The sequence below is a fragment of the Aegilops tauschii genome, chromosome 7 (assembly GCF_002575655.3).
Source record: "Aegilops tauschii subsp. strangulata cultivar AL8/78 chromosome 7, Aet v6.0, whole genome shotgun sequence".
Lineage (NCBI taxonomy): Eukaryota > Viridiplantae > Streptophyta > Magnoliopsida > Poales > Poaceae > Aegilops > Aegilops tauschii.
The window spans coordinates 178,851,473-178,922,306 of record NC_053041.3 but is presented as its reverse complement, the minus strand read 5'-3'; the positions used below and the strand labels follow the sequence as shown (position 1 = coordinate 178,922,306).

The 70,834-nt window shown below is 47.9% G+C and overlaps 3 protein-coding genes and 1 pseudogene across 3 annotated transcripts; 1 reads left to right on the top strand and 3 right to left on the bottom strand.

Annotated features, from left to right (window-relative positions):
• Nucleotides 1-31,704: 31,704 nt before the first annotated feature.
• On the bottom strand, nt 31,705-36,475 carry LOC141027006 (uncharacterized; annotated as a pseudogene).
• A 6,865-nt stretch (nt 36,476-43,340) lies between these two features.
• LOC109736995 (uncharacterized) lies at nt 43,341-55,369 on the top strand. Its single transcript, XM_020296229.4, has 33 exons — nt 43,341-43,691; nt 44,719-44,780; nt 44,910-45,002; nt 45,416-45,587; nt 46,741-46,856; nt 46,948-47,034; nt 47,116-47,232; nt 47,315-47,378; nt 47,450-47,592; nt 47,722-47,769; nt 47,841-47,909; nt 48,029-48,104; nt 48,380-48,510; nt 48,806-48,865; nt 50,502-50,562; nt 50,634-50,698; nt 50,782-50,843; nt 50,924-51,047; nt 51,134-51,191; nt 51,310-51,422; nt 51,923-52,000; nt 52,091-52,153; nt 52,270-52,365; nt 52,447-52,556; nt 52,799-52,988; nt 53,538-53,652; nt 53,748-53,860; nt 53,944-54,021; nt 54,233-54,310; nt 54,380-54,508; nt 54,622-54,675; nt 54,766-54,846; nt 54,934-55,369. The coding sequence occupies exons 1-33, from the start codon at nt 43,562-43,564 to the stop codon at nt 54,982-54,984; spliced, it is 3,087 nt and encodes a 1,028-aa protein (XP_020151818.1). The 5' UTR covers nt 43,341-43,561; the 3' UTR covers nt 54,985-55,369.
• Nucleotides 55,370-58,517: 3,148 nt separating this feature from the next.
• Nucleotides 58,518-59,934, bottom strand: LOC141027005 (uncharacterized). The gene is made up of 2 exons (XM_073503914.1): nt 59,261-59,934; nt 58,518-59,174 (listed from the first exon to the last, which is right to left on the bottom strand). The coding sequence occupies exons 1-2, from the start codon at nt 59,738-59,740 to the stop codon at nt 58,518-58,520; spliced, it is 1,137 nt and encodes a 378-aa protein (XP_073360015.1). The 5' UTR covers nt 59,741-59,934.
• A 1,127-nt stretch (nt 59,935-61,061) lies between these two features.
• Nucleotides 61,062-62,887, bottom strand: LOC109736991 (heat shock factor-binding protein). Its single transcript, XM_020296216.3, has 5 exons — nt 62,706-62,887; nt 62,182-62,235; nt 62,067-62,090; nt 61,944-61,986; nt 61,062-61,400 (listed from the first exon to the last, which is right to left on the bottom strand). Exons 1-5 carry the CDS (start codon nt 62,739-62,741, stop codon nt 61,267-61,269), a joined length of 291 nt encoding a protein of 96 aa, XP_020151805.1. The 5' UTR covers nt 62,742-62,887; the 3' UTR covers nt 61,062-61,266.
• Between the last annotated feature and the right edge of the window lie 7,947 nt (nt 62,888-70,834).

Below are 70,834 nucleotides of genomic sequence, written 5' to 3'. Positions count from 1 at the left end.
TCCTGGTGAGTGGTATCCCACAAGTGTAGGGGATCCATCATAGCTATTTTGATAAGTGAGAGTCGAATCCGACGAGGAGCAGAAGGAATTGGTTGATGAAAACTAGCAAAAGTTCACTCCAAAGCCGCAAAAGGTGTTTGATGGTTTGTTTGAAAGCAAAAGTAATTACAAGAAAGTAAAATAATGACAAAATTGCAACAGTGCAACAAAGTGGCCCAATCCTTAATTGTGATAAGGACAAGCAGGTGGTTTTATTTGTATGGTCAATTCATTCTCGAGGACACACGGGAGTTTCACCAAGTTGCTTCCTGAAGGAAATATGCCCTAGAGGCAATAATAAAGTTGTTATTTATATTTCCTTATATCATGATAAATGTTTATTATTCATGCTAGAATTGTATTAACCGGAAACTTAGTACATCTGTGAATACATAGACAAAATAGAGTGTCCCTAGTATGCCTCTACTTGACTAGCTCGTTAATCAAAGATGGTTAAGTTTCCTGACCATAGACATGTGTTGTCATATGATGAACGGGATCACATCATTAGAGAATGATGTGATGGACAAGACCCATCCGTTAGCTTAGCATAAATGATCGTTTAGTTTTATTGCTATTGCTTTCATCATGACTTATACATGTTCCTCTGACTATGAGATTATGCAACTCCCGAATACCGGAGGAACACCTTGTGTGCTATCAAACATCACAACGTAACTGGGTGATTATAAAGATGCTCTACAGGTGTCTCCGATGGTATTTGTTGAGTTGGCATAGATCGAGTTTAGGATTTGTCACTCCGTGTATCGGAGAGGTATCTCTGGGCCTTCTCGGTAATGCTCATCACTATAAGCCTTGCAAGCAATGTGACTAATGAGTTAGTCGCGGGATGATGCATTACGAAACGAGTAAAGAGACTTGCCGGTAACGAGATTGAACTAGGTATAATGATACCGATGATGGAATCTCGGGCAAGTAACATACCGATGACAAAGGGAACAACGTATGTTGTTATGCGATTTGAACGATAAAGATCGTCATAGAATATGTAGGAGCCAATATGAGCATCCAGGTTCCGCTATTGGTTATTGACGGGAGATGTGTCTCGGTCATGTCTACATAGTTCTCGAACCCGTAGGGTCCGCACGCTTAACGTTCAATGACGATTTGTATTATGAGTTATGTGATTTGATGACCGAAGTTTGTTTGGAGTCCCGGATGAGATCACGGACATGACGAGGAGTCTCAAAATGGTCGAGACATAAAGATTCATATATTGGAAGGTTACATTCGGGCACCGGAATGGTTCTGGTCGTTTCGGATAAGTTTCGGAGTACCGGGGGTTACCGGACCCCCCCCGGAAGTTCATGGGCCTTAGTGGAAAAGGAGAGGAGGGCCACAAGGGAGCCCCCCCCATGGCCAGTCCAAATTGGACTAGGGAGGGGGCGGCGCCCCCTCTTCCTCCTTCCCTCCTTCTCCCTCTCTTGGATGGAAGGGGACTCCACCTAGGATCGGGAATCCTAGTTGGACTCCCCATGGCGCGCGCCCCCCTTGGCCGAACTCCTCCTCCTCCCCTCCTTTATATACGTGGGAGGGGGGCACCCCAAAGGACACACAAGTTTCTCTTAGCCGTGTGCGGTGCCCCCCTCCACAGTTACACACCTCGGTCATATCATCGTAGTGCTTTGGCGAAGCCCTGTGTCGATAACTTCATCATCACCGTCACCACGCCGTCATGCTGACGAAACTCTCCCTCGGCCTCAACTGGATCAAGAGCTTGAGGGACGTCATCGAGCTGAACGTGTGCTGAACGCGAAGGTGCCGTACGTTCGGTACTTGGATTGGTTGGATCGCGAAGACGTTCGACTACATCAACCGCATTACTAAACGCTTCCGCTTTTGGTCTACGAGGGTACGTGGACACATCTCCCCGCTCGTTGCTATGCTTCTCCTAGATAGATCTTGCGTGATCGTAGGGATTTTTTTTGAAATACTACGTTCCCCAACAGTGGCATCCGAGCCAGGTCTATGCGTAGATGTTATATGCACGAGTAGAACACAATGAGTTGTGGGCGATAATAGTCATACTGCTTACCAGCAACGTCTTACTTTGATTCGGCAGCATTGTTGGATGAAGCGGACCAGACCGACATTACATGACCGCGTTCATGAGACTGGTTCTACCGACGTGCTTCGCACACAGGTGGCTAGTGGGTGTTTGTTTCTCCAACTTTAGTTGAATCGAGTTTGACTACACCCGGTCCTTGTTAAAGGTTAAAACAACAAACTTGACGAAAAATCATTGTGGTTTTGATGCGTAGGTAAGAACGGTTCTTTCTAGAAGCCCATAGCAGCCACGTAAAACTTGCAACAACAAAGTAGAGGACGTCTAACTTGTTTTTGCAGGGCTTGCTGTGATGTGATATGGTCAAGACGTGATGATATATAAATTGTTGTATGAGATGATCATGTTTTGTAAAAGTTATCGGCAACTGGCAAGAGCTTTATGGTTGTCGCTTTATTGTATGAAATGCAATCACCATGTAATTGCTTTACTTTATCACTAAGCGGTAGCGATAGTTGTAGAAGCAATAGTTGGCGAGACGACAATGATACTACGATGGAGATCAAGGTGTCAAGCCGGTGACGATGGTGATCATGACGGTGCTTTGCAGATGGAGATCAAAGGCACAAGATGATGATGGCCATATCATATCACTTATTTTGATTGCATGTGATGTTTATCCTTTATGCATCTTATTTTGCTTAGTACGGCGGTAGCATTATAAGATGATCTCTCGCTAAATTTCAAGGTACAAGTGTTCTCCATGAGTATGCACCGTTGCTACAGTTCGTCGTGCCGAGACACCACGTGATGATCGGGTGTGATAAGCTCTATGTTCACATACAACGGGTGCAAGCCAGTTTTGCACACGCAGAATACTCGGGTTAAACTTGACGAGCCTAGCATATGTAGATATGGCCTCGGAACACTGAGACCGATAGGTCCAGCGTGAATCATATAGTAGATATGATCAACATAGTGATGTCCACCGTTGAAAACTACTTCATCTCACGTGATGATCAGACATGGTTTAGTTGATATGGATCATGTGATCATTTGGATGACTAGAGGGATGTCTATCTAAGTGGGAGTTCTTAAGTAATATGATTAATTGAACTTTAATTTATCATGAACTTAGTACCTGATAGTATTTTGCATGTCTATGTTGTTTTAGGTCAATGGCCCGTGCTACTGTTCCTTTGAATTTTAATGCGTTCCTAGAGAAAGCTAACTTTTAAGATGATGGTAGCAACTACACGGACTGGGTCCGTAACTTGACGATTATCCTCATTGCTGCACAGAAGAAATACGTCCTGGAAGCACCGCTAGGTGCCAAACCCGCTGCAGGAGCAACTCCAGACGTTATGAATGTCTGGCGGAGCAAAGCTGATGACTACTCGATAGTTCAGTGTGCCATGCTTTACAGCTTAGAACCGGGACTTCAACGTCGTTTTGAACGTCATGGAGCATATGAGATGTTCCAGGAGTTGAAGTTAATATTTCAAGCAAATGCCCGGATTGAGAGATATGAAGTCTCTAATAAGTTCTATAGCTGCAAAATGGAGGAGAATAGTTCTGTCAGTGAACATATACTCAGAATGTCTGGGTAGCACGATCAGTTGACTCAACCGGGAGTTAATCTTCTTGTTGATAGTGTCATTGACAGAGTTCTTCAATCACTGCCACCAAGCTACAAAAGCTTCGTGATGAACTATAATATGAAAGGAATGGATAAGACAATTCCCGAGCTCTTCACGATGCTAAAGGCTGCGGAGGTAGAAATCAAGAAGGAGCATCAAGTGTTGATGGTTAACAAGACCACTAGTTTCAAGAAAAAAGGCAAAGGGAAGAAGGGCAACTTCAAGAAGAACGGCAAGCAAGTTGCTCCTCAAGTGAAGAAGCCCAAGTCTAGACCTAAGCCTAAAATTGAGTGCTTCTACTGCAAAGGGACTGGTCACTGGAAGCGGAACTGCCCCAAGTATTTGGCGGATAAGAAGGATGGCAAAATGAAAGGTATATTTGATATACATGTTATTGATGTGTACCTTACTAATGCTGGTAGTAGCGCCTGGGTATTTGATACTGGTTTGTTGCTCATATTTGCAACTCGAAACAGGGGCTACAGATTAAGCGAAGATTGGCTAAGGACACGGTGACAATGCGCGTGGGAAATGGTTCCAAAGTCGATGTGATCACTGTCAGCACGCTACCTCTACATCTACCTTCGGGATTAGTTTTAGACCTGAATAATTGTTATTTGGTGCCGGCGTTAAGCATGAACATTATATCTGTATCTTGTTTGATGCGAAACGGTTATTCATTTAAATCAGAGAATAATGGTTGTCCTATTTATATGAGTAATATCTTTTATGGTCATGCACCCTTGATGAGTGGTCTATTTTTATTGAATCTCGATAGTACTGATACACATATTCATAGTATTGAAGCCAAAAGATATAAGTTTAATAATGATAGTGCAACTTATTTGTGGCACTGTTGTTTAGGTCATATTGGTGTAAAACGCATGAAGAAACTCCATGCTGATGGGCTTCTGGAAACACTTGATTATGAATCATTTGATGCTAGCGAACCATGTCTCATGGGCAAGATGACTAAGAATCCGTTCTCCGGAACAATGGAGCGAGCAACAGACTTGTTGGAAATAATACATACTGATGTATGTGGTCCGATGAGTGTTGAGGCTCGTGGCGGGTATCGTTATTTTCTGACCTTCACAGATGATTTGAGCAGATATGGGTATATCTACTTGATGAAACATAATTATGAAACATTTGAAAAGTTCAAAGAATTTCAGAGTGAAGTGGAAAATCATCGTAACAAGAAAATAAAGTTTCTACGATCTAATCGTGGAGGTGAATATTTGAGTTACGAGTTTGGTCTTCATTTGAAACAACGTGGAATAGTTTCACAACTTACGCCACCTAGAACACCACAGGGTAATGGTGCGTCCGAACGTCGTAATCATACTTTATTAGATATGGTGCGATCTATGATGTCTCTTACTGATTTACCGCTATCGTTTTGGGGTTATGCTTTAGAGACGGCTGCATTCATGTTAAATAGGACACCATCTAAATCCGTTGAGACGACACCATATGAATTGTGGTTTGGCAAGAAACCCAAGTTGTCATTTCTTAAAGTTTGGGGCTGCGATGCTTATGTGAAAAATCTTCAACCTGATAAGCTCGAACCCAAATCGGAGAAATGTGTCTTCATAGGATACCCAAAGGAGACTGTTGGGTACACCTTCTATCGCAGGTCCGAAGGCAAGATATTCATTGCTAAGAATGGATCCTTTCTAGAGAAGGAGTTTCTCTCGAAAGAAGTGAGTGGGAGGAAAGTAGAACTTGATGAGGTAATTATACATGCTCCCTTATTGGAAAGTAGTTCATCACAGAAATCAGTTCTAGTGATTCCTACACCAATTAGTGAGGAAGCTAATGATGATGATCATGAAGCGTCTGATCAAGTTACTACTGAACCTCGTAGGTTAACTGGAGTAAGATCCGCACCAGAGTGGTACGGTAATCCTGTTCTGGAGGTCATGTTACTTGACCATGACAAACCTACGAACTATGAGAAAGTGATGATGAGCCCAGATTCCGCGAAATGGCTTGAGGTCATGAAATCTAAGATGGGATCCATGTATGAGAACAAAGTGTGGACTTTGGTTGACTTGCCCGATGATCGGCAAGCCATAGAGAATAAATGGATCTTCAAGAAGAAGACTGACGTTGACGGTAATATTACTGTCTACAAAGCTCGACTTGTTGCGAAAGGTTTTTGACAAGTTCAAGGAGTTGACTACGATGAGACCTTCTCACCCATAGCGATGCTTAAGTCTGCCCGAATCATGTTAGCAATTGCCGCATTTTATGATTATGAAATTTGGCAAATGGATGTCAAAAGTGCGTTCCTTAATGGATATCTGAAAGAAGAGTTGTATATGATGCAACCAGAAGGTTTTGTCGATCCAAAAGGTGCTAACAAAGGGTGCAAGCTCCAGCGATCCAGTTATGGACTGGTGCAAGCCTCTCGGAGTTGGAATATACGCTTTGATAGTATGATCAAAGCATATGGTTTTGTACAGACTTTTGGAGAATCCTGTATTTTACAAGAAAGTGAGTGGGAGCTGTGTAGCATTTCTTATATTATATGTAGATGACATATTGTTGATCAGAAATGATACTAAATTTCTGGAAAGCATAAAGGATATTTGAATAAGAATTCTTCAATGAAAGACCTCGGTGAAGCTGCTTATATATTGGGCATCAAGATCTATAGAGATAGATCAAGACGCTTAATTGGACTTTCACAAAGCACATACCTTGATAAAGTTTTGAAGAAGTTCAAAATGGATCAGTCGAAGAAAGGGTTCTTGCCTGTGTTACAAGGTGTGAAGTTGAGTCAGACTCAATGCCCGACCACTACAGAAGATAGAGAGAAAATGAAAGTCATTCCCTATGCCTCAGCCATAGGTTCTATCATGTATGTAATGTTGTGTACCAGACCTGATGTGTGCCTTGCTATTAGTTTAGCAGGGAGGTACCGAAGTAATCCAAGAGTGGATCACTGGACAACGGTCAAGAACATCCTGAAATACCTGAAAAGGACTAAGGATATGTTTCTCGTTTATGGAGGTGACAAAGAGCTCGTCGTAAATGGTTACGTCGACGCAAGTTTTGACCCTGATCCGAATGACTCTAAGTCACAAACCGGATATATATTTATATTGAATGGTGGAGCTGTCAGTTGGTGTAGTTCCAAGCAAAGCGTCGTGGCGGGATCTACCTGTGAAGCGGAGTACATAGCTGCTTCGGAAGCAGCAAATGAAGGAGTCTGGATGAAGGAGTTCATATCCGATCTAGGTGTCATACCTAGTGCATCGGGTCCAATAAAAATCTTTTGTGACAATACTGGAGCAATTGCCTTGGCGAAGGAATCCAGATTTCACAAGAGAACCAAACACATCAAGAGACGCTTCAATTCCATCCGCGATCAAGTCAAGGAGGGAGACATAGAGATTTGCAAAATACATACGGATCTGAATGTTGCAGACCCGTTGACTAAGCCTCTCTCACGAGTAAAACATGATCAGCACCAAGACTCCATGGGTGTTAGAATCATTACTATGTAATCTAGATTATTGACTCTAGTGCAAGTGGGAGACTGAAGGAAATATGCCCTAGAGGCAATAATAAAGTTGTTATTTATATTTCCTTATATCATGATAAATGTTTATTATTCATGCTAGAATTGTATTAACCGGAAACTTAGTACATCTGTGAATACATAGACAAAATAGAGTGTCCCTAGTATGCCTCTACTTGACTAGCTAGTTAATCAAAGATGGTTAAGTTTCCTGACCATAGACATGTGTTGTAATTTGATGAATGGGATCACATCATTAGAGAATGATGTGATGGACAAGACCCATCCGTTAGCTTAGCATAAATGATCGTTTAGTTTTATTGCTATTGCTTTCATCATGACTTATACATGTTCCTCTAACTATGAGATTATGCAACTCCCGAATACCGGAGGAACACCTTGTGTCGGGGGTTGGGTGCGACATATGCCAAGGGATGTCTTATCATGGTGGGAGCGAGTAGAATGTCGCCGGTGCCCGGAAGCGGGATGAGGCGTAGACACGAACGCCGGCGTACTTTACCCAGGTTCGGGGCTCTCTTAGAAGATAACACCCCTAGTCCTGCTCTGCGGGGTCTCCGCATGATCACTAAGGCACTAGTGAGTACGCTCCTTGAGCTGTATGCTAGAGGTAGGAGAAAGCAGGGCTAGCTCTCTCCTCTCTCTATGTATGAGTCTAGGTCTAACAGATTGGGAACCCTTTGCATGGGTGCCCTGGGGGTTTATATAGGCCTACCCCCAGGGGTACAATGGTAATCTGGCCGGGTGTTGGTCCCGGCTGTCAGTGTCTCTGGTCGCCGGCTTCTCCGCCGGCCGCTGGGGCCCGCCGCCTGGTGGGCCCCGCCGACTGGTCATGTGCGGAGCCGACAGGCCGCCTCCGCCGCTTGCGGGTCTGGTCGGCGGCTTGTTACTGTAGCCGTAAGGTTAATGGCACATGCTTGGTCGGGGGGGCGTGGCTACAGTCCCGCTGTCTGGTGGGAGATCACTATAGTCACACCGTGTCTCGTCTGGTTAATGGCGCACGGACTCCGAGGGAGGAGCGGGCTGCCTGCTAGAGGCCGGCCTCCCTTGGGTCCGAGTGGTCAAGCTCCGCCGCCCTCCGGTCTCTCGCTGCCCGATAGGGCCCGCCGCCTGCAGGCCGTACCGACAGGCCGTCATGGGAGCAGGGCTCCGTCTGACAGGGGTGACGTCAGGGGTGGAGTGGCAACAGTGCCGCGTCGTGCGGAGATCCCCGCCTGTACGGGGCACTGTGGCCACGCCGTGCCCTGGATATGGGGTGATGGGCTACACTGTAGCCACATCATGTCTTGTCTTCTTAATGGGGGCCGCAGACTTTTAGGGCATCGCGGGTCGCCTGCTAGGAGCCGGCCTCTCTGGAGGCCGATTGCTAGGAGTCGGCCCGTCTTGGTGCCATCTTCTTGTGCTTGGCCGTCTTTTGGCAGCCGGCCGCTCGAGCCAGCCGGTCGCTAGAAGGCGGCGCTTCATTCTGGACGCTTGAGGGGCGCAGCCGGCCCAATGTCTTGAAATGCTCAGGGGCTCGAGTTAGGCTACCCGTGGCCCATTACTCCGACAGTAGTCCCCGAAGCTGGTGAGGTGTCGCGGCTGATTAGCCGAGAAGCCTCAGCAGTTTCCTTCTTCGAGTGCTCTTGTTGAATACTTTGTCCGTCTCCTAGTGTGCCGTCTGCTGGGAGTCGGCCGTGACCAGGCGGCTTCGTCTGATAATTTGAAACGCCAAGGCGGGAACCTGGTGGCGTGCTTGCTAAGCCTCTAGGCCCGCCGCCCGCTATAAGCACACCACATGGCGCCAGCCAGCCGGGCCAACCTGCCAGCCCACACACGCGATGGGATGCGACAGCAGGCTGGGCCTGCCACTACCGAGCCTCGGCGCGCGGGCGGATCCGCCGCGGCCGAGGCAGACGGTTGCGATTCCGTGCGGAGTTACTGCGCGCAGTAACTCGTGCAATAATCGCAGGGTTGTGGGGGCGTGGGCGCAGTTAATCCCACGATCCCATGCCCCGCCCCCTCGGCTTCGCAGCCCAAGGGCTATAAGTAGGGGGAGGAGGGGGCGGCGGAGCACGCGCGCCCTCCTCTCCCTTCGCCATTTTCGCCCTTCTCTTCCTCTTGCTGCCGCCGCACCTCCACGCTCCGCCGAGGTGCCGCTGCAGCTCGTCGCCGTCGACCCTCTTCGCCCCGGAGCCTCTCGCCCGCCGCAGCCCTTGCCCCCGCCGCCGCGCCACCTCTCCGTCAAGCTCGGTCTCCATGGCGTGCGAGCGGAGAGGGAATGGGGATGGCTCGGTCGCGATCGATGAGCATCTCGCCTTCCTTCGCGCCACACGGCGGCTGCCTGCCGCGGGCTTCGTCAAGGTGCGCGTGCCGCCGGAGAAGGAGATTTCGCCGGTGCCGCAAGGAGGCGAGTGGGTTATCTTCCGCTCACACTTCCTCCGCGGCTTTGGCCTGCCGGCAAGTGGATTCTTCCGCTCCTTCCTCGATTTCTACCATCTTCAGCCGCATCATCTGACGCCCAACACCGTGACGCTGTTTTCCGCCTTCGTCATGATGTGCGAGGGCTATCTCAGCATCCTCCCCACCATTGAGTTGTGGGGAGCATTCTTCTACACCAAACTGGGCACTTCCACCAAGGAGAAGGCGGCCCAGTGCGGTGCCTTCGTTGCGGTGCGCCGTCCGTCGGTGAAGAACGCCTTCCCCGCCATCAAGCTGTCACAGTTGGTCAAACTGTGGCAGAAATCATATTTCTACGTGGAGAACGTCGACCCGGCCATCGACTTCATCAACTTTCCGCCGTACGAAGCCGGCCCTCCGACCGAGCCTCGGGCCAACTGGGGCTACAAGCCGAAGCCCATGTCGGCCGACTCCACTGCCGCCGTCAACCGGCTCCGGGTGCTGACTGAGGCGGAAGGCCTCAGGGCATCCGACCCGCTGGACGCCTTCGTCGAGCGCCGGGTTCTCCCGCTCCAAGGCCGGCCTCATCTGATCTGTCGGATGAGCGGGCACTATGACCCGAGCCGGATGTGAACGAGGGACATGCCGACTGCCGAAGTCGCCCATATGGTGAATGAGATCTCCGACCTCAAGCTGTCGGAAGGGTCCTGGAGGTTCGGCAAGCGGCCGTACTCCCGCGACAACCTGCCGCCTGCTGTAAGTTTCTCAACTCTTTCCTCTTTAGTACTTATTTTGGTATTGGTCTTGGTCTTGAGTAGTCGGTCCTTTGGACGCAGATCTACATGTCTCCGGCGATGGCCGCCATCTTGGGGCCGGATGGAAACTACCAGGCGGACCGGGAGGTGAGCGATGTGGACGACCCCGACTTGGGGGCGGCCGCCCTGGAGGACGACGCTATAGGCGGCGGCGATGGAGCAGGCGGCTCCGAAGACGGAGGCGGCCTCAAGACCTGGCCGACGATGATGATGAAGAGGACGAGTCGCGCCATGCGCGAGGCGCCGACAAGGCGGACGCGGGGCCCTCCGTCGAGCCTGCTGCTCGAGGCGTCACGCGCAAGAGTAAACAGGGCACCGTCTTGTTCGGTAGCGCGCCGAAGAAGACCAAGAACCCGACCGCCGCGACCAAGCGGAAGGAGGCCGTTGCGAAGGCGGCCAAGTTCCAGAAACTTCCGAATGCACCTCCTATGGTGTCGGCGTAAGTGTATTTTTCTTGTTCTTTCCTTCTTTGTCGATTCTATTTGAGCTTCCTTGCCTTATTTTTTCTTGACTCAGGGCCCCGCTCTCTCTTGAGAAGTCAGCCGCTGCCTCCATCATTGGGTCGGTGGAGACCTCCACCACCACCCGGCGAATCGACCCTGCAGCCGACCTCCAGGAGGTGCAGGAACGGAACGCGCGGGAGGTGTGCGAGGAGCAGGAAGCCGCCCGCCTGGAGAAGGCGGAGGCAGATAAGGCGGAGGCCGCCGCGCTGAAGAAGCTGGCGGAGGCTGAGGCTGATGCTGCGGCGAAGAAGTTGGCTGAAGAAGCTGCGCGCCGTCAGGCGCCACTATTCGTCATTCCCCTAAACTCCGCACCGCCACCACCAGAGTTCACGGCGCCAACTGGGGGAGCCGGCGATGAGCATCCGACCATGGAGAGGGAAGGCGCCGATGTCGCCATGCCGGAGGCGAACGTGCCTCCACCACCGCCGTCTCGAGGAGCGCAGGACAACCGGCCGGCCGGTCTGTCGGTGCAGCCAGCCGGAGGCGAGATGGCGACGGGCCCGACTCCTGAGGCCCACACACCATCACGCCGCCGAGGCGCGAAAGCGACTTCGGCGCCACGACCGCTGGAAGTCGGCACCGTGAGCTCGTCGGCCCCGGACGCCGAGGCATCCAGCGCCGCGCCCACTGAATGGGTGCGTGGAGGCGGGACGGGCGCCTTAAATCGAGCGGCCCTAGACGTCCAGGCCAAACTCCGAGCTGAGGCCACCGCTCTTCAGCAGTGCAACAGGGCGTTCATGGATTCGCGAGCGGCCATTCGGGTATGTTTCTTACTTCTTCGTCCTTGGTTCTTGTACTTCTCTATGGGGGCGTGCCAGCGCACCCACTGGGTGTAGCCCCCGAGTTTCGGGCCGGCTGCTGAGCAGGCGGCTCGGAACTTTAATTGGCAAGGTCCGAGTGCTAACTTCGTTTGATATCTTTATTGTAGGATTATCATAACCTTCGTGCGGCCACCTTTAACTCCAATGTCCGAGAGCTGGACCAACGGACCGCCGACTTGTCGGAAAGCCGGAGTAAGTCTTCGTTTTCTTTCTCTGCGGGGGCGCGCTAGCGCACCCGCGGGCTGTAGCCCCCGAGGTTCGGGCCGACTGCTGAGCAGCTGGGCCAGATCTCCCTGGCAACTGCATTTCTTCTTTGCTGATTGTTGATAACTTCTTTCTCTGCGGGGGCGCGATAGCGCACCCGCGGGCTGTAGTCCCCGAGATTCGGGCCGACTGCTGAGCAGTCCGGCCGGATCTCCCCGGCGACTGTACTTCTTCTTTGTTGATCGTTGACATCTTTTTCTTTCTCTACTCTTGCAGAGGCCAATGCTGTCTTGCAGTAGCAGCTGGGTGAAGCCAACACAGCATTGCGTGCCAAGGAGACAGAGTGTAGCGAGTTGGCCCAGGAGCGCGACCGACTGGCCAAGCAACTGGCGGAGCAGGCGGAGCTTCTCCAGAAGGCCCGGAAGGAGGCGGAGGTGAAAGAGTCCAATCTCCTCGCCGAGTTCGAGACCAAACGCTCCGCCTGGGCCGACAAGGAGGCGTTGCTGACTGCCGGCTTCGGCAGGATTGAAGACATGGTTGACGGTAAGCTTCCTTCTTTTTTCTTTCTTTGAGCGGCCAGCTGCTGATCAGGCCGGCTTCTAGCATCTTACTTCTGGCTTCTGGCTTCTTTGTTTTCTGCCAGAGCAGACTTCTTCCCTGGCCACTATGGCGCCGCCAACCAGGCCATTGAGGCTTATCGTGAAGAGCGGAGGGCGGAAGGTGTGCAGATCGCTGCCGACGCCCCCCGGACCCTTAGCGAACAGATCCTCAGCATCCAGGCCCGCCTTCGGCCGGCTCATCGGATGCTGCGTCGTCTTCAGCATGTCGAGGCCCAGGCGATCTCTGCCCTTTGGCTAGACGTGCCGGCTCCGCGCACTCCCGGCCGAACTGCCGACTGGCTGGAGGTGGCGGCCGGCCGACTCGAGGCTTGGAAGGGTTCCTCGACCCGGGCTGGAGCGCGCCGGGCCTTGGAGTTCGTCAAGGCGTGGTATCCTGGGCTAAATCTAGCCCAGTTGACCACGTTCCGGCAGGAGGCCCAGGAGAAGCTGGTGGCGGTGGAGCGTGACCTTGTCAAACGGGCGGCGGCGATCGCCGAGTCCACCAACAACAGCATCTTCGTCCCTGAGCTGGCTGAGAATGGTGCCGAGGCGCCACCGGAGTGGTTCGGGCTGAACCCGGAGGACGACGAGGACTCGGCCGAGGTGATCGACTCCAGCGACGAGGGAGAAGACGAGGAGGACGAGGAAAGCGGAGAAGATGCGCCAGAGGTCGGAGCGGACAGCCAGCCTCAGCTTGACCGCGCCTCGAACAATGAGCCGCGCTCGAGCGCGCCGACTGCTGCTGGAGGCGACCAAGCGGAGACTAACCAGTCGTCCACTCCACCAACCGGCACCATCGACTCCGCCAACCAACCGGACCCCTTTGCCGCTCCCTAGGCCGCCGACTTATCTTTATTTTTCCTGCTTTATCAGTCTCGACAAACTTTGTTAAATTTGCACAATTCCACCCACGGGGTGTATTTTAAACTCTGTTGTATGCTGGCCAATGGGCCTTTTGACATGTAAATATTCTTCCACACAAGTTGTGTTTTTGCCGAGTTCCGACTTCCCCTGCTTTCTGCTCCTTGGCTTTTTTCCTTTGCCGCCCTCCCTTAGCTGCCATCTTGCCAGCCAGATAGCTGCTCTACGGACTGTGGCTGGGTCAAGTACTTAGCTACTTTGGGAGGGCAAGTACTTAACCGACTAGAGCGCTAGCAAGTTAAGTAGAAGTCGGCCGGCCGGCTGCTCAGCAGCCGGTCGATGAGGCGGGAGGCCGGCTTGAACTATGTACATGCTTTGGGTCCTTATCCATTTTTCATGTGGGCACCCTTTTCTGCCTTTAACTCCTGCCTACCGGACAGTCGCTCTGCGAGCTGCGGCTTTGTTAGGAGAAGGTTTAGGTGCCGACACACTACTTGTCCGGCTGCAGGAAGCACCACATAGTACAAGCCGGCGAGCCCCCGGGCCGACTGGTCGAACCCGGTGCCATGCGGAATAATGAAATAACACATTCATAGGCATAATACTTATCATATAGATAAAAGAGGGTAGCCCCAAGCTCTTCTCGGGGGACCCGGAGTCTTCATACTTAATACAAAAGGTAGCGTGGTACATACTGCATTAACTGTAAAATCTTTGAAGGAGGTTTGCATTCCACGGCCTCTCTGTCTCCTTGCCGGAGTCGTCTCGTTTGCGTGCTCTGGGCTTCTGAGCGTCGATCAGGTAGTAGGAGTCGTTGCCCAAAACTTTGCTGATGATGAAGGGGCCTTCCCAAGGTGCCGAGGGCTTGTGTTAGCCAGCTGTTCGCTGGATCAGCCGGAGCACAAGGTCTCCCTCTTGGAAGGATCTTGGCTTGACCTTCCGATTGTAGTATCGGCGTAGACTCTGCTGGTAGATGGTGGACCGGCTGAGTGCCAACAGCCGGCCCTCTTCCAACAGATCGACGTCGTCTTCTCGTGCTTCTTTGGCCTCCTCCTCAGTGTACATGGTGACTCGGGGGGAGTCGAATTCTATGTCTGTTGGGATGACGGCTTCGGCACCGTAGACGAGGAAGAAAGGCGTGAAGCCAGTTGACTTGTTCGGGGTTGTGCGCAAGCTCCAGAGGACGGCCGGCAGCTCATCAAGCCAACAGCCGGCCGAACGCTCCAGAGGCTCGACCAGTCGGGGCTTGATGCCGGACAAAATGAGGCTGTTTGCTCGCTCCACCTGGCCGTTTGTCTGCGGATGGGCAACGGACGCTAAGGCCAGTCGGATGCCTTGCATCGCGCAGAAACGAGCCAAGGCACCTTTGGCAAAGTTTGTGCCATTGTCGGTGATGATGTTGTGTGGTATGCCATACCGAATGGTGATGTCAGCGATGAAAGTCACAGCAGTCAGACCGTTCAACTTCTTGATTGGCTTTGCTTCTATCCACTTGGTGAATTTGTCCACGGTGACAAGCAGATGAGTCATGCCGCCGTGTGCTGTCTTGAATGGTCCCACCATGTCCAGCCCCCAGACGGCAAAGGGCCAGGCAATGGGGATAGTCTTGAGTCCAGAAGCCGGCAGATGCGGCTTGGAACGAAACTTCTGGCACCCCTTACATTTCTGGACCAAGTCTTTGGCATCTTCTAGAGCAGTCGGCCAGAAAAAACCATGGCGGAAAGCTTTGGCAACAAGTGATCTTGAAGCCGCGTGGTGACCACACTCGCCTTGGTGGATATCTTTGAGGATTGCTTGGCCTTTCTCCGGCTCCACGCAGCGCTGGTACACACCAATGACACTATGCCTCACAAGTTCTCTGTTGGCAATGGTATATGCTGCTGCCCGACGTTGCACTTGTCGGGCCGAGATCTCATCAGTCGGCAGCTCTTTGTTCACCAGAAAGTTGAGGATGGGCTGCGCCCATGAAGGTGCTGCTATTTCTTCGACTGCCAGAACTTCAACTTGCATGAGGCCGGTTGGGCTGGGAGGCGGCGGGTTGGAGTCGGCTGCCGCTTGCTGGATCGATGAAGTCCCCGGGCCGATTGTTGCAGTCCTCGGGCCGGGCTCTGAAGTCCCTGGGCCGGGTGCGACTGCTGCAGCCCCCAAGCCACCTGCCGAAGTCCCCAAGCTGGCTGCTGGGGTCCCCAAGTCGGATCCGACTGCTTCGGGGGGGAGCCGACACGAAGATGGAGTCTGATTCTGGTGACGGCTTGACAGACGGTTTGAGGAGGCGTTGCAGGGCGACGCCGGCTGGTATTGCTTACCGGGTGGAGCCAATCCGTGCCAAAGCATCAGATTGCTCGTTGTCGTTTCGTGGCACATGGAGGAACTCGCACCCTTCAAAGTATCCACTGATTTGCTGGATGGGGAAGCGGTAGCTTGCCATATTTGCATCCTTGGCGTCCCAGTCGCCTCACGACTGCTGGACCACCAAGTCGGAATCACCATAGCACAGGATCTGGCGAATGCCGAGTTCCTTGGCAAGCCGGAGCCCGTGTATGAGTGCTTCGTATTCAGCTACGTTGTTGGAGGCGGCAAAGTGAATTTGCAGCACATATCTGAGCTTCTCGCCTTTGGGAGAGGTGAGGACAATCCCGGCTCCCAAACCGGTGCGCATCTTGGAACCATCAAAGTGCATCCGCCAATGGGTGGAGTCCGGCGCTGGCGGCAGGTACTGGGTCTCGGCCCAGTCGACGAGGAAGTCGGCCAGTGCTTGTGTAACGCCCACGATGCGGCTATATCTCCCACGTGTCGAGGCACGACTTAGAGGCATAACCGCATAGTGGTTTTGTCGCAAGAAGGGTCATCTTCACACAATCCCATGTAATGAACAAGAATGGGATAAAGAGTTGGCTTACAATCGCCACTTCACACAATACATAAATATCATCATACATCATCCAAAATACAATCATATAGACCGACTACGGTCAAAATCCAGATGAAAATAAGACAACCCCAAATGCTAGATCCCCGATCGTCCCAAGTGGGCTCCACTACTGATCATCAGGAAAAGACACATAGTAACGACCACGTTCCTCGTCGAACTCCCACTTGAGATCGACGCCATCATCTGCACTGGCATCGTCGGCACCTGCAACTGGTTTTGGAAGTATCTGTGAGTCACGAGGACTCAGCAATCTCACACCCGCGAGATCAAGTCTATTTAAGCTTGTAGGACAAGGAGGTGCAAAAGGTGGAGCTGCAGGGGCAAAAGCATATATGGTGGCTAACTTGCGCAAATGAGAGCGAGAAGAGAAGCAATGGAACGGGCGTCATCTAGCAATGACCAAGAAGAGGTCCTGAACACCTACTTACGTCATACATAACACAGACCGTGTTCACTTCCCGGACTCCGCCGAGAAGAGACCATCACGGCTACACATGCACTTGGTGTATTTAAATTGGGTCAAGTGACAAGTTATCTACAACCGGACATTAAAAAATTCCCATCTGCCTCATAACCGCGGGCACGGCTTTCGAAAGATATTACCCTGCAGGGGTGTCCCAACTTAGCCCATCATAAGCTCTCACGGTCAACGAAGGATAAACCTTCTCCCGGAAAGACCCGATCAGTCTCGGAATTCCGGTTTACACGACATCTCGACAATGGTAAAACAAGACCAGCAAAGCCTCCCGAATGTGCCGACAAATCCCGATAGGAGTTGCACATATCTCGTTCTCAGGGCACACCGGATTGTCCAAGCTTCCGATAGGCCAGACCAAAGTTGCCCCTGGTGGCCACCGGCGACTGACAGTTTGGACCAATACTCAGAGGAGCACTGGCCCGGGGGTTTAAAATAAAGATGACCCTCGGGCTCTAGAAAACCCGGGGGAAAAAGGTATAGGTCGCAAATGGTAAAACCAAGGTTGGGCCTTGCTGGAGGAGTTTTATTCAAGGCGAACCGTCGAGGGGGTCCCATAAATCACCCGACCGCGTAAGGAACGCAAACTCAAGGAACATAATCCCGGTAAAACAGTAACTAGGGCGGCAAGAGTGGAACAAAACACCAGGCATAAGGCCGAGCCTTCCACCCTTTACCAAAATATATAGATGCATTAATTAAATAAGAGATATTGTGATATCCCAACATATCCATGTTCCGACATGGAACAAACTTCAACTTCACCTGCAACTAGCAACGCTATAAGAGGGGCTGAGCAAAAGCGGTAACATAGCCAAACAACGGTTTGCTAGGAAAGGATGGTTAGGGGCTGACATGGCTAAAATAGGATACATGATATGGCAAGTGATAGGTAGCGGAGCATGGCAATAGAGCGAACAACTAGCATAGCAAAGATAGAAGTGATTTCGAGGGGTGGTCATCTTGCCTGCAAGGTTCTCAGAGTTGTCGAAAGCTTGATCCTCGTAAGCGTACTCGACAGGTTCCTCGTTCACGAACTCGTCTCCCGGCTCTACCCAATACAAGAACACAAACAAACGGAACCACAATCAACAACGAGAAATGCGCAAGCAACATGATGCAAAACATGTATGATATGCAAGATATGATATGCGATGCATATGCGTGTTCCGGAAGGAAAATGATGAACATGGCAGTAACTTGGCAAACCAAGCATGCCACTGGAAAGATGAGATGATTTCGGTCGAAATCGATACAAAGATCACCGGAATCGGTTGCACGGTTTGCAAATGGCAAGCAGAACAAGAATGGCACTAATCTGCGACAAACAGCAAGATAGCACTTAACATACAACAAGTAACAATGCTACAGCACCCCAACATAGCAATAAAGCACATGGCAGTAATCTACAGGAGATGCTTGACAAAAGATGAACACTGAGCTACGGCTAGTTCACAACATATCAAGCTCAAACAAGCATGGCAAAAGTGCAAAAGATTACAGGTTCACAGACTTAGTGAAAAACTGGACATGACAGAAATCGGCATCAGGTAGCAATGTTCAGAGCACGAAATCAACATGCTACAGGAACTTAACATAGCAAAACAAGGCATGGTAGTGTTCTAATAAATGCACATGACAAAAGTCCCTTACTGACCATAAGCCAAAAAGGACCATAAGATATGATTGCAAGCATGTAAACATAGCAAGTTTCGTTATCAGGTTTCAGACTTGGCAGAAAACAGAGCATGGCAGAAATATTAATATGTAGGCCTCTTTGTGAGCTTGATGCACTCACTACAGAGCAATGCATGACAAACCAAGCATACCTACAGCAAGATGGAATGTTTATGAAGCTATCCATGGCAAGAAAAATTGCATATCATGTATGGATCAACTACAATAAGCTTGGCAAAAATGCATGTCATGTTAAGAATCTGCCAGAAATATTTTATAGCAAAAGTAGAGCAAGATTGAGTCATGCTATGGTACTCTAAAATTGCAAAACATTGCAGAAATGGATCTATTACAACTATAGCTGCAAAACATCCTTAATGAACATCTCCAAAATATGCATGGATCTCTCTGTAGCATCAAGTTTACATGGTAACAAAATTACAGCAGACGAGGACTTCGCGAAATCACTAAGTCCCTGAAATCAGAATTATTACGGGGCCTACTTTGCATACTTGTGTTAGTCACCACAGAGATCACAAAAATACGTGGACTATACCACTGGAAAGATGGCATGGCATACTTCAAAGCACATGTAGATCTCATGCTCAAAAGATGCACAGAATAAATGATACAAAAATGACAAATCTCCAAGTTCTGATAAGAACCAGCGAATAGCAGCAACTAGCCCTCTTCCAACGAAGATTTGGGCATCAAGATGACCTCTAATGAACATGGTGCAATTGAACAAAATGAAGAGCATCATGAGACGAACAATTTGACATATTATACGCGCGAATCGGAGCTACATGGAAGAAGTTACGGCATCGGGAACGTAGGAACTTGCTGATGGAATTTAGGGACTTAGGAAAAAAACGAGGTCGGGAGAAGTCAACGCGTACTGTGCGGATCGGGATCTCAGGCGAGGAGCTGCTCGGGCCGGCCGGAGGCGAGGCAGGGGCCGGCGAGGCGAGGGGGCCGGAGGCCGGAGGAGGGGCGAGGGGGCCGGAGGAGGGGCCCGGCGGCGGAGCTCGGCGGGGCCGGACCGGAGGCGACGGCCGGTGGCGGCGGCGGCGGGCAACTTGGCGGCGGCGGTGATGAAGACCGGCGGCGGGCGGGGGCGCGCCGGCGCGAGGCGGCGAGCCACGGCGAGCTACGGGCGGTGGGAGGCGAGGGCGCGCTCGCGGGCGCGCGGCGGCGGAGATGGGCCCCGCGGGCCCGATCCGGGCCCGGCAGGCCTGGCGCGGCGGAGACGGCGGCGGGGGTGACGTGGCGCGATGCCACTGGCCGGGAGCGGCGGCGCGTTTTGTCCGGCGGCGGCTGGACACGTCCGCCCGCGGAGAGGCGATTTAGGGTTATGGGAGACTGCGATTTCGTTTTTCGGGATGCCCACTTATAAATAGGTAGAGGGAGCTAGGAGGCTCCAAATGAGGTGCGGTTTTCGCCCACACGATCGTGATCGAACGACCTAGAGCATGGAAGAGAGTTTGGTGGGATTTGGGCTGGTTTTAGAGGGGGTTTTGCTGGACAATCAAATGGACATTGCGGAGGCCCAGTTAACCGTTGGAGTACCAAACGACCTCCGAATGGAACGAAACTTGACCGGTAGTCTCCGGGTGGTATATTAAGACCACTTAACAAGCCTCGGTCCATTCCGAGAAAGTTTGACACACGCACACGAAAGAAAAACTAGAAGGGTGCACCGGAGGAGATAGGAGCGCCGGATTGGAAAACGGACAACGGGGAAAATGCTCGGATGCATGAGACGAACACGTATGCGAATGCAATGCACATGATGACATGATATGAAAATGCATGACATGACAAAATACAAAACGAAAAACAAAACCCCAACAACGGAGGGAAAAACATATCACATAGCCGGAAATGGCAAGTCGGAGTTACAACAATGGCAAGTTACATGCGGGGTGTTACAACACTCCACCACTACGAGAGGATCTCGTCCCGAGATCTAGGACTGAAAGAACTCCGGATATTCGGAACGGAGATGGTCCTCGCGTTCCCAGGTGGCTTCCCGGTCGGAATGGTGCGACCACTTCACTTTGAGGAATTTGATAGACTTGTTGCGAGTCTTGCGCTCAGTTTCTTCAAGAATAGCAACTGGGTGCTCATGATAAGACAAAACTTCTTGGAGGTCAATCTCTTCGAAGTCGATAGTGCGCTCAGGCGTCTTGAAGCACTTGCGGAGCTGTGACACGTGGAACACATCGTGCACGTTCGCGAAGTTGGAAGGAAGCTCAAGTTGATAGGCGAGGTCGCCTCTTTTGCCAATGATCCTGAAAGGACCCACGTATCTAGGGGCAAGCTTCCCTTTGATACCGAAGCGACGAGTGCCTTTCATTGGAGAGACGCGGAGGTAGACATGGTCTCCGATCTCGAAAGCCAAATCACGATGCTTACTATCATAGTAACTCTTCTGACGCGATTGCGCGGCTTTGAGATTATCACGGATGACTTTACACATTTCTTCAGCTTCAGTGATTAAGTCATTGCCAAGAAGTTGGCGTTCACCAGTCTCTGACCAATTAAGAGGAGTACGGCACTTTCTGCCATAGAGAATCTCGAATGGGGCTTTGCCCGAACTCGCTTGGAAGCTGTTGTTGTAGGAGAATTCAGCATAAGGAAGACAATCTTCCCATTTCATGCCAAAGGAAATGACACAAGCCCTGAGCATATCTTCAAGAATTTGATTGACTCGCTCGACTTGGCCACTAGTTTGAGGGTGGAAAGCTGTGCTGAAGCGAATGTTAGTGCCCATGGCCTTCTGGAAGGAGTCCCAGAACTTAGAGGTGAAGATACTTCCACGATCTGAAGAAATCAATTGTGGAATGCCGTGCAAGGAGACAATTCTGGAGGTGTAGAGCTCTGCCAGCTGAGCTGCTGTGATGGATTCTTTGATAGGAAGGAAATGAGCCACTTTAGAGAGCTTGTCGATGACAACGAAGATAGCATCATTTCCGCGCTTGGACTTTGGAAATCCAGTCACGAAGTCCATTTCGATATGATCAAACTTCCATTCTGGGATAGCAAGAGGTTGGAGGAGACCAGCTGGTCGTTGGTGTTCTGCTTTCACTCTTCGGCAGACATCACATTCATTCACGAATTGAGCAATTTCTCGCTTCATTCGAGTCCACCAATACGACTGCTTGAGGTCATGATACATCTTCGTACTTCCAGGATGAATGGATAGGAGAGAATTGTGCGCCTCGTTCATTATGACTTTCCTTAGATCACCTTTCGGAACCACAATTCGGTCCTCGAAGAACAAAGTGTCTCTGTCATCAATGCGATAGCACTTGTATTTGGAAAGACCCTTGTCGATACCACGTTTCACCTTCTTCACCATGGCATCAAGGAGTTGTGCCTCACGAATTTGATCTTCCAAAGTAGGAGATACTATGAGGTTGGCAAGAACGCCTTGAGGAACAACTTGGAGATTCAGCTTGCGGAAAGCTTCACAAAGATCCGGCTGGAAAGGCTTGAGAATTAAGCTGTTGCAATAAGCTTTCCTGCTTAAAGCATCTGCAATGACATTTGCTTTGCCTGGAGTATATTCGATACTCGGATTGTACTCTTGAATCATTTCGACCCATCGAGTCTGCCTGAGGTTGAGGTTGGGCTGAGTGAAGATATACTTGAGACTCTTGTGATCAGTGAAAATGTCCACTTGTCTTCCCAACAAGAGATGTCTCCACGTAACCAATGCATGGACAACTGCCGCCAACTCAAGATCGTGAGTGGGGTAGTTCTTCTCGTTGGGCTTCAACTGCCGAGAGGTATAGGCCACAACTTTCTTCTCTTGCATTAACACAGCACCGAGACCTTGGAGAGAAGCATCACAGAAAACTTCATACGGCTTGGATTCATCAGGAGGAGTCAAGACAGGAGCTGTGACTAGTTTCTGTTTGAGAGTGTTGAAAGCAACGTCACACTCAGGAGACCAGACATACTTCACATGCTTCTGAAGGAGATTGGAAAGAGGCTTTGCAATCTTGGAGAAATTCTCAACGAATCTTCGGCAATAGCTTGCAAGACCCAGAAAACTGCGGAGCTGCTTGACATTTTGAGGAGGTTCCCAATCGAGAACTGCGGACACCTTCTCGGGGTTAACAGCGATGCCTTTGGTAGAGATGATGTGACCAAGGAAAAGAACTTCATCGAGCCAGAACTCACATTTGGAGAACTTCGCATAGAATTGATACTCTCTGAGCTTGTCGAGCACCAATCGCAAATGTTTGGCATGATCCTGCTTATTCTTGGAGAAGACTAAGATATCATCGAGATACACCAAAACGAATTCATTGGTATAGGGGTTGAAGATGAAATTCATCATCCGAGAGAACACCGGAGGAGCATTGACAAGGCCGAAAGACACGACAGTATATTCATAAGAACCAAAGCTCGTTCTGAATGCTGTCTTGGGAATATCTTCTTCACGAATGCGAATCTGATGATAACCCATACGAAGGTCAAGCTTCGAGAAAACTTTAGCACCTTTGAGTTGCTCAAATAGCTCATTGATGTTGGGAAGTGGATACTTGTTCTTGATTGTCTTCTTGTTCAATGGACGGTAATCGACACAAAGTCGGTCCGTGCCATCCTTCTTCTTGACAAAAAGAACACCACAACCCCATGGAGAAGAACTCGGTCTGATCAAACCCAGACGTTCTTGTTCATCGAGCTGCTTCTTCAATTCCTTCAGCTCGTTTGGTCCAAGCTTGTATGGACGCTTGCAAACGGGTACAGTACCAGGCTCTAGTTCGATAACGAACTCAACTGGCCGGTGCGGAGGCATACCCGGAAGCTCTTCTGGAAAGACATCTTGATACTCGCAAACGACTGGAATTAGAGAGATGGCATCCAATTCGCCCTTCTCATTGAGAGAGAAAAACCGAATGGTTTCATCACGAGCGGCAAAAATAATCACATCCTCAGACGAGTGTGTCAATTGAATTTCTCTGGCAGCACAATCAAGTTGAGCTTTGTGCTTAGAAAGCCAGTCCATCCCGAGAATAAGATCAATATCCGAATCACCAAGAACAATTGGAGAAGACTGAAATGCATAATCGCCCATCTTGATGGAGACATCCGGAACCATGGAACTTGCATTCATGCATTTGCCTGGAGAGACAACTGCTAACGGCCTAGGCAATCCTTGGAAATGCAATTCATGCTTGGATGCAAAAGGTCTTGATATGAAAGAAAGAGATGCACCAGTATCAAAAAGAACTTTTGCAGGAATAACGTTAACAGGAAGATTACCCATTATCACATCAGTAGATTCCTCCGCTTGAGCTGCATTCAACATGTTCACCTTTGCAAACTTTGGGTTATGCTTGACCACTGCATTGCTGGAAGATCTGACAGGAGGAGGAGGAGGAAGACGCCTCTGGTTGAAGCACTTGTTAGCATAGTGACCTTTCTGCTGACATTTGTTGCAAGTCACCTCTGAGAGTGGACGGTGATAAGGAGCATTGGTCTTTGGAGCTTGATTCTGAGACTTGTTCTGATAGCCAGAGTTGGAAGAGTTGTTAGAACCATGGCCACCTTTGTTCTTCTGCTGATAAGGCTGACGAAACGGAGGAGGAGGAGGCAACCAGAACTTCTGTTGCTTAGCTGTCACAAGTGAGGAAGAAGAAGACTGAACTGCATCCCTGACTCTCTTCTTAGAAGCCTCACACTTGAGCTGAGCAGCCTCTTGCTTCAGTGCCATATTGTAGAATTGATCAAACTGAGTAGGCTCAACAAGAACGAGAGCTAACTGCAGATCCTCTTTAAGGCCACCTCTGAAGTGATAGATCATACTCTTCTCATCAGGAACGTCTTGTTTAGCGAAGCGAGCAAGTTTCTGAAACTGAATGTTGTATTGATACACAGACATGTTTCCTTGCTTGAGATTGCGGAACTCCTCACGCTTGCTCTCAACAACACTTTGTGGAATGTGGTGCGCTTTGAAGTCCCGACAGAAGTCAGTCCAAGTAATCACACGACCTCCTCTGGAATCTTTGTATTGCTGAAACCAATCAGCAGCTTGGTCCTTGAGCTGGAAAGAAGCGAACTTGACAAAGTCCTCAGGCCTGACATTGCTACATTCAAAATGCTTGCTGATGTCCACGAGCCAATCATCGGCATCCATGGCCTCGGCACAGTAGCTGAAAGACTTGGGCTGATTTGCGAGAAACTGGTTGAGAGTGGCAAAGTGAAACTGATTGTTGCCTTGACCTTGATTGCCTTGATTGCCTTGCCCTTGAGTACGTTCTTGCAAGAGTTGCAGAGTCATCTGAGCATTGGCGTTGGTGGCTGCCATGATTGATTGCCATGCCTCCGGAGGTGGAGGTGGTGGCGGAGGGTTCGCTTGACTCCCTTCATTGCGATCCGGATTCTGACGCGTTGGCGGAGCCATCCTGAAGAGGGTGACATCCGTTAGCATCTCGATAGACAAAAGATAAGTAGAATCAACGGATAGAAATTGCAACATATAGTCTTCACAATAAACATTCGAACGAAGATGAACGAATGAATTCCGTAGTAAATCATCACACTTCCATAAGTTGAGAAGCCACTTGAAAAAGATATGGAATGGACATATGAATTCGAAGCAACTCGAATACCACAATACAAAATAAAACAAAGTATTGGCTTGCAGAATAAGCCGGAACAAACATATGATAGATATTTCATCCGAAGTTTTTGTGGTGGGGCCCACACGGGCTCAATCGTACAGCACCATCATGTACAAGGCTGTGCACATGACATACGAAGCGTCCCCGAGTCGGCAAAGCCATGGACTCTTTAAGACACAACGAGACCACTGTAAAATCAACCGTATACAGGCGGACCACTAGACGTCGAACCCCAATCTCATATCATGCGTCTGTCGGAAAGATATCCTAAGGCTACTAGAATTCCCACTTATAAACTCCTGAAACTTTCTGGTTATGCAATCTGGTGTAGGGGATACAGGGGACACAAATATATATCACCCAAACTAGCAATCCCTAGATCCAGCTGTATCCATCCGTCAACACATAACCAAGAAACCTTCGGAAATCGTTTACCTCAACCTTCGAAAAACATCCGTTATACAAGTTATGGCAATACTCCCGAACTCCCGCCCCAGTACTGGGTGGCGTCGAGGTGATCTCACCAACAACTGCATAAAAGAGATTTCGATGTCGGCGAAACTCAGGTATTCCAGAACTGCAACGATAAAATTGTGACGACAACACCTCGGAGCTCAACTCCCCGGGACACTGCCACAACCCCTAAATGACAGGAGGCACCAAGAACAATGTTCTCGTCACAAATCGATCGGAACGATTCCAAGATACCCGCGTGATCCTAAAAAAAAATTTAGTGAAATTTGAGGAGAGAATAGTCAAAACTTCTACGTCAGGAGACCTCACCAGAGCGACGAAGGGACTGAGGAGTAAAAAGAATCCTACTCTCCGATATATATAATCCTAAGACTCAAAACATTTTTGTTCTAGACTCAACAACGCGAGCGATTCGATCAAGCAGGGGGCTCCTAAGTCGGGGATGGCTCTGATTACCAACTTGTAACGCCCACGATGCGGCTATATCTCCCACGTGTCGAGGCACGACTTAGAGGCATAACCGCATAGTGGTTTTGTCGCAAGAAGGGTCATCTTCACACAATCCCATGTAATGAACAAGAATGGGATAAAGAGTTGGCTTACAATCGCCACTTCACACAATACATAAATATCATCATAAATCATCCAAAATACAATCATATAGACCGACTACGGTCAAAATCCAGATGAAAATAAGACAACCCCAAATGCTAGATCCCCGATCGTCCCAACTGGGCTCCACTACTGATCATCAGGAAAAGACACATAGTAACGACCACGTTCCTCGTCGAACTCCCACTTGAGATCGACGCCATCATCTGCACTGGCATCGTCGGCACCTGCAACTGGTTTTGGAAGTATCTGTGAGTCACGGGGACTCAGCAATCTCACACCCGCGAGATCAAGTCTATTTAAGCTTGTAGGACAAGGAGGTGCAAAAGGTGGAGCTGCAGCGGCAAAAGCATATATGGTGGCTAACTTGCGCAAATGAGAGCGAGAAGAGAAGCAATGGAACGGGCGTCATCTAGCAATGACCAAGAAGAGGTCCTGAACACCTACTTACGTCATACATAACACAGACCGTGTTCACTTCCCAGACTCCGCCGAGAAGAGACCATCACGGCTACACACGCACTTGGTGTATTTAAATTGGGTCAAGTGACAAGTTATCTACAACCGGACAATAAAAAATTCCCATCTGCCTCATAACCGCGGGCACGGCTTTCGAAAGATATTACCCTGCAGGGGTGTCCCAACTTAGCCCATCATAAGCTCTCACGGTCAACGAAGGATAAACCTTCTCCCGGAAAGACCCGATCAGTCTCGGAATTCCGGTTTACACGACATCTCGACAATGGTAAAACAAGACCAGCAAAGCCTCCCGAATGTGCCGACAAATCCCGATAGGAGCTGCACATATCTCGTTCTCAGGGCACACCGGATTGTCCAAGCTTCCGATAGGCCAGACCAAAGTTGCCCCTGGTGGCCACCAGCGACTGACAGTTTGGACCAATACTCAGAGGAGCACTGGCCCGGGGGTTTAAAATAAAGATGACCCTCGGGCTCTAGAAAACCCGGGGGAAAAAGGTATAGGTCGCAAATGGTAAAACCAAGGTTGGGCCTTGCTGGAGGAGTTTTATTCAAGGCGAACCGTCAAGGGGGTCCCATAAATCACCCGACCGCATAAGGAACGCAAACTCAAGGAACATAATCCCGGTAAAACAGTATCTAGGGCGGCAAGAGTGGAACAAAACACCAGGCATAAGGCCGAGCCTTCCACCCTTTACCAAAATATATAGATGCATTAATTAAATAAGAGATATTGTGATATCCCAACATATCCATGTTCCGACATGGAACAAACTTCAACTTCACCTGCAACTAGCAACGCTATAAGAGGGGCTGAGCAAAAGCGGTAACATAGCCAAACAACGGTTTGCTAGGAAAGGATGGTTAGGGGCTGACATGGCTAAAATAGGATACATGATATGGCAAGTGATAGGTAGCGGAGCATGGCAATAGAGCGAACAACTAGCATAGCAAAGATAGAAGTGATTTCGAGGGGTGGTCATCTTGCCTGCAAGGTTCTCAGAGTTGTCGAAAGCTTGATCCTCGTAAGCGTACTCGACAGGTTCCTCGTTCACGAACTCGTCTCCCGGCTCTACCCAATACAAGAACACAAACAAACGGAACCACAATCAACAACGAGAAATGCGCAAGCAACATGATGCAAAACATGTATGATATGCAAGATATGATATGCGATGCATATGCGTGCTCCGGAAGGAAAATGATGAACATGGCAGTAACTTGGCAAACCAAGCATGCCACTGGAAAGATGAGATGATTTCGGTCGAAATCGATACAAAGATCACCGGAATCGGTTGCACGGTTTGCAAATGGCAAGCAGAACAAGAATGGCACTAATCTGCGATAAACAGCAAGATAGCACTTAACATACAACAAGTAACAATGCTACAGCACCCCAACATAGCAATAAAGCACATGGCAGTAATCTACAGGAGATGCTTGACAAAAGATGAACACTGAGCTACGGCTAGTTCACAACATATCAAGCTCAAACAAGCATGGCAAAAGTGCAAAAGATTACAGGTTCACAGACTTAGTGAAAAACTGGACATGACAGAAATCGGCATCAGGTAGCAATGTTCAGAGCACGAAATCAACATGCTACAGGAACTTAACATAGCAAAACAAGGCATGGTAGTGTTCTAATAAATGCACATGACAAAAGTCCCTTACTGACCATAAGCCAAAAAGGACCAGAAGATATGATTGCAAGCATGTAAACATAGCAAGTTTCGTTATCAGGTTTCAGACTTGGCAGAAAACAGAGCATGGCAGAAATATTAATATGTAGGCCTCTTTGTGAGCTTGATGCACTCACTACAGAGCAATGCATGACAAACCAAGCATACCTACAGCAAGATGGAATGTTTATGAAGCTATCCATGGCAAGAAAAATTGCATATCATGTATGGATCAACTACAATAAGCTTGGCAAAAATGCATGTCATGTTAAGAATCTGCCAGAAATATTTTATAGCAAAAGTAGAGCAAGATTGAGTCATGCTATGGTACTCTAAAATTGCAAAACATTGCAGGAATGGATCAATTACAACTATAGATGCAAAACATCCTTACTGAACATCTCCAAAATATGCATGGATCTCTCTGTAGCATCAAGTTTACATGGCAACAAAATTACAGCAGACGAGGACTTAGCGAAATCACTAAGTCCCTGAAATCAGAATTATTACGGGGCCTACTTTGCATGCTTGTGCTAGTCACCACAGAGATCACAAAAATACGTGGACTATACCACTGGAAAGATGGCATGGCATACTTCAAAGAACATGTAGAGCTCATGCTCAAAAGATGCACAGAATAAATGATACAAAAATGACAAATCTCCAAGTTCTGATAAGAACCAGCGAATAGCAGCAACTAGCCCTCTTCCAACGAAGATTTGGGCATCAAGATGACCTCTAATGAACATGGTGCAATTGAACAAAATTAAGAGCATCACGAGTCGAACAATTTGACATATCATACGCGCAAATCGGAGCTACATGCAAGAAGTTACGGCATCGGGAACATAGGAACTTGCTGATGGAATTTAGGGACTTGGGAAAAAAACGAGGTCGGGAGAAGTCAACGCGTACTGTGCGGATCGGGATCTCAGGCGAGGAGCTGCTCGGGCCGGCCGGAGGCGAGGCAGGGGCCGGCGAGGCGAGGGGGCCGGAGGCCGGAGGAGGGGCGAGGGGGCCGGAGGAGGGGCCCGGCGGCGGAGCTCGGCGGGGCCGGACCGGAGGCGACGGCCGGTGGCCGGTGGCGGCGGCGGCGGGCAACTTGGCGGCAGCGGTGATGAAGACCGGCGGCGGGCGGGGGCGCGCCGGCGCGAGGCGGTGAGCCACGGCGAGCTACGGGTGGCGGGAGGCGAGGGCGCGCTCGCGGGCGCGCGGCGGCGGAGATGGGCCCCGCGGGCCCGATCCGGGCCCCGCGGGCCTGGCGCGGCGGAGACGGCGGCGGGGGGTGACGTGGCGCGATGCCACTGGCCGGGAGCGGCGGCGCGTTTTGTCCGGCGGCGGCTGGACACGTCCGCCCGCGGAGAGGCGATTTAGGGTTACGGGAGACTGCGATTTCGTTTTTCGGGATGCCCACTTATAAATAGGTAGAGGGAGCTAGGAGGCTCCAAATGAGGTGCGGTTTTCGCCCACACGATCGTGATCGAACGACCTAGAGCATGGAAGAGAGTTTGGTGGGCTTTGGGCTGGTTTTAGAGGGGGTTTTGCTGGACAATCAAATGGACATTGCGGAGGCCCAGTTAACCGTTGGAGTACCAAACGACCTCCGAATGGAACGAAACTTGACCGGTAGTCTCCGGGTGGTATATTAAGACCACTTAACAAGCCTCGGTCCATTCCGAGAAAGTTTGACACACGCACACGAAAGAAAAACTAGAAGGGTGCACCGGAGGAGATAGGAGCGCCGGATTGGAAAACGGATAACGGGGAAAATGCTCGGATGCATAAGACGAACACATATGCGAATGCAATGCACATGATGACATGATATGAAAATGCATGACATGAAAAAATACAAAACGAAAAACAAAACCCCAACAACGGAGGGAAAAACATATCACATAGCCGGAAATGGCAAGAGTCGGAGTTACAACAATGGCAAGTTACATGCGGGGTGTTACAGCTTGGGACTTGATGGCGGTGCGAGGCTGGTAGTAGATGGTGTAGGGGGCCAAATCTATGGCCCATTTGGACACTCGGCCCGAAGCATCTCTGCTTCCAATGATCTCGGCAAGTGGAGCAGTGCAGACAACAGTGATTGGGTGCTCTTGGAAGTATGGCTTCAGCTTCTTGGCGGCGAAATGCACGCCGTAGCACATCTTTTGATAGTGGGGGTAGTTCTGCTTGGACGCGGACAACACTTCACTCAGGTAATACACCGGCCTCTGGACTGGTAGTGCTTTGCCGTCTTCCTTGCGCTCCACTACTATGACTGTACTAACCACCCGGCTGGTGGTGGCGATGTAGAGAAGCATGGGCTCCTTAGCAGCCGGAGCCGCCAGGACAGGCGGAGTGGTCAACATCTTCTTGAGCTGGAGAAAAGCTTCGTTCGCCTTATCATTCCACTCAAAAAAAGGGGTCTTCTTCATGAGCTGGTATAGGGGAAGAGCCTTCTCGCCCGGCCGGCTGATGAAACGGCTGATGGATGCCAAGCAGCCAGTGAATTTTTGCACGTCCAGCAGTCGGGTGGGTACTTCCATCCTCTCGATGGCCTTGATCTTCACAGGGTTGCACTCTATGCCGCGCTCTGAGACCAGGAAGCCAAGAAGCTGGCCGGCTGGTACTCCAAAGACGCATTTCTCCGGATTGAGCTTGATCTGAAAGCGGCGCAAGTTTTCAAAGGTTTCCTTGAGGTCTTCTAGCAGCGTGCCACGCTTCTCCGTCTTCACCACAATGTCATCCACATAGACGTGGACGTTTCTGCCGAGTTGCTTGAGGAGACACTTCTGCATGCAACGCTGAAACGTGGCGCCGACATTCCTCAAGCCGAACGTCATGGTCAGGTAGCAGAAGGCTCCGAATGGTGTGATGAAGGCGGTCTTCAACCTGTCGGCCGGGTTCAGCTTGATCTGATGATACCCTGAGTATGCATCCAAAAAACTCAACAGCTCGCATCCGGCTGTGGAGTCTATCACTTGGTCTATTCTTGGCAAAGCAAAGGGATCTTTGGGGCAAGCTTTGTTGAGGCTGGTATAATCGATACACATGCGCCACTGCTTATTCTTCTTCAGTACAAGGACTGGTTTGGCTAACCATTCTGGGAAGAACACTTCCATGATGAAGCCGGCTGCTAGAAGCCGGGCTATCTCTTCTCCAACGACTCTTCTCTTCTCTTCTGACAGGCAGCGCAAGGGCTGCCTGACTGGCTTGGCATCAGGCCGGACATGTAGCTTGTGCTCGGCGAAATCCATCGGAACACCCGGCATGTCCTTAGGAGACCATGCAAAGATGTCTCGATTCTCACGGAGGAAATCGACGAGCTCGCCTTCCTATTTGCTGTCAAGGTTTGACCTATGACAGCGTGCCTCTCCGGGTGCTCCGGGTCCAAGGGTATCTTCTTTGTTTCTTTTGCCGGTTTGAACGAGCCCTCAGCTTCCGACTCCTTGGGGTTTGGCGACATTTCCGTCTGCTTGCCTGCCATTGCCACAACCCGGTCAAGGAGCCGCTTCTCTGCTACAATCACAAGGGACTCGGCTAGCCGGCTGCTGTCTGCCACACAGGCGGACGACTTCTTGTAGTCTCCGACTATTGTTAGGATTCCCTTGGTGCTTGGCATCTTCATCTTGAGGTAGGCATAGTGGGGGACCGCCATGAACTTGGCCAGAGCAGGCTGGCCAAGTAGCGCATGATAGGGGCTCTCAAGGTCCACCACCTCAAACCAGACTGGCTCTCGCACTACAGGAAACAGCTATTTTGCCGTCTGCCACGGCGGACGGCAAAGGCACGACCGGCGGACGGCAAAGGCCTTTGCCGTCAGCCGCGGACGGCAAAAGGCTCCGGCAAAGTAGGCTACGGTAAACAGCTAGCTATGACGCTTTCGAACGGGAGACACATATTGGTTACGCATACTGATGATTCAAGACACATATATAGCTAGCTATCAAGTTTCATCGGAATAGATCAAATAATTAATGGGGGAGGAGGACATGTCATTTGTGCTCACCCACGAACGAAGGGGCAGAGCTCGTCAAACGCACGGCGAGGTCGTCGAACACCAAACCTCGCAGCGATGAAACAACTGCACATTTAAAACTACCCGATCAACACAATTATATACGATGTTTTTCATAAAAAAATCGAAAGATATATGACCTAACTAATAATTCACAAATATATGACCCCGTCGGCTTCTGGAAGGCCAAAGAACACCTTTTCGGGAGGTGTCGGGGGTCGGGGTGTCGTGTCGGGGTCGGGGTCTTGGGGTCGGGGTGTCGGGTCGGGGTCGGGGTGCCGTGTCGGTGTCGGGGTCGGGGTGTCGGGTCAGGCTCGGGGTCGGGGTGTCGGGGTCGGGGTCTCGGGGTCGGGGTCTCGGGGGTGTCGTGTCGGGGGTCGGGGTGTCGTGTCGGTGTCGGGGTGCCGTGTCGGGGTCGGGGTGCTGTTTCGGGGTCGGGGGGGTCGGGGTGTCGTGTCGGGGTCAGGGGGTCGGGTGTCGGGGTGGAGTCGGGGTCGGGTGTCGGGGTGTGGTGTCGGGGTTGGGGGGTCAGGGGGTCAGGGGGTCTTCTCATTCTTCTACTACTTCTACTTCTTCTCATTCTTCTACTTCTTCTTATCCCCCGTCTTCTTCTTCTTCTTCTTCTTCTTCTTCTTCTTCTTCTTCTTCTTTCTCCTCCTCCTCCTCCTCCTCTTCTTCTTCTTCTTCTTCTTCTTCCCCCTTCTACTTAACCTAAACCTAAACTAAAAACCTAAACTAATTAAAACTAAACTATTTAAACTAATTAAACCTAAACTAATTAAACTAAATAACCTAAACTAATTAATTCTAAACTGAAAAAACTTAAACTAAAAAACCTTATCTAAACAGAAAAGAAAAACAAAAAAACAGAAAAGAAATGGCAGGGGCTCACCGTGGGGGGCGGCGACGGGTCGGGGAGGGGGCGGCGACGGGGCGGCAGCGAGGCGGCGCAGCGATGGGGAGGGGAGGGGCAGCGATGGGCGGCGCTCCTCGGGGGGCGGTCGACCCGCGGCTGCAGCGGCAGCGGCGGTTGGTCGGGGGTCGGGGGCGGGGACGGGCGCGACGGTACGGGGACTGGACGGCCGCGGCGCGGTTGGCCGACGTGGAAGGAGTGGCGGGGCCGCGATGGAGGTTGGGGAGGGGTGCGGGGCGGCGGGGAGGCCGGCTACGCCGGACGGGGTCGGCGGCGGCACGGGCTGGTGTGGGCGGGGCGATGCGGAAGAGGCGGCGAGGGTGCGATGCGGTGGAGGTCGGGGCGCCACAGGGGAGTGGTGTGGGGCGGCGGGGCGGCCGGCGGGGCGGCGGCACGGGCTGGTGTGGGCGGGGTCGGCGGCGGCGGCGCGGGTGTGGTGGGGACGAATGACAGAGTGGGGAGAAGAGACGGGGCGGGACGGCCGTTAACGTAGCCGCCTCTTTGTCGTCTGCCAACGGTCGGCAAAGTTTCTTTGCCGTCCGCTTGCGGACGGCAAATAGGTGGGGCCGGTGGGCTTGAGTTGGTTAAACAATAACTGCACCCACCCACCTCTTTGCCGTCTGCTAGCGGACGGCAAAGATTCTTTGCCGTCAGTCAGCGGACGGCAAAGAACTGGCTGATGGCAAAGACTTTGTTTGCCATCAGCCACATCTTTGCCGTCTGTTTTCTTGTGGCTGACGGCAAAGACCTTTGCCGTCAGCCAGCAGACGGCAAAGAGGTGGCAGACGGCAAATAAGTGGATTCCAGTAGTGTCGGCGGAAGTGATCTTTGTCTCCGAAGAGGACATCTATCTGGATCTTGCCGATTGGTGAGCAGAAAAGGCCAGGGACTATGCCATGGAATACAGCCCGACTGGGCTGAAGCTGTTTCTGCTTGATTCCCAACTTCTCCATAGTGTCACGGTATAGGATGTTGATGCTGCTGCCGCCATCTATCAGAACTCGGGAGAAGCGAGCAGCCTGCCTCTCTGTTGCAAATGTGGCATCCAAGACCAAGGCATAAGAACCAGGAGAGGGCATCACCTCTGGGTGGTCAGCTCTGCTCCAACTGATAGGTTTCTCAGACCAATGCATGAACTCGGGGTCTCTGATGCTACTGCATGTACTTCTTGCTGCCGCTGTCGTCTGCTGTGCTTATCGTTGGCCACGCTGGTGAACACGACATAAGCTCCATGCTCTTCGGGATATTCATCTTGTATTGCTCCGACTGGCCGAGCCGCCGGCTGCTGGGGAGGAGGAGGCGGCGGGCCGACAGGCGGAGGAGGCAGGAGTCCATCGCCCTTGGCGATCCTGGTGAGCCAATGGCATTTCCGAGTGGTGTGGTTGGATGGCTTCGTGCCGCTGTGAAACTTGCAGGGTGCATCGAGAGTCTGCTCGTATGAGAAGGCGGGCAACCAGTTGGGCTTGCCGCCCTTCTGACGCTTGGGAGGAGGCTGCCCTTCCGGCTGCTGGTCTTCAACTGTCGCCACCTACCGGCTTGTGGAAGCCGGCTGCGTGGCCTTGCACTTGTTGTCATTCTATTGCTGACGCCGACTGGTGTCACTAGCCGGAGTTCGAGGAGCTTGAGGAGCTACTTTGCCAGATGCGTCAACTTGGATCTCCGCCTTCATGGAGGAGTCGGCCGTGGCGTACTTGTCTGCTATGATCAGCAGTTCGTCGAGGGTCGCCGGCTCGTCGCAGAGAAGACGGTGCTTGAGGAGGGTGCCTTCTCGGCACCCGGCAGTGAAGTACTCGATGGCCTGCACCTCGTGGACACCCTCGCAAGAGTTGCGCAGCTCGGCCCAACGCGTGAGGTAGTCGCGAGTTGATTCGTTGGGGCCTTGGACGCACAAGGAGAGCTGGCGAGGCTTGGGCGGCCGCTTGTACGTGTTGGTGAAGTTGCGAATGAAGGCTTCGGTGAAATCTACCCAGCTGTTGATGCTGCGGGGCTTCGGGCTGTTCAGCCATGTCCGGGCTGTGCCCTGGAGCATGAGCGGAACATACTTCACGACAACTCGCTTGTTGCCGTATGCTATGCTGATGGCCGTGGAGTAGTCGACCAGCCAGTCTTCCGGCTTCACGGAGCCAGTGTACTTGGGCGTATCTCTTGGGAGCGTGAACCCTTTGGGGAAGGGCTCATCTCGGATGCGGGGGCCAAAACAAGGCGGACCCAATGCGTCTTCTTCTTCTAACGCTAGGGATCGGTTGAGGCGGTCGATCCAGTGGCGGGCATCGTTCTCTCTGACTCCTTCCCGGCGGCCAAGGCGGTCGCCGAGTGTGGGGTGGACAACAGGCGGCGGGGAAGCGCGCCTCTCCCTGCCGGGGGGGGGGGGGGGGGAGGGGGAGGCGGACACTCGTCCCGTCGTTCCACTACTCTTGGGCGGCCGTCTTGGTCGCGCTCGATGGTGACGCGAGTCCGGCTGCGGCTGGCAGCCGGCTCCTTGTCTCTTCTATCGCGAACGCCACCAGTCGGCGTCCGGGATGTCGCGCCTTGATCTCGGCAAGGAGCCGGGTCGTCGTTCCGCCGGTTGGGCGCTTCAGTACGGCAGCCGGCCTCTTGCTGCTCGGCAGCCGCGTCAATGAGCCGCTGGACGCGCTCCGTCATGTGGCGACGCTCGTCGCCCTCGAGCTTGTCCAGCTCATCTGCATTGCCGCCTGGGCAGCTCGTATATTCTCCGCGGGCGTGGCGTAGACAGGGCGATCTGCCCTGAACATGCTGGCAATGGCCGCGCCGCGCTGCTGGACCGTCCCGATGCGGCTAGGCCCACCAGGAGCCGGCGTGCCGCCAACGGCGCGGTCCATCTCGTGCTGGTAAGCCTTCGAAAGGTGTCTCATGCTGGCTAGCTTCTTGGCACTCTCGACGAGCTGGACGCGCCGTGCTTCCAGCGTCTCGGCGTCGGCGTCTTCTGGGATGGGCGCAGTCAGGTCTTGCAACGCCGCCTCGAGCGGGTCTTGAGCACCGTCCCCACCCGAGCGCTCGCCATGGCTGATGACAAGCACCTCTGTGACGGTGCTTCCGCCGCTGTCCTCGCGAGGAAGCGGCTCATCGTAGACCACCACGTTGGTGGGGAACGCGTCGAGTGACGCCGTGTCAGAGTCGACAAGCATCGGGTTGGTAGAACCAACCGACTCCAAGTCCACAGCAGGCTCGCTGACGACATGGAGCTGGTCGAGGAGGCTGACGAGGCGGCTCTCGAGGCCATCTGTGTCCGCGTCAGATGCGGGCTCGTCGGATAGGTGAATCTCGCCAACAAGATCGGCGAGGCAGCTCGCCGCGCAGGCGACCTCCGCGCCGTGCAGCGCGTCGGCGCATATGCCGTGTGGCATGCTGGGCTGGCTGCGCTCACCAGGAAGGAACAAGGTTCCCGTCCAGAGCAGGTCTCCGGACGACGGTGCACCTCGCCCCACGGTGGGCGCCAAATGTCGGGGGTTGGGTGCGACATATACCAAGGGATGGCTTATCATGGTGGGAGCGAGTAGAATGTCGCCGGTGCCCGGAAGCGGGATGAGGCATAGACACGAACGCCGGCGTACTTTACCCAGGTTCGAGGCTCTCCTAGGAGATAACACCCCTAGTCCTGCTCTGCGGGGTCTCCGCATGATCACTAAGGCACTAGTGAGTACAATGGTGCTCCTTGAGCTGTATGCTAGAGGTAGGAGAAAGCAGGGCTAGCTCTCTCCTCTCTCTATGTATGAGTCTAGGTCTAACAGGTTGGGAACCCTTTGCATGGGTGCCCTGGGGGTTTATATAGGCTTACCCCCAGGGGTACAATGGTAATCTGGCCGGGTGTTGGTCCCGGATGTCAGTGTCTCTGGTCGCCGGCTTCTCCGCCGGCCGCTGGGGCCCGCCGCCTGGTGGGCCCCGCCGACTGGTCCTGTGCGGAGCCGACAAGCCGCCTCCGCCGCTTGCGGGTCAGGTCGGCGGCTTGTTACTGTAGCCGTAAGGTTAATGACGCATGCTTGGTCGGGGGGGCGTGGCTACAGTCCCGCCGTCTGGTGGGAGATCACTGTAGCCACACCGTGTCTCGTCTGGTTAATGGCGCACGGACTCCGAGGGAGGAGCGGACCGCGTGCTAGAGGCCGGCCTCCCTTGGGTCCGACTGGTCAAGCTCCTCCGCCCTCCGGTCTCTCGCTGCCCGCTAGGGCCCGCCGCCTGCAGGCCGTACCGACAGGACGTCGTGGGAGTAGGGCTCCGCCTGACAGGGGTGACGTCAGGGGTGGAGTAGCAACAGTGCCGCGCCGTGCGGAAATCCCCGCCTGTACGGGGCACTGTGGCCACGCCGTGCCCTGGATATGGGGGTGATGGGCCACACTGTAGCCACATCCTATCTTGTCTTCTTAATGGGGGCGTAGACTTTGAGGGCATCGCGGGCCGCCTGCTAGGAGCCGGCCTCTCTAGAGGCCGCCTGCTAGGAGTCGGGCCGTCTTGGTGCCTTCTTCTGGTGCTTGGCTGTCTTCTGGCAGCCGGCCGCTCGAGCCAGCCGGTCGTCAGAAGGCGGCGCTTCATTCTAGACGCTTGAGGGGCGCAGCCGGCCCATTGTCTTGAAATGCTCAGGGGCTCGGGTTAGGCTACCCGTGGCCCATTACTCCGACACCTTGTGTGCTATCAAACGTCACAACATAATTGGGTGATTATAAAGATGCTCTACAGGTGTCTCCGGTGGTATTTATTGAATTGGCATAGATCAAGATTAAGATTTGTCACTATGTGTATTAGAGAGGTATCTCTGGGCCCTCTCGGTAATGCTCATCACTATAAGCCTTGCAAGCAATGTGACTAATGACTTAGTCGCGGGATGATGCATTACGGAACGAGTAAAGAGACTTGCCGGTAACGAGATTGAACTAGGTATAATGATACCGACGATCGAATCTCGGGCAAGTAACATACCGATGACAAAGGGAACAACGTATGTTGTTATGCGGTTTGACCGATAAAGATCTTCGTAGAATATGTAGGAGCCAATATGAGCATCCAAGTTACGCTATTGGTTATTGACCGGAGATGTGTCTCAGTCATGTCTACATAGTTCTCGAACCCGTAGGGTCCGCACGCTTAACGTTCGATGACGATTTGTATTATGAGTTATGTGATTTGATGACCGAAGTTTGTTCGGAGTCCCGGATGAGATCACGGACATGACGAGGAGTCTCGAAATGATCGAGACATAAAGATTCATATATTGGAAGGTTACATTCGGACACCGGAATGGTTCGGGTCGTTTCGGATAAGTTTCGGAGTACCGGGGGTTACCGGACACCCTCGGAAGTTCATGGGCCTTCATGGACCTTAGTGGAAAGGAGAGGAGGGCCACAAGGGAGGCCGCCCCCCCCCCCCCCCATGGCCAGTCCGAATTGGACTAGGGAGGGGCGGCGCCCCCTCTTTCCTTCTCCCCTCTTCCTCCTTCCCTCTTTCTCCCTCTCTTGGATGGAAGGGGACTCCAACTAGGATTGGGAATCCTTGTTGGACTCCCCATGGCGCGCGCCCCCCTTGGCCGGCCTCCTCCTCCTCCCCTCCTTTATATACGCGGGAGAGGGGCACCCCAAAGGACACACAAGTTTCTCTTAGCTGTGTGCGGTGCCCCCCTCCACAGTTACACCCCTCGGTCATATCGTCGTAGTGCTTAGGCGAAGCCCTGCGCCGGTAACTTCATCATCACCGTCACCACGCCGTCGTGCTGACGAAACTCTCCCTCGGCCTCAACTTGATCAAGAGCTCGAGGGACGTCATCGAGCTGAACGTGTGCTGAACGCGGAGGTGTTGTACTTTCGGTACTTGGATCGGTTGGATCACGATGACGTTCGACTACATCAACCGCATTACTAAACGCTTCCGCTTTCGGTCTACGAGAGTACGTGGACACGCTCTCCCCGCTCGTTGCTATGCTTCTCCTAGATAGATCTTGCATGATCGTAGGGATTTTTTTTTGAAATACTACGTTCCCCAACACTTCCATCAAGATCCATTGAGTCACTATTCATTATTTTGATAATCTGTTGTGCGGTGAAACCTATAACAACGCATTGTTCTCACTTGAGTAAAAGAACGTACTCATGATCTTAATCTCTGTGCAAGCATCCACAAATGCAAGAGAATAGTTAAGATAACATCTAACTATAGTCATAAACTTCGGGGTCCAAACTACCTCTCATGCAATAGTTCATAAGCTTAGGATATGGTAATTTATGTTATTCCAGCCACCTGCCGATGAACAAACTAATCACACTATGCTCTCCTCTAGGCCCTTAAAGTGAAGTGATATGAAGTCGATGTTCGCACGTCACCACCAGAGAATTGCAACACAACAAAATATCAAACATTCAAGTAGATTCAATTTCACAAGATTACTAGCATCAAGGTTTATTTTTTTGAAAACTGTGAATTATTATTTGATAATTTGAACAATTTATTTGGACAAGCTATCATTATTTTGAATTTCTGAATATTTTCATAATTTTGAACATTTTTTACTACAAGTGGTTTTTGTTGAAAATTGCTTTCATTTTTTGAAAATACTCAATATTTAAAAAACTAGAAAAATTGAATTTTTGATCAATTAAAAATATTTTTTAAAAAATATTTTGAAAGAAGACAAGAACCACTCAAGAAACATTAGAAAAGCGGATAAAAATAGAAAAAGCCGGACCTAAACATCTAGAAGGTTTGCAAAACTGCTAAAAAATGGACTGGAATATAAGACTAGCCACAATGTTACTACTCTATGTTACTACCCCTACAGTGGGGAGTAAAACATATATGTGGTAACATGCAACACTTCATTTATTAGACTATAGACTCATCTTGCCTTGATATGTATGATGTTACTCATACTAGTAGTAACTAGCTATGTTACCACATGTCTCTCTTTCTTCATTTATTGCTTGCCACATCATCTATTTTATCTAGATATGTGTGATGTTACTACCTATGTTACTCCCATTATGGGTAGTCTAAAGGTTTCAAAGGCGGGATTTTGTAGAACGTACAAGTGGCTTAAATGAGCTGGCCCATCTTCATCTCGCCTCGCACGCTCCCCTATGCGAACCAAGTACATTTGGACGCAATGAGCATCCTATAGGATTTGCACACACGAGCCCACACCGTAAAAAGACACGAATCATGACAATTGCATTGAATGGTTTGATACTTAGAAAGATCTTTTCTTTTGATTTGAAGGAGAGTTAGAAAGATCTTAGAATTGCAGGAAACTCGGAACATACTACTACTCCCAGCTAAAAAAAGGAGGAAGATCGTAGAATTCCTGGTTATCTTATTTTTTTGGCAAAATTCCCAGCCATGTGGCAGAGAGCTCCTATACAGGCGCGTTTAGCGCCGTTTGTGGTCGCTGGCGCTCACGCATTCACGACCTCGGCCTGGCCCAACAAGGTGCGTAGGTCTGCTTTGCTCACTTGCGTTTTTTTTTTTGCATTGTTCGCTCTCGGTCGAATATGTGACCTCCTTCGGGGCATTCCCTAAACGGCGCTCTAAGCGCCCGTTATAGCTTTATCAGTACAGGGCGCACACCCCCGCCTCCACGATGGGCCAGCCCATTTCATTTTTCTTTTTGTAAGGAGCTGCAGCAAAAAGGGCACGCTCAGGTGAAATTCGATCCCGCGCCGACCGGCTTCACATCAAAACGGCGTAACCACCTCAGCCGTTCATCAATCTGTGAAGTTCTGCAGCTTCTTCATTCTTTTATTCTTTCCTGTTCTTTATTCCTTTTTCGTTTTATTTCTTCTTTTTCTTTTTCTTTTCCTTTTTTTTCTTTTTTCTTTTTCTAAATAGATGCAAAAAGTTCACAGAATTTTATGAACGATTATTTTTCCTAATTGGATGAACGTTTTTTAGGAAATCGGCGAACTTTTTTAAAAACCGGTGATCTTTTTCTAAATTCGATGGACTTTTTTTTAAATGTGATGAACTTTTTTTATAATTTCGATGAACTTTTTTCAAATTTGATGGGCTTTTTGGTTAAATTCGTGAACTTTTTTTTGAAGTTTGTATACTTTTTTCAAAACTGATGAATTTTTTTCAAAATCGGTGAACTATTTTCAGAATCGATGAACTTTGTTTCAAATTTGATGAACGTTTTTTCAAATTCGTTGAACTTTTTTTAGATTCGATAAACTTTTCTTAAAAAAGAAGGATGAACGTTTTTTCAAATTCGTTGAACTTTTTTTAGATTCGATGAACTTAAAAAAAAGGATGATCTTTTTACATATTTGATGAACTTTTTTCAAATAGATGAACTTTTTTCAAATAGATGAACTTTTTTGAAAATCGATGAACTTTTTTTAGTTCACTGAACTTTTATTAAACATCAATGAACTGTTTTTTTAATTGGTAAACTTTTTTCAAAATTTGATGAAGTGTTTTTAAAATAATTAGGAAATCTAATAAATAGCGCTAATTTATTGGTTCTTATACATTTCGCGTTCATTGTAGTCTCTAGCGGTTACTTGTTGTAGTGGCTAGCGGAATGGTTCCTCCCTGTAGTTTCAATGATTCAGTTCGAGTGACGGTACCTGCAGTTTTTTTGCGTGTTTTTTTCGCCAGACATTTTTCCTTCTACAGCGCGTGGTGGGCCGGCCCATGAGGTCGGTGTGCGAGCGCCAGATTCCTGAACCGGCGCTTAAGGCGCCGGTTAGGAGCTCCCTCCTTCGGTTGCTCTCGGAAGATTCTCATGTGATCTGGTCAACCATTGATCGTTGAATTAAACAAATGAATCTGAAAAAACCGTAAAAGATAAATAAACATGAAAATTTGTAAAAATTGTGGATTTGAACAAAATTCATAGACTTGTAAAAAGGTTCAAAATATATTTTTTCTAATTTTGAAAAAAAATAAAAATTCTAGAAAAGTTCATAGTATTGGAAAAAAGGTTGTGGATTTGAAAAAAGTTCACGAATTCGAAAAAACTCGTGGATTTGGAAATTTTTTGCACACTTGAAAACGTTCACGAGTTCAAAAAAGTTCACGGATTTGTAAAAAATTTGTGAACTCAAAAATTTGACGAGTTCAAAAAAAGTTTGTACAATTTGAAAAAGTTCACAAATTTGAAAAACTTCATGCATTCGACAAAATATTAATGGAGTTGAATTTCTTTACAAAATTTAAAATAGTTCATACATTTGAAAAAATAGTGAAATAAATAAAAAACGAAAAAGAAGAAATACCAATTAGGAAAACTGAAAAAAAGATTTGAAGTTTTCTTAAACCGACTGTAAGCTTCTAGAAGGTTTACAAAATCGGCTGGGATGATTCAGAAAAACAAAAGCAGCGACTGGCTGGCCCATTCACAAGCGGGGCGTTGTGGAAATGAAGAAAAAATGCGGTCGTGAAAGAGTGAAAAAAAATATTAAATGGGCCGAGCCCCGGTGGAGAGGAGATGTGCCGGCCTATCGAATATAAACAGTAACCGGCGGAGAAGGCGCTAAATAGAGTTCAGCTATTCCTACTATCTTTTTTTCTCTACTAGAAAAATGCCCGTGCGTTGCAAAGACATAAATCTTCTAGTACGCCGGATTGTGATTTACCTGTCTATAATAATGCGATTGTGTGAATAAATGATCATCAAATTCTGCGCATGAATTACCTTATATTTTGATCCGAAGTTTGGTAAGTAAATTAAAGTGGAAAAGGCAAGTAAAGTAAGTTGATTTATTATCATGCAAGAAAAGGTGATTGGAAGAAAAGTGAAATGAAAACCTTATTTTCTTTTTAAGTAAGTAGAGGACTAGAGGTAGAGATAGAGATTTAGCTTTTTTTTAAGTAACAGATAGAGATTTAGCTAGGTATGCCAACTTTCCCGCCATTCAGCTATTTGGCATGCCAACTTTCCCGCCATTCAAAATAGCAGCCGCCTCCACCAAAGTCCAGCGAACGCGTACCGAACCAACAACCAGCCTGGAAAGCCGGCCCAGTCCAGCGCAGCCTTTTTCTTAACCCGTTCGCTCTCTTCCTCTTCTCCCCGGCCGCCACCACCCTGTCTCCTCTTCCGCCTACCCTCCGCTCCCGTATAAAAACCCTAGCGAAAAACCCCCAAATCCCCCACCATTCCCACCACCCGCCCGCCTTCTCCGAGCGATCCCGCTCAAACCAAAATCAATCCCGTTCAACCAAAAGGCGACCGCGCCGAGCTCCAACCCAACCCTAGGCCCAGGCGAGGCGTCGTCGGCGGTCGATCGTTTGCAATGGCGGCGGCGGGTGCGGCGGACGGCGACCAGCGGTGGCTCGTGGATTGCCTGACGGCCACCCTCGACACCGCCCGCGAGGTCCGCGCCTTCGCCGAGGAGTCGCTCTGCCAGGCCTCCCTCCAGCCAGGTTCGCCTTCGCCGCCCCTCGCTCAGTAACCGACCTTGCTGGATCGAGGCTGCTTCTGCTCCGAGTTGGTGGCCACGCTCCGTTGACGATTTGAGAGTGCGAGAGCTTCGAATTTGACCCCTCCAGATGCGCCAGCGGCTGCTTCGCAGTGTCCTAAAGCTCCCGTGCGCCATGCCGCTGCTGTTTAGGAGACGGCTGGCAGATGCAATTGCCTAAATACTACCCATGGAGCTGCTTAACTTTTGTTACTGCAACTGCTCTTGACCTGTTGTGCTGACCACCATTGCAGTAGTGGAATAAATTACACAGAACCAACACCTTTGAGACAGTCTATTGGAAAACAACCGCCTTGAACTTTTCCTCTCTCCAGAAAACCACCATTCTTGGGACTAACCGTTGCAGAGGATTGACTGCCTTTGACTTGAGCTAAACAACCAAAGTAATGGCCCTGAACCACTGTCAGGGCAGATGTGGCATCTCACATGGACAATACACGGAATTAGGCTCCAGCATATCCTTTTCCATTTCTTTCCCTTCTCTCTACTCTCTCCAAAATAATTACCCCCGACCATTGGTTGAGGGCGTGCGAGGATTGGTGCGTGATGCGGTGATGGAGGGTGAAGGACAAAATCCTGGACTGCAAGTCACTAGTGTGCCTCTTCGGCTCAGAGTTACAAGGCTCCATTTGCCATTGTGGTGATTTACTACTTACATTTCTCTTGGAAGCATCATCTTTGGGCCCTAATCCATGATGTCATTTTACTGTACTCATGCTTTTCAACCACATAAGAACCATATAGTTTGGTTTTGTAGCATCCTGAGTTCCTGAGTCATGCCCTCTTGCTCAGTTCTTGTGGGTTCATGAGTTATGGTTTTTGCTGCATGGTAGCTCATAACCTCTGACTACCTAACTGTTGGAACAAAATATTTGAATTGGTCATTATCTTGAGACATGAAGTGTATTTTCACTCACTAATCTCCTGCTGTCAGCTGACAATTTCGTGGTTTTGCTATAATGTTTCCTCAGGATATGGAGCTGCCCTCACGAAGGTCACAGTCAACAAGGAGGTCCCATTTGGGCTACGTCAGATATCCTCAGTCTTTTATTTGCAGTTTCTTTTCATGGGAACTCTGTTGTGTACACTGTATTTTTGTTAGACTTGGCATCACTTGTTGGACAATCTTCTTGTTGTTTGTTGGTCCTTTACTTCCTGCTACCTAGCTGCTGTTTTGTTAAAACAGTTCATCAAGCAGCACTGGGAGGAAGACGAAGACAATTTTGTGCCTCCTGTTGTTTCTGCCTCAGAAAAGGTACTTAGGTTATCCCCTGTTCTTTGTTGAATGCAACAAATTAGGACTCAGGTCATAGCATACTCCTGATGTCATTTCGCATTGCTTTTCGCTTGTTGAAACAAATGGAGCTGATTGCTTGTTCTTATCTCACAAAAAACAATAATATGCTTTGAAAATACACATTAGATGGTTGTGTGAAGGGGTTATGGTATCCACACTAGTAGAGTAAATGCTCTGCTAAAAAAACTCATGTTTGCCTGAATTGATCATTGATTATTCTATGGCATATGGCAGCACATCTGCTACCGTTGTTAAAACCGAGTTTTCTGTTAAAACACCAGAAAACATGTGCTTACTGTGTTAATTATTTTCATTTCATTGTTGTCAAGTTCTTAGTATTTGACATTATTTTCACCCTTATTCCTCATCAGGTTGTTATACGTCAACTCCTTCTTACCTCACTGGATGATTCTAATGGGAAGATTCGTACTGCCATTGGCATGGCTGTAGCAGCTATTGGGCAGAATGATTGGCCAGAAGACTGGCCTGAGTTACTTCCATTTCTCTTGAAGTTAATTGGTGATCAAAGCAATGGGAATGGAGGTACATGGGTATATTGTTTTCTCCCGGTATTTTCAAATCAGGATATACAGGCTTGTTTGGAAGCCTTGAACTTGAACTAGGAGACATCAGCTTCTGACCAGCATAAGCTCCTCCAAATGGTCACATTTGGAAATACACAAAAAAGATTATTCATTGGAAAGAGGTCTACAAAGACTTGGGAAAGCGTCGGCGTTTGCTGGCTTATTTGGCAAAGAAAATAGAGTACATTATAAGAAATTAATCGGTAGCAGAACAGCTTCTTTCAATAGCTAACTTCTACTATGAGAAGCTTGTGGAGGCTTCTTAATACAAAAAGAGGGCTTCGGATTCCTGGAGAAGCTCTAAAAGCTGCACCCTTTCAGGAGACCTTGAACTTCTTATATTGCTTTAAAGTGAAGTTCAGGTTGTGGCAAATAGGGCACACAATTATGTATCTAAAGAAGTTCAAAACATCTCCCTTCTGCTCATACTCATGTCATGCGAAATCCAAACCTTATTGGAACATGAACTACAATCTATGTCGCATGTGTACAAACATGGGTAGTTGACATGACAATATGCATTCATGGTGATGCTGGGAGATCATTTTATCAAAAAAAATCTAACACTTAACAATTGTATGATACTATATTTTTTGCCTAAAAACAGTACGCTTCTTTTGAGACGGATTATGTAAATTTTGAGTAAAATGCTAATTTAATCTTCTAACACTACTGGTACATCATTATTCACAATTTTTATAAAGTTTGTTTAAACATAACTGTGCCCTTTTCTGCATCAATGAGGACCTGAAATATGTCACATCAGAATAACTTGTTTTTGTGCTTTGCATCTGTTATAATGTTCATTCCGAGAACTATTATGCCTTAGTCAAACCAAAAAGGCACTTACAACATCATCTATAAGTTCTCCTGTTTTAGGCTCCACTGTGTCGATAGTTGTTTGATTATCACTGTTGTGTTGGGGTTCTGCCAGACCTTGGCCCTAAATAAGCTCCACCATTGGTGCTAGATTGCCCCAATCTGTGTTTCTTCTCAGGATGCTCATGTAGCCCAAACATTTTGAATAGAAATTATGAAAACTATGATTATTTCCATTTTAGAATTTCATGGTTGCTGTTATCCTGAAAGCTTTGGCGTACTTTCCATGGCAGTTCGTGGAGCATTAAGATGCCTAGCCCTTCTATCAGATGATTTGGATGATACTTGTATTCCCAAACTAGTGCCAGAGCTATTCCCATCATTGTACAGAATAATATCATCTCCACACGTAAGTTTGTTACTGTTTACTCCTTTTTGTTTTGTTTTAGCGACTATTTATGGAGACAATGCAACATGTTCTCACCCATTTTGAAAAACAGCTGTATGAAAATTCTCTTCGTTCAAAGGCTCTTGGAATAGTCCATTCGTGTATTTCCATGCTTGGATCAATGAGTGGTGTTTACAAGGTAGTTTTATAGCTTATGCTGCAGTATTTCTGTCGTTTCTTCACATTATGGAATATGAACTGAGGTGATTCGCTGGCACAGAGAGAGACTGTCAATTTGATGACTTCAATGCTTGATCCACTTGTGGAGCAATTCTCTATAATTTTAAATTCACCGGTGCTGTCCCCAAATCCTGATGACTGGAGTATGCAGATGGAGGTATGTCTCGTACAACTGTCTTGTAAGATTGAAGTCTTCCATTATTCGTAGTTGTCAAATCCAATGCTTGTCTGATGATCAGGTGCTGAAGTGTTTACTCCAGCTTATCCAGAACTTCCCTAGACTACCTGAAGCTAAAATTTCTGGCAAGTATAATGCACTATTAGCTTTGCTCTTACTCTTCTGCCTTTCTGATTAATGGGCCAATTTTGTACAGCTGTTCTTGGGCCTCTGTGGCAGACCTTTGTTTCATCCTTCAAGGTCTATCACCTGTCAATCATTCAAGCTTCAGAGAATGCTGATAATGTGGGCTATGATTCTGATGGTAGTGAAAGAAGTCTCGAATCCTTTGAGATTCAGGTAATTTCATGCGTCCTCTATTTCTATTCCATTGGTACTTTCGTTCTAGTTACTTTTCTCTTTTATTGTACTGTAGTCCATTTGGCGCCTTTGCTTGCGTGTCTTTTACCATATTCTCATATTTTCCAGTTATTTGAGCTATGGACAACAATTGTGGGAAATTCTATGTTAGCGAAGGTATCCCCTTTTAACAACATACATTTGTGCATCTTTTTTCTTTTTAATAATTGTCTCTGCTGTCACACTAGGTTATTGCAGGAAACATTAAAGAGCTAGCATACTACACTATATCCTTTCAACAGATAACTGAGGAACAGGTATATGAACTGGTTGATACATGGCTAGTATATATATCTCATCTTACATAAGCAAAAATTACCGGCATGCTAGTTTTTTGCTTGAAATTCAAACATATCTATTTATTTTGTTATTCTAGGTGCAAAACTGGTCACGTGATGCTAACCAGTATGTTGCTGATGAGGATGATGTAACTTATAGCTGTCGTGTGTCTGGTATGAGCTGAAATTTTGCTTCTGTTTGTCAATTTTATTCAATCTATATTAACGGTGGAATGTTTTAGTGCCCTTGTTTAGTAATAAACTAAAATTATATTATTGTAGGCTTGCTCATATTAAACAATCAACATTGAAATGTCTTTGCTTGCTTCCATCTTTTGCTTGGGGGTAAACAACCATGTTCATTACAAGGGACGCACAGATTTAAAATCTCCTCTTAAATAGGAATTTGTCAAACACAAGACATTTTCCTCACATGCTCATGGTTTCAGGATCTCTTTTGCTGGAAGAGATAGTCACTGCCTACGAGGATTACGGAATTGACGCAATTTTGGAAGCTTCACAAGTTTGTTTTCGTGAATCACGTGAATTAAAACAAGCGGGTTCTGCCGACTGGTGGAGAGTGAGTTGTTAGCTTTTGAAAAAGTTCTAAAGGAAATCACCGCTTAATATCTTAGCTCTTATCAACTATCAATAATGCTACTCTAATTATGTTCCTCACTATTTTGGTGATGTATTTAGACTAAGTCAATTTGGTGAATCTTGTTTGACAAAAGTTCTAAGTTGCTCCCCTTAAGTTGTCTTGTTTAGTAGTTAGCTATATTTTAATCTGTTGTTTACTCGTTTTATTACCCTCCAAGTATTGTAGTGTCTTTTGCAGTTGATGCTATCTAATACATCATTTCTTTGTGTGCCAGCTTCATGAAGCATCACTTTTTGCTCTAGGTTCACTATCAGAACATCTGTGTGAAGCACAGGTTGGTTTAATTTTGTTGTTGTGCCGATTAGTTTCATTAACTCATTGCTCTTCTGTTGGCAAAATCCATCCACTTTTTATATAGGTTTTCAATGCTACTTTACTACCTTGATCTTACAATTGAGTACTTCTGGGATGGTGTGGCATGTTTAGTCTGCCACCTTGGATAGCCTGTAATAGTATGACGTGGTATCTCTCAAAAACTGCAAATGAAAGGGAACACCCCTGTGAATTGGAGAGAAATAAATAATTAAATCTGCTTAAAATTGGCACCAAGTCATTACTCACTTTGATACTCTTTTCAATTGTATTTATTTTCTTTTCGCCATCTTTCTGCTTCTGCTTCCGCCTGAGTCGAACTAGGCCTGAGCTTGTTAGTCCCCATGCCCCATAGTTAATTGTCACGAGAAGCTTACATGTGCTATCCAACCTACCAACTGGGTGAGTCAGTTGTAGCTTGACTGTATGTTGGCCTGGAGGTTGACCATATTGATGCGGACACTAATGCAACTTATAATAGGCAGCCGATTGCCTGTCACCATGAACACATTCCTGCACTGTGATGTGCGGCATCATGTGCTTGCACATGCAGCCACATTCGCAGCACAATCCACAACAGCTTTGTCACCAGCACCGTTGTCCACCTAATCACCTTCATGAGCCCAGCCTTTGCTGCAGAGGGAGAGAGCGCTGGCACTACGGCAAGGCCGTTCGAAGGAACCCCTGGTGCTGTAGGGAAGTTGATGAAGTGGCATCACCAAGTTTAAGGTCTTGTTTAGTGAGATTAGAGAAGAGTGCAAAGGAACCCCTGGTGCTGTGGGGAAGTTGATGAAGTGGCATCACCAAGTGTATGGTCTTGTTTAGTGAGATTAGAGAAGAGTCCTTGGACCGAGCTGGATAATGGGTGTGGCTGCAGTAGGATCTAGAATATGGGTTTGAGAAGAGTTCTTTGGAGCAAAGAAGGATTAGCCATGTGTAAGCCAATGTTTGTCAAGCATGCCATTGCCCAAGTCCATGGTCTTGTCTAGTGTGTTAGAGAGTGTAGTCGAATACTATCTAACCTGCCATGACTATATAATACTTTTCCAGGGAAAGAGCACACCCCGCAGGTTTATAGTCCAAGGCATCATGATGTATTTAATACAATCCTCATTTTAGTAATCTCCCCATGCCAAACTCAATATTCAAACAAATTGCAAATCAGATGCTCTGTGTACGAGCTAGTGTTGTTGATTGATTGCTAACTAGAAAACCTGAGAATTTCATGCAGCCAATTATCCTTTACCACATGAGCCGGCCCATACTCACAATTCTGTTGACGATTCAAAATGTATGCACATGCCAAAATTGTCTGCTAATGGGCCTGGTTGCAGTGGCAATATTTTTTTTGTTATTACATGTAGTGGTCTCACGTAAGGCTGGATAAGTCCTTTTGCACATTCAGATAGTTAAATTCCACTTATCGGGGCGTTTGTCTGTGTGTGTCAGCTAGACAGACGTGCTTGTGAGTTGTTCTTTTGTACTGGGTAGGGCAGTGGGGCCCAGATGCAATTTTGCCTTTTTCCTTTTTTCAGTTATTGAAATCAATAATAGAATTTGTGAGTCTTTTATTCATTAAGTGCTTTCTGATTGTTTAGGATTCTGGTTACAATGTGCGAGATTTACTTGAGCAGATGGTAACTGATATTGTGGGAACAGGTATCTTTCCTTACTTTGGTTTGGAAAATTGTATATCTTCCTATGCTATTTACTAATCTTCTGATTTTTAGGGGTGCACCAGTACCCATTTCTTCATGCACGTGCATTCTCTGTTGTGGCCAAGTTCTCTTCATTGGTGAACTTCCTTACCCTTACCTCTTTTTCCCTATATCTATTTCTATATGTTCAGCAAAGCTGATTTGCGAAAAAAAATGCCAGATAAGTAAGGGGATCTGTGAACAATATCTATGCAATGCTGCTCATGCAATTGCCTCAGATGTGTAAGTCCGTGAACTTATATGTCGTCCAATTCCTGACACAATGGAGAACTGTATTCATCGGTGCGATATTTGTTTGGCAGGCCACCTCCAGTTAAAGTAGGAGCATGTAGGGCACTGGCTGAACTTCTACCGGAATCTAATCAAAGTTCGATGCCAAACAACATTATGGGCATACTCTCATCTCTTGTTGATCTTCTGAGGCAGGTAATGTTGTATACTTGTATATAGAATTGTAAACTTACCTGCTTCGACTTCTTGAAGGAAATAAGTACATGGAAGTTTTATGGCAGGCATCTGATGAAACACTGCATCTTGTTCTAGAAACCCTCCAATCAGCCATTAAATCTGGTCCGTCAGCTACTCAACACACTTATCAATGCATATTATAGTAAAATATGTGTATGGTATATTGATAATTAAAGTTTTGCTTGCCCATAAGATCAACATCTTTCCACTTGATATGTAGGTGGTGAACAATCAACATCAATCGAGCCAGTCATCTCTCCTATCATACTAGATGTATGGGCCCAACACATTGCTGACCCATTCATCAGTATTGATGCTGTAGAAGTTCTAGAGGTAAGTTCTCGTCAGAATCTGCTGGTCTATCCACGACTTCTCTTATTTAATTTCTCATTATTGTATGATTGTGGTTCATGTTTAAATAATGCTCATATTTTTAACACATTATCAATGATGTACACCAAGAAACTTTTGAAATTTAATTGTTACAGTTTACAAATTGAGATTGGTCTGACAGATGTTATGTGTTCCTGGAAATTGGAACTATTATGTCCAAATATCTGTAAGATGGCAAATGGGAATTTACCAAAGGAGATTTTCTGTATGGATTAATGCTTATGTATATTTTGCTGTAATATTTCTCCTAAGTATTGATTAATTTTGACTACCAATGAGCATGCATGAGTTCTGCATGATTTTTCTTTATCGTGGCTGGTTTGTGTATTGTTTAGGCCATTTACAAGAACTTACCTGTGTATCGGCAATTTTGTACACATTTTTTGGTTATTGCAACCCATAAAATTGCAGCCTACCTAACAGGATCCCTTAGTTTTTAGGCCATCAAGAATGCTCCTGGATGCTTAGAACCGCTTGTGTCCCGGATTCTTCCAACAATAGGGACAATTTTATCAAAAGTAAGACGCTAAAGCCAGTGTTACATCATTGTCATGTTTTTTCTGCATTTGCCCGCAAAATGCAAATCTTATTTGTGGTTCATTTGCTAGTCCAAGATCCAGCCGGATGGACTAGTTGCAGGTTCACTGGACCTCCTGACGATGATACTCAAAGTATGTCTTCATAGTCCACGTTTCCTAAATTCAATGTAGTTAAAAGGAAAATATTATTGTAAAAATACTGTATAAACTTATTAATGAAAATCTTAATGCTGTTGTGTAAATTTCAGAATGCTCCAGCTGCTGTGGTTAAGGCAGTGTTTGACACATGCTTTACATCTACCATTCAGATTGTTCTTGAAAGTGATGACCATGGAGAGATGCAGGTAAATGATTAGATCATTCAAGTATAGTTGACATATTTTGTTTGGATTTATTATTGATATGCTACTTTATTGCCAATTCAGAACGCGACAGAATGTTTGGCAGCATTTATATCAGGTGGCCGGCAGGAGTTGCTTGTTTGGGGTGGTGAACAAGGAAGTACATTGAAGATGCTACTTAGTGCAGCTTCAAGGTAACTGAAGATTGCATATATTTAACTTACTGTGGGGAAATCAGTTACACAGTTCTTAATTTATTGCACATACTTCACCAGCAATCAAAAGGAATTTGATGAAAGTGAACAACTAAGCATTAGCCACTTAGCCTTGCTGAAGTGTGATGTTATAGTAAATTGCTTCTTGCATATTCTCGATGCAGTGTTTGTTTTGATATTTACCTGCATGCTTACGCCATGGTTCTTCATTGTCTTAACAGGCTTTTAGATCCAGAATTGGAAAGTTCAGTGTCACTTTTCGTTGGGAGTTACATTTTACAACTTATTTTACATCTACCTTCACACCTATCTCCCCACATTCCGGAGCTTATTGCTGCCATTGTGAGGCGTATGCAAACGAGCGACATTGCAGGATTGAAGAGCTCTCTTGTTGTTATAATAGCCAGACTAGTGAGTTGCATCCTCTCTCTCTCTAGATTAGTGAAGTCATTTGGATCTACGAAACCAGTATAAGCAAAAGTTTAACATATGCATCTGGTATCTTAGTCAGTTAATTTAATGTTTATTTGGTTTACTGCTCTTGTTTCATCTCTGCCACGACCAATCTCCATTTAGGCTTAGAGTGCGTTTAGCAATATATATTTGTTTTTTGAGCCTCTTACGTGGAAACAATTCAAGGTATTTGTTCCAATCCTTAGTTTTTATTGGTTGTTCCACCTTAAAATTTGCCATTTCGTACTGTATTTAGCCAACTCACCTTTTTGATCATATTCTGTGGATGCCATTGCACCTCCGGGAGAGCAACATGCCATTTTTTGTTTCACGTAAGAATCGAGGATCCAGATGTCAAATACTCCTAGTACTTAGTGTTCTCTTTATTCTGTACCATTATCTGATAACACTTCCTGCAAATGAAATTTAACCCTATCATTGAATCTTTTCTTATAGTGCATCAAGTGTTCCATACAGGATTATTTAAATATTTATCACCTGTTGCAGGTACATCTAAGTGCACCGAACGTTGATCAGTTTATCAACCTTCTACTTGCAATTCCTGCCCAGGGCTACGGAAGTTCATTGGCTTATATTATGTCAGAATGGTCACAGCTACAAGGTGAGTACATGTGCAACATAATAACATAGGGGGGATAATGTGTCTTCTTTCCTTTTCCCCCTTAATAAGAGGTTTCCTGGTAAATATAAATATAGGTGAAATTCAGGGAGCCTACCAGATAAAGGTAACAACTACTGCGTTAGCTCTGCTCATATCTACACGTCATCCTGAGCTATCTAGGATTGAAGTTAACGGACATCTTGTTAAGGTACTACCATTGCAAGTCTATTTGGTGCTCAATAGTTCATACCTTGTCTGCGAGTTTCACGAGTCTTACCTAGAAAAGTTCAGACTAGTGCAGGTATAACCACACGGTCAAAAGCTCGGGTAACTCCAGATAACTGGACCAAGATTCCACTCCCATCTAAGGTAACCAATGATTTCACAACCATAGCTTCTCTCCCAGCAGATTTACTTTTGAAGGAACATTTCATGCAAATTTTTAAAATCTATAAAGAAATCTCTCACCAAGATCAGTGTTTTTCATATGTAATGTTCAAATGTTGGGCCAGACATCAGTTTATGTTTCCATTATATCTTTTAGCATTTACTCATAGCATCCCCAAATATGCATATGCAGATATTCGCACTGTTAGCAGATACTTTAGCTGAAATTCAAGAGCAAGTCGGTGATGATGCTGACAATATTGATGAAGAGGTTTCTGCACTAACTCATCAATTAAATTGTAAAGTAGAATGGTCCACTTAAGAGTGTTTTTCTATACAGGATAGTGACTGGGAAGAGGTTCAGAATGGTGATGCGACTCCACAGGATATAATGTATTCAGCATCAGTTCCTTCGAATGCTAATCCGTCAGTGGAGCATCTAAATGCTATGGCAAAAGTTTTCGATGAGGTATATAGCAAGGAGAAGTTCCTTTTTTTCTTTGATATCGTGAGTAGTAGTTAATTGTTGCTAGCATGCAATTTTGTCATATTCATTTCTCTGTCTACTCCAATCTTCTATAGGATGAAGACGACAGTTATGATGACGATCTGGCAAAAAATGACTCTCTTAATGAGGTGTGTTTTCAGCCTTTGGCTGCAAAGTTCCATCACTAAAATTAGTAGTATGATATTAACTCAACCATATAATACTCTTTTGTTTTGCAGGTGAAATTGTTGGACTTTCTAACGAACACCTTTGTCAACCTGTGGGACAGTGATCGGCCACTTTTTGAGTACCTTTGCCAGGTAAGGTGTCCTTGGCTGTTTACTTTACCCTGCTGCATCTCATGTTCATGAGAATACAGTATTGTTGAACCGAACTACTGTTTGCAGGGCTTAACAAATCCACAACGGGTTGCCGTACAGAAGGTTTTGCGGAAGTGAACCGTTTACATGAGATTATTTATTGGGCTTCAGATTTCTCCTAGTGATTTGTTAGGTTCAATGCATGTGGTGTAGGCTCATTGGCTTGGTGGTGTTTGGATACTTTTTCTGGTAGCTTCGGTGTTCAGTCCACATTTGAACTAAATGCCAAAACTCTCTAGAGAAATACTGCCCTGTATCCGATCGGGCTGTTGGCGTGTATGTATATTATTTGTCGTTGCTGGTGCGAGGTTTTGTTAGTGTGCAAGATAGTGCTATTCGTTTATGCCTTTGTTGTATTGGATGGTGCATGTTTGGTTCCTGAAAGAACGGTAGGAAGATGTTATTTGGGCATCTCCCCACCTCTTAACGCCAATGAAGTTGAGTTGATCTTCCATTTGACTAATTAATGGTGTTGAGTGAGCTGTTTTTTTTTTTTGCTAGTGACTCGCATTAGTGTTTAGGAAAACATGAACACGCTAGTGGTTAAAGACATGTAACATGCAAAAAAAAGAGACATGTAACATGTGGAGCAATCCCATCGATGTCACCATGGACTTGTTGACCAATGACAATATCTTGTGCAAGAGTCAGTGAAGCTGAGGTGACTTTTCTCCTAATTGAGCTCCTTATACATTTGGATGAGACATGATCACTACCTCAAAATGGAACCTTGTGTGTGATTAGATATGATGATGACCACCACAGAGAAGTGAGGAAGGATAGCAAGGAGGAGAAGAAGATGAAGCCCCAAGGTCCAAAGTAAGGAGAAGCTTTTTGGACACACTGGGTCCAGTTGTCCAGCACTCTGGCGTACCTCGTGGCCTCGGCCTTGACTCTGACCGAGTTTTTAGAAAAATATGTTAATATACACAATACAAAATTTATATCATTTGATCCATCAAGAAAAATACTTTTATATTTTATCTATTAGGTATTGCAAATGTTATTATTTTATTTTATATATAATCTGTCAAACATTCAAATGCTTGATTTGCATGGAAATCAACACACCTTATATTCTGGAATGGAGGGAGTATCTCTTAAGACCTCCATCTCTCTTAGAGATTTAGGGAACTACCCTTGTTTACCTTTTATTCTCTTTACTGTTCTTGGATTGACTTGGGTTGAGGAGTAATCGATGTGGACCTTGTCCTACGAGGATTCTCCACTTGTGTTCCTTTTATTTTGTCCTTGATTCTTGTGTTACTTCTCAAATCCACCTTAGAGCATTACTAGTAGAGCCATCAAACCCTCAAACCCCTAAAAATAACCGCTTTTTTTTTACAGTTTTTGCCGAAAAAACGCCGTAGACTAGAACCTCTAAACCCTCAAACCCGTAAAAAAATTTAGAGGTCCAACCCTCAAACCACTTTGCAACCTGAAGAAGTAGGGGTTGAGAGGAAAATCTCCCCCCAACCCGCACTTCTCCTCCTCTCTCGCGCGGGAGCCAACTGCCTCCTCCTCCCGGCCTCCTCCTCCCGCCGCCTCCTGCCGCGCCGGCCATGGAGGGCCCCGCCGCCGCGGCGCCCCCGCCCGCCGCGCCCGCCCCCGCCCCCGCCCCCGCCCACCCGACCGTGGCCGACGTGGTGGCGGCGACCCACGTCGGGGCCAAGCGGCGGCGGGCGGGCCTCGCACCTCCTCCTGCCGCCTCCCCGGCTCCCGCCCCGGCCACCAAGAAGAGCCGGCCGAAGGCGGCCTCTCATGGGCCGCGAGGGGCGGCCTCCAAGGTCGCCGGCTCGTCCCCGGCCGTGACCAAGCCGCGGAAGAAGCCCGCGCAGCGGAACAAGCCCGCGGCCCCGCCCGCCGCCGTCGCCGAACCTCCTCCCGCCGCGCACGAGGTGTTCGAGGAAATGGCAACCCCATCCTCGTTCATGGACCTCCTCCAAAACGCGGAGGTGGACCTCGGAGATCCGCCCCTAGACCCCTTTAGGGTTGGTGACGACTTGGAGGAAAAGGAGGAAGATGAGGAGGATGAAGGGGATGACGAGGAGGAGGTGGCCGAGATAGGGGAGGAGGCATTCACCGCCGCTTCCCGCCCACACGCGCGGTCGACAAACTACACCGAGCCGGAAGATGTCCTCTTGGTTCGTGCTTGGGCAGCTGTGGGAATGGATGCAACCACCGACACCGATCAAACCGGTAAACGGTATTGGCAAAGGATCGAGGACGTCTATTGTAGGATCAAGCCGAAGAATAGTGGGTTCATCCATCGCACTTTCCGGTCGCTTCAAGGCCGGTGGGAGTTGATCAAGCCCGCTTGTGCTCGTTGGAGTGCGGCCATGGACCAAGTGAGGGATGCACCACCTAGTGGAACCGTGGAGAGCGACTATGTGAGTACATATTTCTTCACTATTTTGATTATGTGTGTGCACTATGCTATTGGTGGGTTCTTATGTGATTTATGTGTGGTTGATAGGAGACAATTGCCGGCATGAGGTACAAGGAGATGGCCGCTTCCAAGGGCAAGCCATTCCCATTTAAGCATGTTTGGTCAATTCTTCAAACCTTTGACAAGTGGAAGTTGAGGGATCAAGAGACCGCACCCAAGAAGTCGGCAATGCTAAGGATGGATGATAGTGAAGATGAGGAGGAGAGGAACTTGGGCAAGCCCAAGGGAACCAAGAAGGGCAAGCTAAGGGTGAAGATGGAAGAAGAGGCGTCAAGCCTAAGGGAGAAGATGGACCACATGATGAAGGCAAGAGAGGAATTGACAACGAAGACATTGAAGACGAAGTTTCTTATCACCGAGAAGAAGAAAGAGGTCAAGCTTGCACAAGTTGAAGCAAAGCGTGAAGAAGCAAAGCGCAAGGCCGAGTTGGAGGAGAGGATGATCAAGCTCAAAGAGGCAAAGGTATGGAAAGAACTCATGGTGGAAGAGAAAGAGCACATTATGATGTCCAAGAAGGACATGGATCAAGACCAATTGCAATGGTGGAAGGACACCAAGGAGGACATCGCAGAGAGGAAGAGGATGTTCCGTGTTGCATCCTCTACTTTTCGAGGTGACACTCCGATGAGTAGTTGTGGTGATGGCGGTGTGTACGACTCCACCGGTGCCGATGGAGATGCTTGATGGAGCCCGCTTGTGGTCTAGGAGATGGCGCCGAGGTGCAACTTTTTGGTGATGGTGCCGATGAGAGGAGGAAGATGATGATTTTGTGATGTAAACTAAGCATTACTAGTAGAACCCTCAAACCCTCAAATCCTTAAAGCAGTTTTAAGGGTTGAGAAGTGCCACTTTTTGACACTTTTAAGGGTTGAAAAACAGGGGCAAATACTAGAACCCTTAAACCCAACCCTTAAACTGCTTTAAGGATTAGATTTGAGGGTTCTAGTCTTTGCCTCGACCCCAACCTTTAAATCTATCATTTGACATCTCATAATTTATGACAACAAGAACACAATCAACTTCCAAACAAACTACCAAATGACAATCATTGATGCATGGTTTAATAGTTTACATCACAAAATCATCATCTTCCTCCTCTCATCGGCACCATCACCAAAAAGTTGCACCTCGGCGCCATCTCCTAGACCACAAGCGGGCTCCATCAAGCATCTCCATCGGCACCGGTGGAGTCGTACACACCGCCATCACCACAACTACTCATCGGAGTGTCACCTCGAAAAGTAGAGGACGCAACACGAAACATCCTCTTCCTCTCTGCGATGTCCTCCTTGGTGTCCTTCCACCATTGCAATTGGTCTTGATCCATGTCCTTCTTGGACATCATAATGTGCTCTTTCTCTTCCACCATGAGTTCTTTCCATACCTTTGCCTCTTTGAGCTTGATCATCCTCTCCTCCAACTCGGCCTTGCGCTTTGCTTCTTCACGCTTTGCTTCAACTTGTGCAAGCTTGACCTCTTTCTTCTTCTCGGTGATAAGAAGCTTCGTCTCCAATGTCTTCGTTGTCAATTCCTCTCTTGCCTTCATCATGTGGTCCATCTTCTCCCTTAGGCTTGACGCCTCTTCTTCCATCTTCACCCTTAGCTTGCCCTTCTTGGTTTCCTCGGGCTTGCCCAAGTTCCTCTCCTCCTCATCTTCACTATCATCCATCCTTAGCATTGCCGACTTCTTGGGTGCGGTCTCTTGATCCCTCAACTTCCACTTGTCAAAGGTTTGAAGAATTGACCAAACATGCTTAAATGGGAATGGCTTGCCCTTGGAAGCGGCCATCTCCTTGTACCTCATGCCGGCAATTGTCTCCTATCAACCACACATAAATCACATAAGAACCCACCAATAGCATAGTGCACACACATAATCAAAATAGTGAAGAAATATGTACTCACATAGTCGCTCTCCACGGTTCCACTAGGTGGTGCATCCCTCACTTGGTCCATGGCCGCACTCCAACGAGCACAAGCGGGCTTGATCAACTCCCACCGGCCTTGAAGCGACCGGAAAGTGCGATGGATGAACCCACTATTCTTCGGCTTGATCCTACAATAGACGTCCTCGATCCTTTGCCAATACCGTTTACCGGTTTGATCGGTGTCGGTGGTTGCATCCATTCCCACAGCTGCCCAAGCACGAACCAAGAGGACATCTTCCGGCTCGGTGTAGTTTGTCGACCGCGCGTGTGGGCGGGAAGCGGCGGTGAATGCCTCCTCCCCTATCTCGGCCACCTCCTCCTCGTCATCCCCTTCATCCTCCTCATCTTCCTCCTTTTCCTCCAAGTCGTCACCAACCCTAAAGGGGTCTAGGGGCGGAGCTCCGAGGTCCACCTCCGCGTTTTGGAGGAGGTCCATGAACGAGGATGGGGTTGCCATTTCCTCGAACACCTCGTGCGCGGCGGGAGGAGGTTCGGCGACGGCGGCGGGCGGGGCCGCGGGCTTGTTCCGCTGCGCGGGCTTCTTCCGCGGCTTGGTCACGGCCGGGGACGAGCCGGCGACCTTGGAGGCCGCCCCTCGCGGCCCATGAGAGGCCGCCTTCGGCCGGCTCTTCTTGGTGGCCGGGGCGGGCGCCGGGGCGGTGACGGTGGCCGGGGCGGGAGCCGGGGAGGCGGCAGGAGGAGGTGCGAGGCCCGCCCGCCGCCGCTTGGCCCCGACGTGGGTCGCCGCCACCACGTCGGCCACGGTCGGGTGGGCGGGGGCGGGGGCGGGGGCGGGGGCGGGGGCGCCGCGGCGGCGGGGCCCTCCATGGCCGGCGCGGCAGGAGGCGGCGGGAGGAGGAGGAGGCAGTTGGCTCCCGCGCGAGAGAGGAGGAGAAGTGCGGGTTGGGGGGAGATTTTCCTCTCAACCCCTACTTCTTCAGGTTGCAAAGTGGTTTGAGGGTTGGACCTCTAAATTTTTTTACGGGTTTGAGGGTTTAGAGGTTCTAGTCTACGGCGTTTTTTCGGCGAAAACTGTAAAAAAAACGGTTATTTTTAGGGGTTTGAGGGCTCTACTAGTAATGCTCTTATCCAGTCACCCTAGCGGCTTGCCCCGTATCAGCCTATCAGGTAAGATATCGGGACCGTGGGGAATTAGTATGATGTCGTCCGCGTTGGTGAAGTTGGCGTCTCCATTCTTGACATCGAGGTGTTTGTTGTTTACATCAACGTTTTATTGCAACCATTCAGTTTTGAGTTTATGTTCCAAATATGTTTCTTTATCTATACAGATCGTTTCTCTATGTTGCTTGCGTTATTTCTCATGGTATAAGATGTGACACATTTTTTACTCTATGGTCTCAGGGAATGGGGGTTTGCTGCATCCCAAGAATTTTTTGTTGTGTGAGCGTGGTTCAAACAATGCAACATGTTACAGAAAAACTGTTGCAACAATTTTGCATACACAATAATTTTATGGGAATTATGTGTTGTATGTATGAGGCACCCTGAAAGTATCACCCATCTATCAACTACGATGGCCTTAAGAAAACATGAAAGCAGGATAAATGATGCTTACACTATGCCAGGTTTGTTATGCATCGCATAGCTCATGGCATAGTTAAGTTTTGCTGCAAGACTAATAATTGGGCTCTTTCGAAGAAAATGAGCACCACACTAGTTTGATCCTTAAAAAAAAATAGCGCCACACTTTCCCTTTTTTTACACTAGTTCCATCCACTAGAAAAAAAGTGCCCCTTAGGAAGGGGATGATAAAACCATTTCTGGGAACTAAAATTTATAGCAAACCACTCAGCAAGCATCAATGCATCAAGAGAAATCTCTCACGACAGGTACTGTAGATCTCAAATGCATATAACAGTGCGAATAACATCTCATAACATGCATTAAGTTAGTGATGAATGGCTGATGATATTGACATGGAACCAAGACTAATACGACTTGCTTCTGCTACTTCTGCTTAAATCAGGCAGAGCTGTCTGCTGGCTTTGATTCTTCGTCCTTCACTTTAGTAGGGGTCATACCATCGCTGCCCATTTCAGCCTTGAGGTCATTGATGCTCAGCTCCAATTCATCGATTCTTGCACCCATTTCATCTAGTAAGTACTGGTTAAGGATTATACAAAAAAGCAGGGAGGCATATGTAGACAATAATATCCAGTAAGTGCTCGACAAGTGAACATTTCAAAGGGAGGTATGGTCTGAATGCTGATAATAAAGGTCGCATTATTCAAAACTAGTGCCACTAGTCCCTGGTGTCACTCTTATAGAAATGGTCTCATACATCAGCTCTAACAAGTTAGCAAACGATATGAGTGCTTGTTCCATACTTTTAAGAAGTTAAGGAACAATAACGAAAGAAGATTGCAGTCTGCAAGGGTTTGAAAGTTTGCACATGAGCTACCCTCCTAATTAAATTCACAAATTTTAAAGATCCTCAGTTACTACGGGAATCTGGGTCATGCATTTGCACTATAATTTTCCCTTACAAATGGACAAATCAACGATCTAGTAGCACATGAGTATATTTGTCAAATGTTCACCTGTGATTGAAAATGCGTTATCTAAAAGAACTGTGACCAGAAAACCGAATGAAGTAAAAATAAAATAAAATGCAAAAATGAACTGATTTATAAGGATATTCTTTGTAATGATGTTCTCTGACATAGTTTGGAACCTGGTTTGCTGCAAGGAAATCAGATTCAGTAAGAGAAAAGTAGGTGGACTCACACGCGCAGTGCACTGCAAACAAAAGAAAGCCTTACCATCTGAACTAGAAGATTTTGCACCTGCAAGCAGTAGGCAAAGGCAAAAGATGAGCGAGAATTACGCCTCAAATTTACAATCTATATAAACTCAAAAGGAAGATAAAATACATACAAAAGCAGTCATATCAGCTGTGCTCTGGGCCGAGCCATCCGAATCCTGTTCCGCCTGCAATTGACAAAGCACATATTGAATGAGCAAACTCGCTAAAACCCTGTTTGAGCCTATAGCCATGAAATGGACCAGAGGAATACTGCCGCATGCATCAAAATTTAGAGGCGTTCGATCTAGGGATTATAACTGTCCTGCATGTCGCCGTGCAAATTTGAACCTTATTCAACGAGATAACTACGGCGGGCCGTTTCACCTGTTGACCCAAAGTTACCTATTTTTCCCAAACGGAGGCTATACGCCTATACCCAAGGAAGCGGAAGCTAAGGCCAGCAAAATTGCAAGCGCTAGAGAAATCATGCAGTTCGAAGCAGGGAAATTCCCGGAAGAACCGGTGGAGATGACAGACACCAGTCTCTTCTTCGGGCGATCCACAGGAACCCGACCCGGCTCGCCGCTAAATCCTCAAACGGCGCTCGTGGGCTCGAGGGTCGTGGGTGAGAGGGGAAGAAGGGGGAGTCGCTGACCTTGATGGGGATGCCGCCGGAGTTGGAAGACGCCATGGTCGACGGCGGCAGGAAGCGCCGGAACAGATCCACTCGTCGTCAGTCGGGGTTGGGGATTTGGGGATTCTCGGTAAGAATGAATGAATGTGGGGATTGCGGCGAAGAGCGAGGTAGTGGACCTGCTCGGTTGATCGAGAAGGCTTCGGCTCGCGGCCGGCCTGCAAAGGTTGGGTGAGGCTTAATTAGGTCGTTTCGGGCTTAGCTCTGGCTTCAGCCCACGGCCTACCTGCGAGGTATTTTCCTTTTTGCGAGCAATCAGGGAGTTTTATTCAATTTCAAACGGGTTACAATCGGCCAATACAAAAGATCGGAGATGAAGACCAGCCCATGTTGCAACCAACAAAGGGGTTACAATCGGCCAATACAAGATCGGCCCACGTTGCAACCAATAATGGTGTTGCGGTCTCTGTGAACATAATTAGTCAGACAGTGTACTACAGTCTGTGCGAGCATAATTAGTCACCCTATTTTGATGGATATTCCTATTTGACGCTGGCGAGCGTCAGAACAACGTGACTTTGCTGAAGCTCGGCCTCCCGACGCCTCAGTTTGGGCTGGCCCAAGGTCACCCTGTTGTTTCTTCTCTTTTTTGTTTATGTTTCTATTTCTTTCTTCTTTTCCTTTTTTCTGTTTATGTTTCTCTTTCTTTTCTATTTTTCTTTTTTGTTTTCTTTTTGTGCATTATACAAGTTTCATTCCTGTTTTATCAACAAAAATGTTTATTTAAGGAAATGTTCATCCTATATTAAGAAAATGTTCAACATATTTCAAAAATGTTAAAAATTGTTCCGCATGTATCACATAAATGTTCAATGTGTATTTAAATATTTGTTCAGTGTATGTCCCAAAAATTTTAAATGTGCATTAAATATTTGTTCAACGTATATTGCAAAAATGTTTCGTGTTTATGTAAAAAAAAATAATGTATCTTACAAAAATCTTCAGTGCATATTTTTGAAAGTGTTCATCATTTGGCATTTTAGAATTTTTGTTCATGTTTTCAATAATTATTCATGTTTGAAAAGTTTGTTCACGATTTTAAAACATTATTCTAACTTTTTAAAGAAAAAATTTCACATTTTTTTCAAAGAAATGTTGATTTTTCTTGTTTTTAAAAAGGGTCTACCATTGTACATAGTATTTTAAATGTAGCGTTGCAATTTGGCCATACTCGATGGCTAGCAACGCTGCTATCTAGCGTGAGATCATGAGTTCGGCTCCGTTGCCTGTAGTTTTATTTTTTCTGTCATTTTCCATCTGACGTGTGGGAATGGGCCGGCCCGTTTTGGGCGATGCTTAAGTGAAAGCTCACCTATTGGATGCATGCGGGCATCCGATAAGAGCCCTCTATTTTGATCTCTTCCTAGCTTCATAGGTTTAAACTCCCTAACAGCTAAAAAGTTCGTAGTATCATTAACTAAACTACCAAATTGTGATTTGACGAGCGGAGTGTCTGACAAAGAGACAAAGCTACCATAGAATCAGATTGAACCATAATCGGCATACTAGACCATTGGGATGAATCCGTTGTCCAGAAAATTATGCACAATCACGCGAGGGCAAAGTTGACGTTGAAACCCCGAGCTTCATGGACGAAGTTTCCCATGATCTCGGTTGAGATCGAAGTTGATGTTGATGAAGACGCCCATCGATCCGCGATGTGATCAACTAGCATGACCTGTATGGGCCACCACTGACGGAGCCAAATCCGGCCGATCTCAAGGTAGGGATCCTAAGCTAGATGTCTTGGAACGAGGATATCAAAGACATGGAGATTTTATCCAGGTTTGGGCTCCCTCGAAGAGATAATATCATACATCATGCTTGTGTTGATTGTATTGGGGTATAGTACAGAGTACATGTGTCTACCACGAGATTGTGGTGTAAGATTCTAATGATCCATGGACTAGCCTAGCTTCAGTTTATGTAATGTGCCGGAGGCCTAGGATAACAGGAGTCTACTCGTCTACGTCAGCGGAGAGGAGTTCTTGTCTTGTATGCCAAGTCTTGTGGATCTTTTTTGTATGCATCATGGGCTGCCCGAATGGCCCAGGACGGAACCAACAAAGGGGGTCCTCGGCCCGGCCCACCTAGCCAGAGTCGACATGGTAAGTACCCCCTGGTCTAGGACACCGTCACCTTGGCTCTTGTGCGGACATTGGTCTCATCGATCTCTGAGCTTCTTCTTTTATATGTCAAAGTAGGCCTTCATTTGCTCCTATTTCTCTTGGCGCTTTCTCTCTTCCCACTCTTCTTTCTGGGTCATGAACCCCTTCAAAGTTTCTTGCCAGGCGATTGCAAAGCATCATGTTTTTCGTCCACCTTGGAATTGGTTTCCCCCCTTAGCCTCTTCTTAGTGACACTTGGGTCGGCCGCCGATGAAGGCCCCCACCTATTTTTTGGGTGGCATATCGTTCCTTGAACTTGGGCAATCCTTGATCTTCCTTCAACAATGACTCAACGTGAATGGCTTGCCCGCATTTGGACCTTCAAGGCATCCAAGGCTGAAAAGCCTATGAATAGAGATGAAAGCAAAATGATTCATACGCATAGGAGGATGACATATGCATGCTCTTCTTATGAACAAGAGATGCATGCATACCATGTCCTTAATCCCAAGGCCACTCACGTGGCAGCCTTCGATATTCTCATGGGCACCACAAAACTTGTTGCACTCCAACTAGATGAAGCCCCATCTCTTTTGAATTGAGACGTTGGTCCGGTTACTCTTACATTTGTAGGGCTCAAACTTCCTACGTTCATGAAAGTAATCATCGAACCTCTTCCAAAATCTGGTTCCTTTTTGCTCGGCGCCGGTTTTGGGATCTTATTGTTGGGGAACGTTGCACATGGGAAACAAAAAATTTCCTACGCTCACCAAGATCCAATCTAGGAGATGACCATATATGAGAGGAGAGATTGGATCTACATACCCTTGTAGATTGCTAAGCGGAAGCGTTAAGAAACGTGGTTGATGTAGTTGAACGTCTTCGCGATCCAATCACGATCCGTCCCGTGAACTCCCGATCCAAGTGCTGAACGGACGGTACCTCCGCGTTCAACACACGTACGGCTTGATGACGCCTTCACCTCCTTGATCCAGCGAGCGATGGTGAAGTAGTAGCTCGAGTCCTCCGGCAGCACGATGGCGTGGTGGCGGAATCTCGACAGAGCTTCGCTAAGCACTAGGGAGAGGAAGAGGGATGCGAGGGAGAGGAGAGGTAGCGCCGTGGCGTGGAGATGTGTTCAAGGGGGTGCGGCTGCCCTGTCTCTACCTCTATATATATAGGGGAAGGGAGGAGGGGGTGGCGCCCCTAGGGTTTCCCCTAGGGGGGCGGCGGCCAGGGCAGATGGGATCTCCCCTAGGGTGACTCGCCCCCCAAGTCGGGAGGTGGGAAGCCCTAGGGGGCGCCCCCAACCCTCCTGGTTACGTGAGGTGGGGTGAGGGGGGCGCTCAACCCCTTAGTGGGCTGGTTTGCCCCCTCCCCTTGGCCCATGGCCCCCCCAACACTTGCCCCCCCCGAAACCCCTTTCGGTGACGCTGGTCATCACCCGGTACCCCCGAAACAAGTCTGGACGCCAATACCCTTCGTCCAATATATCAATCTTCACCTCTGGACCATTCCGGAGTTCCTCGTCACGTCCGAGATCTCATCCGGGACTCCGAACAACCTTCGGTAACCACCATAATGACTCAACTATACTTATATCACCACCAAACGTTAAGTGTGTAGACTCTGCGGGTTCGAGAATTATGCAGACATGACCGAGACACCTCTATGGTCAATAAACAATAGTGGGACCTGGATGCCCATATTGGTTCCTACATATTCTACGAAGATCTTATTGGTCCAACCTCGATGTCAAGGATTCAGCTAATCCCGTATGCAGTTCCCTTTGTCTATCGTTATGTTACTTGCCCGAGATTCGATCGTCGGTATCTCCATACCTAGTACAATCTCGTTACCGGCAAGTCTCTTTACTCGTTCCGTAATACAAGATCCCGTGACTAACTCATTGGTCACATTGCTTGCAAGCTTATTGTGATGTTGTATTAACAAGTGGGCCCCTGAGATACCTCTTCGTCCTACGGAGTGACAAATCCCAGTCTTGATCCATGCCAACTCAACAGACACCCTCGCAGATACCTGTAGAGCACCTTTATAGTCACCCAGTTACGTTACGACGTTTGGTACACACAAGGCACTCCTCCGGTGTCAGTGAGTTGCATGATCTCATGGTCATAGGAACATATACTTGACATGCAAAAAATGATAGCAATAAACTTAACACGATCATATGCTACGTTCATAGTTTGGGTCTTGTCCATCACATGATTCTCCTAATGATGTGATCCCGTTATCAAATGACAACTCATGTCCATGGCTATGAAACGATAGCCATCTTTGATCAACGAGCTAGTCCGGTAGAGGCTCACTAGGGACATGTTGTTGTCTATGTATCCACACATGTATTTGAGTTTCCGGTCAATACAATTATAGCATGGATAATAAACGATTATCATGAACAAGGAAATATTATAATAACCACTTTATTATTGCCTCTAGGGCATATTTCCAACAGTCTCCCACTTGCACTAGAGTCAATAATCTAGCATTACATGATGATGAATCTAACACCCATAGAGTTCTGGTGTTGATCGTGCTTTGACCGTGGAAGAGGTTTAGTCAACGGATCTGCAACATTCAGGTCCGTATGCACTTTGCAAATGTTTATGTCTTCCTCCTTGATGTAATCGCAGATGGAATTGAAGCGTCGCTTTATGTGTCTAGTCCTCTTGTGAAACCTTGGTTCCTTGGCTAGAGCAATGGCACCAGTGTTGTCACAGAACAGAGTCATCCAGTGTTGTCATCCAGACACCTTCCTTTGCTGCCTCCGAGGCAGCTATGTACTCCGCTTCGCATGTAGAATCAGCTACCATGCTTTGCTTGGAACTGCACCAGCTTACCGCTCCCCCATTTAGAATATATACGTATCCGGTTTGAGACTTAGAGTCATCCGGATCAGTGTCAAAGATTGCATCGACGTAACCCTTTACGACGAGCTCTTGATCACCTCCATAAACGAGAAACATTTCCTTAGTCCTTTTCAGGTACTTAAGGATATTCTTCACCGTTTTCCAGTGATCCACTCCTGGATTACTTTGAAACCTTTCGGCCATACTTATGGCAAGGCTGACATCCGGTCTATGGCAGAGGCATAGGGGATGACACTCATCTTTTCTCTATCCTCTGTAGTTGCTGGGCATTGAGTCTGACTCAACTTCACACCTTGCAAAACAGGCAAGAACCCCTTCTTGGATGATCCATTTTGAACTTCTTCAAAATCTTATCAAGGTGTGTGCTTTGTGAAAGTCCTATCAAGCGTCTTGATCTATCTCTATAGATCTTGATGCCTAATATGAAAGCAACTTCTCCTAGGTCCTTCATTGAAAAACTCTTGTTCAAATATTCCTTCACGTTTTCCAAAAGTTCTATATTGTTTCCAATCAGCAATATGTCATCCACATATAATACTAGAAACGCTATAGAGCTCCCACTCACTTTCTTGTAAATACAAGCTTCTCCATAAACTTGTATAAACCCAAACGCCTTGATCACCTCATCAAAGCGAATATTCCAACTCCGAGATGCTTGCACCAGCCCATAAATGGATCGCTGGAGCTTGCACACTTTGTCAACATTATCTGGATCGACAAAACCTTCCGGTTGCATCATATACAACTCTTCCTTAAGGAAACCATTAAGGAACATTGTTTTGCCATCCATCTGCTAGATTTCATAATCGAAAAATGCAACTATTGCCAACATGATTCTGACGGACTTAAGCATCGCTACGGGTGAGAAAGTCTCATCGTAGTAAACTTCTTGAACATGTGAAAACCCCTTTGCCACAAGTCGAGCTTTATGGACAGTGATATAACCGCCCGCGTCCGTCTTCTTCTTGAAGATCCATTTATTCTGAATGGCCTTTCGCCCTTCAGGTAATACTTAAAGTCCATACTTTGTTTTCATACATGGATCCCATCTCAGATTTCATGGCCTCTAACCATTTGTCGGAATCCGGGCCCACCATCGCTTCTCCATAGCTCGTAGGTTCATCACAATTGTTGTCCAATAACATGACCTCCAAGACAGGGTTACCGTACCACTTGGGAGCGGTACATATCCTTGTCGACCTACGAGGTTCGATAGTAACTTGATCTGAAGCTTCATGATCATCATCATTTGGTTCCTCTTCAAATGACGTAGGTGCCACAGACATCGTCTTTCTGTGCTGTGCTACTTTCTGGTTGAAGTAAAGGTTCAACGACTTCATCAAGTTCTATCTTCCTCCCACTCAATTCTTTCGAGAGAAACTCTTTCTCGAGAAAGGACCCATTCTTAGCGACAAAACACTTTGCCTTCGGATCTGAGATAGAAGGTATACCCAACCGTCTCTTTTGGGTATCCTGTGAAGACACATTTGTCCGCTTTGGGTTCGAGCTTTTCCGGCTGAAGCCTTTTGACATAAGCATCGCAACCCCAAACCTTAAGAAATGACAACTTAGGTTTCTTGCCAAACCACAGTTCATACGGTGTCGTCTCTATGGACTTAGGTGGTGCCCTATTTAAAGTGAATGCAGTTGTCTCTGATGCATAACCCCAAAACGAGAGTGGCAGATCAGAAAGGGACATCATAGAACGCACCATATCCAATAAGGTACGATTACGACGTTCGGACACACCATTACGCTGTGGTGTTCCAGGTGGCGTCAATTGTGAAACGGTTCCACATTGTCTTAAGTGATTGCCAAACTCATAACTCAGATATTCTCCCCCTCAATCGGATCGTAGGATTTTAATCTTCTTGTTACGATGATTCTCAACTTCACTCTGAAATTGCTTGAACTTTTCAAACATTCCAGACTTATGCTTCATTAAGTAGACATACCCATATCTACTCAAATCATCGGTGAAAGTGAGAAAGTAACGATATCCACCGCGCTCCGCAACGCTCATCGGACCGCACACATCAGCATGTATGATTTCCAACAAGTCACTTGCCCGTTCCATTATTCCGGAAAACGGGGTTTAGTCATCTTGCCCATGAGGCATGGTTCGCATGTGTTAAGTGATTCAAAATCAAGTGACTCAAAAATTCCATCAGCATGGAGTTTCTTCATGCGCTTTACACCAATATGACCTAAGCGGCAGTGCCACAAGAAAGTGGTACTATCATTATCAACTCTACATCTTTTGGCATCAGTGTTATGAGCATGTGTATCATCACTATCGAGATTCAATAAGTATAAACCCCTCACAATGGGTGCATGCCCATTAAAGATATTACCCATATAAATAGAACAACCATTATTCTCTGATTTAAATGAGTAACCGTCTCGCATTAAACAAGATCCAGATATAATGTTCATGCTCAACGCATGCACTAAATAACAATTATTCAGGTTCATCACTAATCCCGATGGTAATCGAAGACCGAGCATGCCGACGGCGATCACATCAACCTTGGAACCATTTCTCACGTGCATCATCACTTCGTCCTTCGCCAGTCTCCGTCTATTCCGTAGTTCCTGCTTTGAGTTGCAAATGTGAGCAACTGAACCGGTATCAAATACCCAGGCACTACAACGAGAGTTGGTAAGGTACACATCAATAACATGTATATCATATATACCTTTGTTGACGTTGGCCCCCTTCTTGTCGGCCAAATACTTGGGGCAGTTCTGCTTCCAGTGGCAAGTTCCCTTGCAATAGAAGCACTCAGTCTCCGGCTTGGGTCCAGCCTTGGGTTTCTTCACGGGAGGAGCAACTGCTTTGCCACCTTTCTTGAAGTTTCCCTTCTTTCCCTTGCCTTTCTTGAAACTAGTGGTTTTATTCACCATAAACACTTGATGCTCCTTCTGGATGTCTGACTCGGCGACTTTCAGCATCGCGAACAGCTTGGAGACTGACTTGTTCATCCCTTGCATGTTATAGTTCAACACAAAGCTCTTGTAGCTAGGTGGTAGCGATTGAAGAACTCTGTCAGTGACAGCCTCTGGCAGCTCAATTCCCAACTCAGCCAGT

Excerpts from the sequence above, each read along its gene's own strand:
- LOC109736995 (XM_020296229.4), top strand. The coding sequence starts at position 43,562 with ATGGCGGCGGCGGGTGCGGCGGACGGCGACCAGCGGTGGCTCGTGGAT. Across the intron at positions 51,048-51,133 it reads TTGTTGATCTTCTGAGGCAG|GCATCTGATGAAACACTGCA; the intron begins GTAATGTTGTAT and ends GTTTTATGGCAG. Across the intron at positions 52,154-52,269 it reads TCCTGACGATGATACTCAAA|AATGCTCCAGCTGCTGTGGT; the intron begins GTATGTCTTCAT and ends TGTAAATTTCAG.
- LOC141027005 (XM_073503914.1), bottom strand. The coding sequence starts at position 59,740 with ATGGCAACCCCATCCTCGTTCATGGACCTCCTCCAAAACGCGGAGGTG. Across the intron at positions 59,175-59,260 it reads GAACCGTGGAGAGCGACTAT|GAGACAATTGCCGGCATGAG; the intron begins GTGAGTACATAT and ends TGTGGTTGATAG.
- LOC109736991 (XM_020296216.3), bottom strand. The coding sequence starts at position 62,741 with ATGGCGTCTTCCAACTCCGGCGGCATCCCCATCAAG. Across the intron at positions 62,236-62,705 it reads CCGGCGGCATCCCCATCAAG|GCGGAACAGGATTCGGATGG; the intron begins GTCAGCGACTCC and ends TGTCAATTGCAG. Across the intron at positions 61,401-61,943 it reads AGAGAACATCATTACAAAGA|TAGATGAAATGGGTGCAAGA; the intron begins ATATCCTTATAA and ends ACCAGTACTTAC.